This window comes from Gossypium raimondii, chromosome 1 (assembly GCF_025698545.1).
Source record: "Gossypium raimondii isolate GPD5lz chromosome 1, ASM2569854v1, whole genome shotgun sequence".
Classification (NCBI taxonomy): Eukaryota; Viridiplantae; Streptophyta; class Magnoliopsida; order Malvales; family Malvaceae; genus Gossypium; species Gossypium raimondii.
The window spans coordinates 37,629,495-37,701,583 of NC_068565.1; the positions used below are offsets into that span (position 1 = coordinate 37,629,495).

At 31.9% G+C, this 72,089-nt stretch overlaps 2 protein-coding genes across 2 annotated transcripts; one reads left to right on the forward strand and one right to left on the reverse strand.

The window, feature by feature from the left end:
* The first annotated feature begins 28,006 nt into the window (after positions 1 to 28,006).
* On the forward strand, positions 28,007 to 29,333 carry LOC105785747 (uncharacterized). Its single transcript, XM_012611891.2, has 3 exons — positions 28,007 to 28,172; positions 28,643 to 28,799; positions 29,113 to 29,333. Exons 1-3 carry the CDS (start codon positions 28,170 to 28,172, stop codon positions 29,157 to 29,159), a joined length of 207 nt encoding a protein of 68 aa, XP_012467345.1. The 5' UTR covers positions 28,007 to 28,169; the 3' UTR covers positions 29,160 to 29,333.
* A 4,479-nt stretch (positions 29,334 to 33,812) lies between these two features.
* On the reverse strand, positions 33,813 to 38,876 carry LOC105785748 (F-box only protein 6). Its single transcript, XM_012611893.2, has 2 exons — positions 38,567 to 38,876; positions 33,813 to 35,372 (listed from the first exon to the last, which is right to left on the reverse strand). Exons 1-2 carry the CDS (start codon positions 38,719 to 38,721, stop codon positions 34,127 to 34,129), a joined length of 1,401 nt encoding a protein of 466 aa, XP_012467347.1. The 5' UTR covers positions 38,722 to 38,876; the 3' UTR covers positions 33,813 to 34,126.
* Positions 38,877 to 72,089: the final 33,213 nt, after the last annotated feature.

The following is a 72,089-nucleotide window of genomic DNA, read 5'->3' on the forward strand; positions in this document are numbered from 1 at the left end:
AATGATTTAGGTGAGGTTAAGGCAATGGTTTGTATGAAAGCAATGTCTCATCTAACAATCTGAATTTTGAAATCTGGAATGCTTGTAGGTAGGGCCACTATCCAAGTAAAAATAAGATAGAGGATCCTATCTTGTAAGTCGAGGTCACCTACATAGTTGTTAGGGTAATAAGGTCGTAAGGGAATAAACCATGGTTGTTACTGTCACCCTTATTTGAAATGGAGAGATGTCTCGCAAGGGAAGAAATAAATACCTCAACTTTTTCACCCATGACAAAAGAAGTGATGAAAATGACGATTCAACCATTGAAACCATAGATAAATTTGGCGTTGGAGTAAAAAGCCCTAACGAGGTTTTCATAGAAAACACACCTAGTTTGTAGACAAGGTAACCAACCTCAATCACGAAGTTGATTGAGGTACTTAAACTCAAGTTGATTTGAGACAAAGTTAAGGTATAGTGGACGGGATATTTGGACATTTTGGGTGGCAAAGTATGTATTGAATTTTTCTAGGGTGTTATTTTCTTTGAAAAAATTGGCTAAGGAAGGGGTTGGGATTGTACTAGAGGATTCACCCCTTACACACTTCTTAGCAGGACTTTTAGTAAAGGGGGAGTCATGATTAGACAAAGGGTAAACTATGGGCAAATGAGACGAATAAAAAGTAGGTACCTATAAAAAATAAAGCATATACAAGCAATTTATATCCCCAAAAGCAACAATTTTGATGCAAAAGTGATGATTTTAGAAACTATACAATGGTATTAAAGCGATGTAGAGAGATAGGAAAACCATAATATGTATATATATAATTGAATTGTATATACAATAATATACTTAAATAGTTTATGAAATAATTATATATATACATATAAAGTGTTGCAATAGAGATGTCTACACAAATATATAACTAAATAGATATAAATATATATAAACTAAACAATATATATGTATATGAAAAATATATGTACATATATACATAAGTATATATGGATACAAATAGATAATAAGTAAAAACTAACTATATATGGATTAAAATATGTAGTGATATATAATAGTAAAAATAAAATTTATATAACAATATAAGCCTATTTTCCGCTTTGTTTTTTTTTAATGAAAATCAAAATCAACATACAAAGATGAAAAATTTAGTGCTAGATGGTCAAAATTTTAACAAATATTCACTAAAAACTAACAGATGATTTAAGGAAAAATGAAAAAAATGAAAATGAAAAGTTAGGGTTTACCTTTGAAAATTGGAGAAAAATGAGTGAAAAAGGTGTGTTCTTTTTTATGGAAAATCTGTTGAAAGTGATGGAGAGCACGTGGGAGACAAGAATCTTGAAGCAATTTTGAGTAAAAAATAAAAAATTTGTGGGTTAGAGAAGGTTGGAATCGAACGGTGAAGAGGTGAAAAGAAGGGAAAATTTTTGATTCGTTTTGAGTGTTATGCAGAAAAGTAAAACGTTGCTGGGGTAGATATATGCCCGCAACTATTGATACTTGGGCACTTGTATCGACACAAATGCCTAAGTATCGGTAGAAGTCTCTTTCTACCGATACCACAAGAAGAAATAACCCAAAAGACTAATTTGGCAAACTTCTACATAAACTTCTACTACTTATACCAAAACAAGTTTGCATAAAATGCCAAAAATCAGTCAAAAAGCATAAAAAAACAAGAAAATCTTGTTCTTATTTTTTATTTATGTTTTAGACCATTTAAAAACATAATTAGGAAATTATGGATTTTCAAAACAAGGAGATTGTTTTACATAAACCTCTTCGAAAGGAAAATTTCTTTTTTTCTTCTTCACTTGGACGACGAAAATGAAGAAGGATGATAATTCTCATCTCTCTCCCACTCACTTACTATATAAACTAAGTTTAAGGTTATGATTAAAGGCTTAATTAACTTATGTTTTAACTTTTAAAACATGTTTAATATATAATCTTTCTTAACGAAACTAGGCGGATGTTATCATTATCACCACTATTATATAATAATAATGGTTTAATAACTATTTAGGTCTTTTTCATATTTGCTAATCGGATCCTTATGCACTTTCTAAATTAAAATTTAATAGCGGTTGAACTTTTACAATTTAGTTTATGTACTATAATTAATGATTTTTGGATTTAATTACTTAATTGTTCTTTAATATGTTTTTATACTAACTGCGTAAACCCTTCTACTCATATTTTCAATGACTCGATATACAGAATTGAGTTTTGTAAATCCTTCTAAAACTAGATCTTTACAAACATAATTACAAGTAATGTGATTATCTTTAACATATGATAACTCTCTTGAGTGGTTAGTTTCCTTCTCAACTTGAGTTGGTTCTTGTAGATCATCAATTTTGAATTCTTGAACCATCTCATCTAATGTTTTTTCTTCATGTGATGCTTTGTTAGGATGAACTTGACAAATTTTTACATCATTAAGATCAATAGAATCCTTTCTTCAATGAGAGTTAGATTCATAACAAATCACATGTATAGACTATTCTAGTACAAGGGTTCTCTTGTTGAAAATTTTATAAGCTTTAGAATTTGGGGAATATACAAGAAAAATTCATTCATTGCTGTTGGCATTAAATTTTCCTAAATTTTATTTTTCGTTGTTTAAAACAAAACATTTGCAACCAAAAGGATGAAAATAGTTAATGTTCGGCTTTCTTCCTTTGAAAAGTTCATAAGAAGTTTTCTTTAAAATAACTCTAACCATATATCTATAATAATATAGCAATAAGTGTTTATGGTTTCTGCCTAAAAATATCTTGGTAAGTTGTTTTCTCATAATATAGTCCTAGCCATTCCCTCTAGAATCCTATTCTTCCTCTCAACAACTTCGTTACAAAAATTATGGCTAATAACATGTTCATTACAAAATTTGTCAAAACAAAGATTTTCAAATTCTTTTTCCATGGTCACTTCTTACACTTGAAATTGAATATTGATCTAACACAAATTGTTATGGAAAATTAGAGTCTTTTCGGCACTTAACAAGCTTGTTTCTTAGCTCTTTTATTTTTTTATTACATTTTCAATATTTAGTAGTTTATGTTTAATTTCAATAAAATAAGCATTTTTACGCAGTTATTAGTATTTTAGTTTTTAGTATTTTGACGACCCGTTAGGCTACCTCAGGCCTCGGGTATGACTAATGAGTTATTTGAGTATGTAGGGCATCAGTTTGGGCTTAAGTATGAAAGGAACAATGGTCGTGTCTGACATCAACATTTGGGGTTGTGACACTGAACTTCGAAGCATCAAGGGCTGAAAATAAGATTGATGTCATGACGTAAGCATGAAAAAAGTGATGACTTTAGCGGTCGCATGAACAGAATTTTAAAATTGCAATTTATTTATTATATCATTGGTATTTCAGGAATAAATGATCCTAATGTTACCCTAGGTTTTACCTATATATACACTCTTATAGTCTCATTAGGTGGTTGTGTAACACCCTATACTCAGTCCAGTCATCGAACCCGAGCTATGGAACGCCACATTAGCCACCTATTTGACTGTCCATTAACAACTAACCTAACCTTCAGCACACCACATGTAGAACATAAAATATGCTTAAGTTATCAATGTGCAGCGGAATATCATATGAGAACTCTCATAAAAACTTTAAGTCCAACTAGCACACAAAATAAGGTTTGCATACTTATGGGTTTCACATATATAATAAGTTAACGGTTCACATTTATAGGGAAGTAAAGTATGCACAAATTTAAAACAACTCAAGCTCACGAACTTATTTCGCAGGCTTTAGGGTTCGTAGTGATAGTAACATGCAAGCCTACTTTGCTGGGGTTAACTTATCAACTTTCTTGGAACATATAGAATATAGTGAAAGGAACTAATAGCATGTGAACTTTAAGTTTTTGTAAAAAAATACACTTCACGGAGCATAGTAGTTCATCTATCTAACGTAGGGGTTCGCATCCCTGCATAGCTTGCATATTTAAAGTCTTTTAAGAGAAAAGTTATTTAAATAGGGTAGGTTCGTGAGCTACCTTTACCAACTCCAAAACCCTATATACATGCCGCAAGACAAAAATAACAAATCAAAACCTACCGAGGTAGAAGCTTGATAGCGTGAGCTTTAAAGTTGATACATCTGATTAGTTCCGGATTTCGTTCCTCTTAATCTATAATAGCAAATTTAGCTTATTTAATACTCACATTCATCAAAATAGTCCTTGACTCGAACTTTAGCAAAATTATTATTATTTTACCCTTAAATTTTTGCATATTTACACTATTGCCCCAAAGCTCAGAAATTAAACTGCATCCCTTATTCTTATGTTTTATGACATGCTGAACATCTTTCCCTTCTATGGAAACATCAAATTCCCACTCTAACATTTACTTATGAACATTAGGTATTTTTACCAATTATGTTGTTTTACTCGTTTTCACTTAAAATCACCTAGCAAAAGTTGTTTAACATAATTTAAAGCTTCATATTCTACCATAAAACATCAAAATAAACACATTTCACCTATGGGTATTTTTTCCAAATATGAACCCTAACATGAATTAATGGTAGAATAAGCTAAATTGAGCTACGAGGACTCCAAAAACGTAAAAAAAAATAAAAACGGGGCTTGGATGTACTTAATATGAGCTTGAGAAAGTGAAGAAACCCTAGCTATGGAGTCCCTTGAAGTTTCGGCCCTATGGAAGAAGATGAGCACATTTTTCTATCTTTTTCCCTTTTAATTCTTTTTATTACCAAATGACTAAAATGCCATTAATTAAAACTTTAGTTATTTTTATCTATGCATACCCATTTTTGTCTGTGAAAATCTAATGGTCTAATTACCATTTAAGGACATCTACTTCAATTATGCACTTCAACTAAATCATTTATCATCTAAAACTCATATTTACCCACTTTTGCAATTAAACCTTAATATGCAATTCAGACATGCAATCACTGAAATTTCTTATCGGTATTCTAACACATACATCCAATCAATCAGTAAATCATAAAAACTAATCACAATAAACTTTTCTATTTTAGATTCGTGGTTTTGCAACCACTATTCCGTTTAGGCCCTATTTCGGGATGTTACATTTCTTCCCCCTTTCGGGATTTTCGTCCCCAAAAATCTTACCTGTGAAGAGATTTGGGTATTGTTTTTGCATAGCCTCTTCGGATTCCCATATAGCCTCGTCTACCCCATGCCTATTCCATAATACTTTCACAAGTGCAATACTTTTGTTCCTGAGTTGTTTGGCCTCTCGAGCTAGATCTTTACCAGTTCTTCACCGTAAGCCATGTCTGGCAGAATTTCAACCTCTGTCTGAGAAAGCACATGTGAAGGATCTGAACGATAACCGCGTAACATAGACATATGGAATACATCATGAATCTTCTCTAACTCAGTCGACAAACCTAACCGACAAAGCTCTGTCCGATACAAAGGCGTACGACACTTACGTCCATACAAAGCTTCATAAGGTGCCATCTTCAAACTCGACTGATAACTATTATTATAGGCAAACTCTACCAACGGCAAATATTTCTCCCAACTACCTTGAAATTCTAAAACACAACATTTGATCATCCTCAAGTATCTGAATAACTCTCTCTGACTGACCATCGGTCTAAGGATGAAAAACTGTACTAAAACTCAACTTTGTGCCAAAAGCTTCCTGCAATTTTTTCCAAAATCGCGAAGTAAATCTTGGATCTATATCTGAGATAATCGATAAAATTAATAATCCATACGAACTGGGATAAAATGAGCCAACTTCGTTAGCTTATCAATCATAATCCATACTGCATCTTTCTTTCTCGGTGTCAATGATAACCCTGTCACAAAATCCATGGTAACTCGGTCCCATTTCCACTCAGGAACTAACACAGGCTACAATAAACCTGAAGGTACTTGATGTTCGGCCTTTACCTGCTAACAAATCAAGCATCTAGAAAAAAAATTCTGAAATATCTCTTTTCATTCCTACCCACCAGTACATTTTCTTCAAATCATTATACATCTTTGTACTACCTGGATGAATAGATAAAGAACTGCTATGTGCTTCCTGTAAAATCTTTCGAATAAGCTCATCATTCTTTGGTACACATATCTGATTTTTGAACATCAAACAACCATCAGAACCGATCTAAAAATTAGACTCAACACCTGACTCGCACTGAGCTTTTTTAAGGTACAATTCACTATCATCTTTCTGATCTTTACAGATTTCTTCAAGAAACATCAGTTTAGCTCTCAACTCAGCTAAAATAGAACCGTCATCTGATAAAGCCAAACTAGTACTCAAAGCTCTCCATGTAAATAAAACTTTCTACTCAAGGCATCAGCAACAACATTTGCCTTACCCGTGTGATAGTCAATCACTAGCTCATAATCTTTAATTAACTCTAACCATCTTCTTTGCCTCAAGTTCAAATCTTTCTGGGTCATCAAGTATTTCAAACTTTTATGGTCAGTGAATATTCGACACTTCTCACCGTACAAGTGATGTCTCCAGATCTTCAACGCAAATACAATGGCAGCTAGCTCTAAATCGTGCGTCGGGTAGTTTTTCTCATGTGGTTTTAACTGTCTGGAAGCATATGCTATTACTTTACCTTCCTGTATAAGTACAGAACCCAATCCATTCAAGGATGCATCACTGTAAATCACAAATTCATTACCCGATTCTGGCTTTACTAAAACAGGAGCTTCAGTCAACAATGTCTTTAACTTGTCAAAACTCTGCTAACACTTCTCAGACCATTCAAACTTCACATCTTTCTGCAACAACCTTGTCAACGGGGTAGCTATCATGGAAAATCTCTCTACAAATCGTCTGTAATAACCAGCTAATCCAAGAAAACTTCTAACCTCTGACACATTTCTGGGTGGTTTCCACTCAACAATTGCTGAAATTTTACTCGGATCAACTTTAATACCATCACCTGAGACAATGTGTCCAAGGAATCTGACTTTTCGAAGCTAGAACTCACTTTTGCTAAACTTGGCATACAACTGATTATCTCTCAAAATATGTAAAACTTGTCTCAAATGTTTGGCATGTTCAATCTCATTAGGAGAATAAATCAGAATATTATCAATAAACACAACTACAAACTTATCCAAGTACGGTCGAAAGATTCGGTTCATTAAATCCATGAATATGGCAGGATCATTAGTCAAGCCAAATGGCATCACAAGAAATTCTTAGTGACCATACCTCGTCCGGAAAGTAATATTCGAAACATCTGACTCTTTAACCCGCAACTAATAGTAACCGGATCTCAAATCTATCTTAGAAAACACAGTGGCTCCCTTCAATTGGTCAAACAGATCATCAATTCTAGGCAGTGGATATTTATTCTTTATTGTTACTTTGTTAAGCTGCCGATAATCTAAACACAACCTCACCAAACCGTCTTTCTTTCTCACAAAAAGCATTGGTGCGCCCCACAAAGAACAATTAGGCCTTGCAAAACCTTTATCAGTTAACTCCTGCAACTGAGCTTTCAATTCTTTCAATTCCAACGGGGCCATTATATAAGGAGCAATAGAAATGGGAGTGGTACCTGGAACCAACTCAATACCAAACTCAACTTCTCTAATAGGAGGCAAACCTGACAATTCTTCTGGAAACACATCGGAAAACTCACAAACTACTGGCACTGATTCAATTTTCAACTCTAGATCTTTAGTATTCAATACAAAAGTAAGATAAGCTTTATACCTTTTTCTCAAACATTTCTGAATAGACATAACATAAATCATGGCAAGAGAACTATCTGACTCATCTGAATTAACCCGGATAATGTCACTAGTTTTACATTTCAACTCAATGTATTTCTTTCCGCAATTCACTATCACATCATGGGCAGTCAACCAATCCATACCAAGAATCATATCAAACTTATCAAATGGCAATAGCATAAGATCGGCCAGAAAACAGTGACCTCTAATCATTAAAGGGCAAGTTTTACATATTTTGTCTACTAATACATACTGGCCTAATGGATTCGATACTTTAATCACAAATTCGGTAGAGTCTTTGGGCATGTTCATACTAGCCATCAATCTCATGCAAACATAGGAATGGGTCGAACTCGGATCAATCAAAGTAATAACACTAGTATCATAGAGAGAAAATGTACCCGTAATCACATCGGGGGAGGATGCCTCTTCGCGAGCGCGAATAGCATAAGTCCTTGCAGGTGCTCTAACATCTGGTCTAGCTGCTGAGTTTCTGGACGTACCCCTATTACTTACTCTAACTCCCAAATTCCTCTGCGGTCTGCCTCTATTGGGAGCATTTCCCGATCTTGCACTTGGTATTACTTCTCTTTTAATTGTTTTGAGACAATCCTGAATAAAATGATCTAGTGCTCCACATCTAAAACAAGCATTTTCATTTTCTCGGCACTCACCGAGATGACGTCTACCACATTAAGCACACTCTGGTCTAGGTGGTCGAGTACTACCCACACTTGCGACTGTAGTAGTCTGAGCTCTTAAACCCACAAATCTTCTACCTCTGTTTCGGCTAGGATACCCAGCTGAAAAATTCGATCCAATAGAGAACACTTTGGGCCTCTTGGATGTAGACTAAAATGATCTGCTCATCTGCCTTTTCTTTATGTCTTGAACCTCAATTTCAGCTTTGCCCTTTTCTTTTTCTTTTAACAACTCCTTTACCTTACAGGCTCTTTCAACTAGAACAACAAACTCTTTTATCTTTAGAATGCCAACTGACAGTCGGATATCATTATTGAGCCCATCCTCAAATCTTTTGCACATGATAGCCTCTGTAGACACACACTCTCGAGCATAGTTGCTGAGTCTAACAAATTCACATTCATACTCGGTTACAGTTGTAACACCCCCTAACCTATGTTCATCGCCGGATTGGGGTTATGAGGCATTACCGAACATAGCACAGTTCAAAATAGACATTTATTTGAATTCAATCACAAAGCAAACTTGTATATATATATTTGGATCACATAGTCAACCCAAAATTCAAATTATACTTTTTATTCTAGTAAAAAAAATTATTATAAATGAAGTCACTATTCAAATGGTCACACTCAACTACAAGAGACGAATATAAACATGTTAATTCATATGTTTAGTGAATATTTATTTTCATTCATCTAAATTATAACACAAGCATTTAACATTGCATAGTTTCAAACCAACAACAATGTCGTTACATAATTAACAAATTATAACAAACTCATCCAATATATATAAGTATATATATAACATAACCGTATGTAAGTAAGTTTAATGTACCAAACATAACTAGTTCATTATGTACATATTAAACACTTATTAGCCTATTAATAGCTTATGCATGTGTATACTCCAAAATGACCCATTTCCGAGCATCCATAATTCATTATCGCTACAAAACCAATTAAGACATGTTTGGTCAATATAACATTCGAACCATAGCAAATTTATGTATTTATAACATTCCAAAACGTATACTTTCAAGCCTTTTAAAACCGACCCAATGTATCCAAATAGCATGTTTGACATGCAACATAACCAAACCATATAGATATAGTCATTTATACACATCTCATATCCAAAATACACAAGCACATTATAACCAAATTATTTGTTCATAAACATATTTCATTATTTGCCATTTAACAACCGCACCTTTATAGTCAATACATACAAATGCATCATAAGCTTATAGATACATGTTATAATCATATTAATATAAACACCAAAATCGAATCTTATGGTCACTTACATCTTCAAATCAAATGTGCCTCAATTACACTTCATATTTAAATAATATTACCAATTACCTAATTATCACATAACATAATCTTAATTTAACTAACATTCAAAGATAAACATCATTACCAAAACACATAAATAAATATCACCTTTTATTCAACTCATATTTCAAGACTTTAATACCTAGCATAAACCAAACTTATCACATACATGAACTTGAATAATTCATTCGAAAACAAGCTCAAATCATTTGTCTATATATATATCAATCACCATAGCAAAACATACTAAGCTTATCCGACATATATATATAAATCTATCAAATTACACACTTAAACTATGAAACATAATACCTAACATGAACTCATATCATAGCCAAAATGCATAATCACAAACATTATTTTAATCCAATTCATCAAAAGCATTAAGACCAAACTTAACCTTTTGTCTATATGCCATAACCAAATCCATATAATACCAAAACCAAACATATCACACATATATATAACATAATTATAAGCTCTATTTTTTACCATTAAGACCCTATGCATCGAAACCAAACTCAAACAAAGGAGGTAAGCCATTTTCGCATGGCTATATTATATACATGTCCAAAATCAGACCAAAATACATATTAGCCTATACATGCCATAGGTTCGAAATAAAACTTTTAAAAGTGCCGAAACTAGACGACAGTGTGAATGACTTCACTGACGATCCCCGAGCACGTAACAACCTCCAAAATCTAAAAAAAATAATAACAAATAAATGTACAAAATAAGCTAACTTACCTTAGTAAGCCTAAAGGAAATATATATATATATATAACATATAATTTCATAAGCAATTTATCAAGGTCGAATATACACATATCTAAACATTACTAATACATTCACAAATTTCAAATCATTTTTTGTTATGGCTAATCGTTTATACACGAGCTTCCAATCATATACCTATAATTAACATAAGGCTGAACATACCTTTCATATACACACATATACTTATAATAGCATTATGTATTATTTTTGTTATATATCAAACAAACTTACTTACCTAATTATCAAATAGGTAATTAAACATCACATACCTGGTCATTTTAACTCATTAATCACATTCGATACCACATCGGCATAAAGCCTGTGAGGTATAAAGCTTATTAAAATAAACTGGCATAAAGCCTTCTAGACACAAAGCCAAATATGATACACCGGCACGAAGCCTACTAGGCATAAAGCCTGATATGGTACACCGACATGAAGCCTGCTAGGCATAAAGCCTGATATGGTACATCGGCATGAAGCCTGCTATAATTCACCGGCATAAAGCCTGCAAGGTACAGAGCCCAAATATCACTGATACAAAGTCGGTCTTACACATAATTCATATATAGGAAATCCTAATTATTCTTTAAGGTTCATACTAAGCTTTTCAAATGTCGTATCTCAGTTAAATCGAACTTGTACCCAAATCTCACAAGCATTTATACATTCGGCTATTAATATGAAAATTCATACAACTAAATTCAGCATATAAAATTCATATACACTCTAATTTAACGAAGTTTATTTGCTTATAGACTTACCTCAGACGATGAAAATCGAAACAAGATGATTAATCAACGACTTTGGTTTTTCTCTGATCCAACTCCGATTTCTTTGGTTCTTGATCTAAATGTATTCAAAATAAACTAATTTAAATATAATTTTATTCAATTTAGTCCAAAAATACATAAATGGGAAAATTACCATTTTGCCCCTGACATTTTACACTTTATACATTTTAGTCCAAATTTCACCAAACACAAAATACGCAAAATCTCACGACAACATAGGTAGGCCGAATCTTTCTTGTATTCATACAAGTCCATGCATTTCATTTATTTCACATTTTAGTCCTCAATTTATTATTTTTTCAATTTAACCCTAATTACTCAAAATCATCAAAAATTTCAATACAAAACATAAATATCCAAAACATATATTTCATAATTAATCATAAAACATCACAAAACACAATTATTCATCAATTTCATAACTCAAAATATTCATCAAAATCAAAAATTCTAGCATGGGTTGGATAGTACTCGAAGCAACGATCTTAAAAACATAAAAATTATCAAAAATCGAGCTAGAAACCACCTTGAATCAAGCTCAACAATGGTCGAATGCCCTAGCTTTGTTTCTTTATTTTATTTTTAATGGTATTTAGTCAAAAATAATAAAAGATGAACATGGCTTTATTTTTTTTATGTTTTATTATATTATAACTTAAAGTTTATTTTACATATATAACCTTAATAAAATAAAATAAAAACTATATAATATATGGCTAATACCGTCCAACCAACATGAAAATGGGTTGTTTGCAACTTAAAGGCTTCTATTTAAAAAGAAAATAGCAATTAGGCCCTTTTGTTAAAAAAATATCAAATTTTCATTTTACGCGATTAAGCCATTTTCATCGAATCAGCATCCAAACGATAAAATTTTTAAACGAAATTATCACACAAGCAAATTCACACATTCTAAACACATGAAATAATATTTGACTATTTTTTGACTCAGATTCATGGTCTGAAAACCACCATTCCGATTAGGGTCTAAATCGGGCTGTCACAACAGTTATCTTACCCTGCTTTAACTCAAGGAACTCTTTTCTCTTCTGGTCGATAAATCTCTGACTGATATACTTTTTACGGAACTCCTCCAGAAAGAAATCCCAAGTAACTCTCTCGCTCGGTACAACTGACACAGGAGTCTTCCACCAATGATAGGCCGAATCTCTAAGGAGTGAGACAACACACTTCATGCATTCCTCAGGTGTACAAGATAACTCATCAAAGACTCTGATAGTATTCTCGAGCCAAAACTCTGCTCTCTCTACATCATCATCTTTAGTAACCCAAAACTCTTCAGCCCCTTGTTTTCTAATATTATCAACTGGTGGTCTTTCTCTTATAACTGTACCTGTGAGGGGGTAGAGGTCTAGTAGCCGGATTCGTACGAACGAACTCAGCAAACCATTCATTCATAGCTTGGAAGAAGGCTTCTCAAGCCCTTCCTCCCTAGCTAACTGTAACAGGTCTTTCACTACTATCTGGTGGCACCGTCCCTTCTGTGGGAGCGGACGCATTACTTTCTACATCATCAGCACCAGCTCGTTCGGGATCCATAACTATAAAAGAAAAACATTTTAAAATCGTCAAGAGTCGTCACACAATCAAAATACAAGTATGGCATGTATAGCTAGACTCTTATTCATACTGGATATTCTAAGAACCAACTAAATTCTCGCTCTGATACCAATAAATGTAACACTCCTTACTCGAGACCGTTGCCAGAGTTAAGCACGAGGCATTACCTGACTTAACTTACTAATTCGAAGCATAAAAATTTGCTTTTAAAATTAATCCGCTCACTTTCAATCAATATGTCCCCAAATAGGACCCTTGAGACCCTAAAACTTACAAAAAAAATAGCTCGAGTCCAAACCGGGAACATTAAAAATTTTCCGAACACTTAAACAAATCAAAATAATTCATTTCACTATTCACAATAATATTGTCCACTAGCGTAACATTCACTAATTTAAATATAACTCAAGTTAAAAAACTCAAAATTTAGATACATAAATTTTCCCTGAAACTAGACATATATATCATCTTACCATAAAATTTTCAGAATTTTTGGTTTAGCCAATTAGTACAGTTTATTCTTTAAAGTCTCCCCTGTTTCACTACTCGATAGTTCTGACCCCTCTTCACTAAAAATAAGTTATCTCATTTTACGTATTTCATATGGTGCTTTTTCTTGTTTCTATTGAAAATATACTCGCTAAGGAATCTAGAAATATAAATTATAACTCATAATTCTTTCTGTACAATTTTTAATGATTTCTTAAAGTTAGAACAGGGGACTTCAAAAACCATTCTGACTTTATCTCACTAAAATTCAAATATTACAAAATATAAAATTCCTTTGTCTACACTGTTTCTTTCATATGAAAATAGACTCAATAATATTTAATTCTTTATCTCATTCACTCTCTAATTCCATTTCTACTATTATTGGTGATTTTCACAATCAAGTCAATGCTCTTGTCCAAAAGCTGCTCCATTGCAAATTTTTACTATTTTATAATTTCTTTGTATTAACTATCATTTAGGCATACATAACACCAAAACATGTTCTTAAATAGCCATTTCAATAGCTAATACTTATCGAGTATTTACATATTATTCATTAGCCATATCATAAGGATACACACACAAAATCACTAAGTTCTTATACATGCCATAACTTAAAATGTTTCGAACCACAAAATACCGAGTTGGTCTGTTGATAGTGTGAAACGATCTTTGACGCCCTTATGATCCCTGAATTGGCTTGGCGATACTATAAAAAAGAAGAAAAATAAATGGAGTAAGCGTAAAGCTTAGTAAGTTTACAAGCAAATAAATAACAACATTTATCATAAATAATTATACTCATAAATCATCATCAAGTATCATGGTATTTGGTTCTTTTTTACTTACTCTCTTACTTTTTTACTTACTTGATTACTTAAATAACTCATGATTATAACTTCTCCTCCCTTGCTGAAATTTCTTTCTCAACTGATAACTGAAATATCTTAACTCTTATAACTCACCTGAATCTATTTATTAGTCTATTTACTAGCTCGTTGAACCACATGGAATACTAAGGATACTCGGGTCTCCTGTCTGATAATAACATGCCAAAGCCATGTCCCAGACATGGTCTTACATGGGATGTTTCCTGCACTGCCAACGCCATATCCCAGAAATGGTCTTATATGGGAGTTCTCATATCGGTGCCCATGCCATGTCCCAGACATGGTCTTATGGGGGACCTCTCATCTCGATGCCAATGCTATGTCCCATACATGGTCTTACATGAGACCTTTAATAACCTCAATAATGTCAATCACATGTCCCAGACATGGTCTTACATGGGATCTCATCCCCCTAATGTCATGACATTTGTATCCGATACATTCCTAATGTTTCAACAGGACTTTTTAACACTGATTCTTTATCATCTCATACTTGAGTCAAAATTAAATAATTTCATGAAATAAGTACATAATTGTTGGAAAATAACAAAATTAATAATAATTATTGAATATTGCATTTATTTACCATAAGCTTACCTCGGTACAAAATACGATCAAATCTAGCAACTTAGTCCTCAACCTTTTTATTTCCCCAGTCTAACTCCGGATTTCATTCCTCTTGATCTATAATAGCAAATTTAGCTTATTTCATACTCACATTCATCAAAACAGTCCTTGACTCGAACTTTAGCAAAATTATGGTTTTGCCCCTAAACTTTTGCATATTTACTTTTACCCCAAAACTCGAAAATTAAACTTCATCCATTATTCTATGTTTTATGACATGATGAACATCTCTCTAACATTTACTTATAAAAATTAGGTATTTTTACCGATTATGTCGTTTTACTCGTTTTCACTTAAAATCGCCTAGAAAAAGTTGTTTAACATAAGTTAAAGCTTCATATTCAACCGTAAAACATCAAAGTAAACACATTTCACCTATGGGTATTTTTTCAAATATGAACCTTAACATGAATTAATGGCAGAATAAGCTAAATTAAGCTACGAGGACTCCAAAAATGTAAAAAAAAAATTAAAAACGGGGCTTGGATGCACTTTCTATGAGCTTGAGAAAGTGAAGAAACCCTAACTATGAAGTCCCTTGAAGTTTTGGCCCTATGGAAGAAGATGAGCACATTTTGCCATCTTTTTCCCTTTTAATTCTTTTTATTACCAAATGACTAAAATGCCCTTCATTAAAACTTTAGTTATTTTTATCTATGCATACCCATTTTTGTCCATGAAAATCTAATGGTCTAATCACCATTTAAGGACCTCTACTACAATTATGCATTCAATTAAATCCTTTATCATCTAAAACTCATATTTACTCACTTTTGCAATTAAATCCTAATATGCAATTCAGACATGCAATCAGTGAAATTTCTTATCGGTATTCTAACACATGCATCCAATCAATCGGTAAATCATAAAAATTAATCACAATAAACTTTTCTATCTCAGATTCATGTTTTTGAAACCACTGTTCCGTTTAGGCCCTATTTCTGGATGTTACAGCTAGTGGCATGTCAATCGTATCCTAATCATTTACTGCGTTCAAATGGGCATTTAACATATTTCATAACATTTATAATTCAAAGGCACTTCCAAAATATCAATACACCTACTGTAAATCAATTAGGTTCTTTTCAAAAACATATATAACTCATGTTTCGAATATGTTCATCACTTTACCAATAAATCTTACTCACATTTCACCTAATTGTAACAAATAACAATCTCAAACCAATATTAACATTTCAACCAAAATTTAATTAACAAAGTCATGAAAACACCAAACAAAAATATATACATATATCCATACTATGAACTTACCAATTAATTCGGCTAATGGTTGACTCGTAGGGACTAATCTATAATTTTCCCTTTTCCCCGGTTATCCTCCGTGCAGTTCAATTATTGATATATATAATAGTTAAACTCAATTTATCAATTTCAAAAACATTATCATACTTATTTTTATACACATGACTTATAATATTCATTTTACAAATTTTTACTAAACTTTTACACTTCGCTCAATTTAGTTTCTAAAACCGAAACTATTAAAATCTTCACATTTGAGCCCCAATACACAAAATCAATTCTTAATACATCCATAATTATCCTTTAAACGCTTAAAAATTACAAAATTTACATGCTAAAATTTACTTATTTTCATACTAGTCCCTAGACTCAAAACTAACAAAAATTCCTTTACAAAATTGTCCTTATTAATAACCAAGCTTCTAAATATTTCATTTAATCTCATGAACACCAAAAATTCATTAATGGCAAGTCCCTAAACCTTTAGCATTTTTACAAAATAACCTTCGGTTAGCTAGATTAAGCTACGACGATCTCAAAACATAAAAATCATGAAAAATGGAATAAAAATGCACTTACATGCAAGAGCTTTGTTTGGCTGAACTCAAAGCTTCAACAATGGAGAAGTTTGGTTTTGTTTTTTGGTGGAACCAAATAAGGAAGATGATAGCCAAATTTTTTTATGTTTTTACTCAATTATATTTGTTTTAACTTTAAATTAATCTATAAAATGTATAAAACACACCTACTAACCGTCCCACTTAATAAAAATTGTATATTTTCTTTATAAAACCTCCCACATTTACTAAATAATAAGTCATTGAACCAATAAAATTCAATAGTCATTAAGTTTTTCGCCTTTTATGATTTATTCATTTTCTTTAGTTAATTATTAAATCGCTACAATTACCGAATCAAGACTCAATTAAACTCTATAATGAACTCATAAATATTATAAAATAATATTTTTTGACTTGATAATAAAAAATCAAGGTTCCTAAACCACCATTTCTAGTACCACTGAAAGACAGGATGTTACATTCATACCTTGATTGAAGTTTTCTATCTCTAGCTTCAACTTTATCTCACCAAACCACAAACCCCTGGGTATTGAACGAAAATGGTGATGGTGGAAGAAGAAGGTTTTTTTCTAGTAAGATTTAATGGAGGAAACTTGGATTTTTCAATGGGTTTTATCTAGAAGTGAAAAGGAGAAGAAATAGCCATGTGAGGAGAGGTTCTTCTCATCTATTGTTACTGTAGAATTTGGGGATGAAAGGGTGAGAAAATCATTTTATTATTAGGTGACCATTTCATACATATGGAATAATTCATTCATGTTTTCTTATTCACATATTCACTTAATTATTAGGGGACCAATTCATTGTGTCATTCATTTTATTTAACCATTTATCTCATATAGTTCCACTTATCCAAAAATCAAAATGTTCTTCAATTCTTATCACGTACTTCATTATTTTAATAATTCCATATCTCATACTATCTTTCTCCATGATTTATTCTTATCACATTTCCATATGTTTTCAAACAAAATCTTCGACATTTTAATTTTCAAAGTGTATTACCAATTTCATTTTTTCAAATTCAACACAAAATCACCAATGCTATCATTTCTTTCCAAGTTTCACAACACTCTAACACATGTATATTCACATTCTAATACTTCATTAGAGCGATTTATTATATCAAATAACAAATCATATAATTGTTGTAAATCCATTGATAAATGGATGTCCATAACCCCAAAAAATTATCCTATTGTAACCCCTAAAAGATGAATATCCATAACCCCTAAATTCATTATCTTGTAACCCATAAATCATTTATAGGGTACCTCAATATTGATCCTTAATGCTTTGTAACTTACGGTTTTTGAAGCCTTATAAATAGAGTGTATGTACAAGCTTATTGGATGCCAATATAAAAGTTGAATCATTCTTTCATCTTCTGTTCTTCTCTCTTGTTCATTCTATATTTCTTTTAAGTTTTATAAGATGTTATCAATAAGAGCTTCTACAAGTTTATAGTGAAGTTCACGTCATTGCGACTATATATAACTTGCCCGTAAAGCTTCCGTTGAATTATATACTGTATATCGTATTTTCATCATTATTTTAATTTGTTCATCATATTTTTATAAAAGAGAAATATTCAAAGCAAACAAATCAATTTTTTTCTTTTCTAAACTATTTTGGTTTATTCACCATTTTTTAAAGGTTACTAAAATAAATTTCATTATTTCAATTTGTTTTAAGTTATTATTTTGACTATTTCTCTCTATGCCAATATTTGACATACATATTATTATTTCATAAATTTGGTATAAATAATTGGATTGTTTTACTATTAAGAATGTTTATTATCATGATATTGCTCAAAGTGATAATTTCTTTTATCGACGATCAAAATTACCCTCTATGGTTTCCAAGATCATAGACAATAAGGTGCAAAGTTTTTATAGGAAGTTTTTTATTTAATATTTTATATCTTGCTATTTTTTAGCTAATTCATGATCAATTATAATTGTTTTTATTAACTTATTTTATTTTTATGATCTTAGATGGATGATGAAAGATTTAATATCGATATGGATTTTGATTCATTGCTTTGACATTGGAGTGTCTTAGTATCATATAAGTTATTTTGAAATAAAAGTTTTCTATTGATAAATTTTGAATTTGCTTAGTTTTTGATAAAATCGTCAAGATTCAATTGAACAAGAAAGTTGCTATTAGAACTTTCATAGAAGAAAACAAATTGAGGTAAATTTCACTCATCACATTACGTGCTTATATGTACTTGTATAATTTTGTTCATAAAAGTTTGTTTTTCTTAATATATGCTATTTGATAATTAATTGGTAATTATATCTGAATGGTGATAGACTAATTTTAATGTTATAAATTGATAGATTTTAAATCACGATTCATAATATTATCGGTCATTTTATTAATCAATGCCTAAGGTTCATCATAATATGCGACCTTGCATCGGCTTTCATCATCATTAAACTAGTTGTTTTATATGTTTATTTGATGGTTTCAATTTATATATATAAGTTTTATAAATTCTAGACATTATATGTTTTTGGAATTTGATATTGTTTAAAATTATCTTTATCAACAATGATTAAAGTTATTACATATATTAATAAAATCAAGATTCTTTCACACCAAACAATCAAATATTATTTCACATCAAACATGTTTGTTTAAATTCATTTTAATGACAAATTTTGAGGAATGTCTAAATTGATTTTTGGGTTGATTCTAATATAGAATCTCAAGTATGTTGTTGTCAATTTTAATTCTTGAATTATTTTGGTTTGAAACATTTTATAAACTTAAAATGAGAATTACTATATTAATTTGGTCATTGATATTTCTATGGACATTGTTTGTATTAACTGTTGTTATTTGATAAGAAGCATTAAAAAAGGGTTGTGTGGTTTGATTTTGTAAATGCCTTGTATTTTTTCTACTATACAACCCTAACAAACTTGTTACTTTTGTAGAGATGTTAAAGTAGTTCATACCATTTATATTATTTCATATGTTAATTATTTAGAAAAATGGTATGAACAATTATAAATGGAAAGGTTTTAATGAACATGAAATGTATTATTTTGAAGTAATTTCATGCATGTCTACAATGGTTTATGAAATTTTTGCTAGCACTAGAATTATATATGTTTGATATTTTGGATGTTAGTTTTATCTATACATTTTATTTACAATAAACTCCATGCATGACTTGACTATTTCTTTCTAGTTAATTAAAGATGCAAAACTCTTGTGAAAAGGTTTTTAAAGTATTCTGAATTGATCTTATGCCTTCTTATGGCTAAGCAAAATAATGAGTTATTCGTTCTACTGGTTCTGCTCCATCCCCCGAAGTGAATTTAGCAATACATAACAATTATAAAAATGGAACCTATTGTTATTATTGACAAATAGATAATAAAAAAAAAAAGATAGATGATTTGAAATGTTGCTACATGTTCATTCTTAGAACATAATGATCAATGATTTATACTAATTAATCATTCCTTGAATTGGATGATATCTATATAATCTTATTGGTAAAGAATATGATATACGCTTACAAAGTAAAATGAATGACAATAAAATTATCAATTGTCAAAATTTATATTGACATTATTAGTACAACTGAAAAGCATGTTAAAGTAAACCGAAGTTTACTAATACAAATACATTTACTACTTGGCGTGACTAGTTAGACCATCTTGGATCATATATGATGCAAAAATTAATTGAGAATTCATATGGACATTCATTAAAGAACTAAAGTTTCTTTAATTTAAAGAATTCTCATGTGTTTCTTGTTTTCAATGATAATTGATTATTATAAACTCACTAGCTAAAGTTGAGATTTAATGTCTTAACTTTCTAAAATGAATATGGGCTCATTCATCCACCATGTGGGTCGTTTTGATATTATATGATTTTGGTGGATGCATCTACAAAATTATCACATATTTTATGAACTCTCAACCTATCATTTGCGAGATTGCTTATTTAAATGATTAATTTCAAATTAAGCAATTAAAACAATTCATCTTGCTAATGCTGGTGAATTTATGTCTCAAACTTTCAATAATTATTGTATGTTAATTGGGATAAAAGTTGAACATCCTATAGCCCATGTTCACACATAAAACGATTTAGTTGAATTGTTTATCAAACGCCTCCAACTAATAGCTAAACCATTACTTTTGAGAACAAAGCTTCCTATTTCAACATAAGATTGTGTTGATTTACATGTTGTACGCATCAAACCAATAAATTATAAATACTCTCATTACAATTGGCTTTTGATCAGGATCTAAATATTTCTCATCTTAAAATTTTTGGATGTGCGATATATGTTTCAATTGCTCCACCAAAACGCACAAAGATGGACCCTCAAAGGAGGTTGAGAATATATGTTGGTTATCAATCTCCTTCTATAATTAATTATGTTGAACCATTAATTAGAGATTTATTTACTACACAATTTGTTGATTGTCACTTTGATGAAACAACATTCTCAACATTGGGGAGAGAGAATAAAAAGTTGGATGAATAAAGTACTTGAAATGAATTATCATTGTCTAAGATCCTCATACTAAACAATGTGAACTAGAAGTTTAGCAAACAATTCATTTTACAAATCAACTACCAGATTCATTTACTGACCTAAAGAAAATTACAAAATCTCACATACCAACTGAAAATGCTCCAACATGAATTGATGTCACAATAGGGCAAATTGTTAGTACAAAAGAAAGTAATTCACTCTTGAAGCGTGAAAGACTAGTCGGTTCCAAAAATAAAAATCCTCGTAAAAGGAAATAAGCAAACATTCAAAATGGTCATATAGTGGAAGCGGGGGTTCCTAAAGAGACCCATGACATAACAAATTATAAACCTCAAAAAGAGATTCAGGTACCTAAAAGTGAAAATGAAAATGGTGAAAATGAAAATGATGAAAATAAAGAGATCTCAATAAATCATGTCAATACCAGAAAAGATAGAATTGGAAAATTATAGTTGTCGACAATAATTCTGCTTATAATATTGCTATTGAAATAGAAAAAGAAAATAAGATTGGGGTTCCTGAAGAGACCCATGACATAACAAATTATCAACCTCATGAAGAGATTCAGGTACCTAAAAGTGAAAATGAAAATGGTGAAAATGAAAATGATGAAAATAAAGAGATCTCAATAAATTATATCAATACCAAAAAAAGATGGAATCGAAAAAATATAGTTGTCGATAACAATTCTGCTTATAATGTTTCTATTGAAATAGAAAAAGAAAATGAGGATCCTAAGGCTAAATCTTTTGAGGAATGTAAAAAATAAAAAAGATTGGTCAAAATAGAAAGACGCAATTCAAGCAGAATTGAATTTTCTAAACATGAGGTTTTTGGACATATAGTCCAAGCACTTAAAGATGTAAATCTGGTAGGATATAAATGGATATTTATAGGAAAATGAAATGATAAAAACGAATTCATAAAATATAAAACTCAACTTGTAGCACAAGGGTTTTCTTAAAAGCCCAACATTAATTAGAAAGAGACATACTCTCATGTGGTGGATGCAATCACATTTAGATATTTTATTAGTCTAGAAGATTGATGTTGTTACAACCTATTTGTATGGCTCAATTAATAGTGAAATTTATATTAAAATCCTAAAGGATTTAAAATCCTAGAAGGATATAAAGTTCCCGAAAAAATTGCTCAACAAAAAATGATTCAATTTTTATATAAGTCTTTGTAAACTTTGGAATAGAATTAAACATGTATTCGGATATCTCATAAGGACCATTGATATGAGATTATTTCATTCAAATGATTCAAAATCTCTATTAGTTGACTATGCTGATGTTGGATTTTTATTGAATCCACACAAAGGTCAATCTCAAATAGGATATTTATTTACATGTAGAGGTACTGCTATATCATCTCGTTCAATAAAGCAGACGTTAATTGTCGCCTCTTCAAATTATACAAAAATAATTGCAATGCATGAGGCAAGTCGAGAATGTGTTTGGCTAAGGTTATTGACCTCACATATCCTGAAGATATGTAATTTGCCTATACAGGAAAATATGCCAACTATCTTATACGAAAATAATACAGCATGTATAGTTCAATTGAAGGGTGATTACATCAAAGGCATTGCCAACCATAACGTTTGAAAGACTCGTATACAAGATTTAATGCGTTGACTCAAAGATGTAATGTGATGTTTCCATTAGGGGGAATATAAAACATGCTATACTATTTTCCTTTAACCAAGGTATTGTCCCATTGGGTTTTCTTGGTAAAGGTTTTTAATGAGGCAGCTTGTAATAGGAGATTGTGCACTCTTTTCCTTCATTAGGTTTTTATCCCACAGGGTTTTTCCTAATAAGGTTTTAACGAGACATATTTTCATTGATGGACATCCAATGGGGAGTGTTGTAAATCCATTAGTAAATGGATGTCCATAACCCCCCCTCAATTTATCCTATTGTAACCCCTAAAAGATGAATGTCCATAACCCCTAAATTCATTATCTTGTAACCCCTAAATCATTTATAGGGTACCCTAATATTGGTCCTTATTGCTTTGTAACTTATGGTTTTTGAAGCCCTATAAATAGAGGGCATGTACAAACTTATTGGATGCCAATGTGAAAGTTGAATCATCCTTTTATCTTTTGTTCTTCTCTCTTGTTCATTCTATATTTCTTTTAAGTTTTATAAGAATAATCACACTAGTAAGGGAAGTTAGCAAACCCAAAAGTACTTGGATGAACTTAATCCCAAAACTAAGCTTTCTAGCATGAATTCTCCTTCACACTAACTTGGAAGTCCAGATTTTCATCATTTCCTCATTTTTCTCATAGAGCAAAAATATAACAATATATTAGTATACAAGGCTTTTAAAGCTTTCTCAAGACAAATACATCAAATATCCAAGGTAGGAATGAAGAACAATAATGTCTTACCTTATTTGAAGCTTTCTCTCTCTAGCTTCAACTTTCTCTCATTAAGCTTAGATGAAGATGATGATAGTAGAAATGAGTTTAGGAGGTGATCATCTAAGTGATTTTAGTGAGAAATTCAAGTGGGGTGAAAGAATTTGTAGTTGATTTGAAGAAAAAAGAAAAGAAAAAGAAAAGAGAATTTCTCTCATGGTGAAGAGAGGGGGTCGGCTGGTAGAGGAGCTAAAAGAGATGGATTTATCTCTTTTTCCAATTTCAAAACACTTGCAGCACGTTTGGTTGGAATGAATGGCTATTCCATTCCCTCCTTATTCTTTAATGAACAGTAAAACACTAGTTTGGTTAACTGAATGAGCCATTCCACGGAATGTCATTCCTTGTTTATTCAACAATTTTACTGAATCCATATTCGGTGGTTAAGGGTAGGAATAGACAATTTAGCCACACAAGTAATAGCAATTTTTTTATTTCCAATTATGTCCATAATTTTTTTACTATTCTTCTTCTTCATCAATTTTGTGTCAAATTGAATTTAACAATAATACAGACGATCTCTAGTGGTTCCAAGAATAATATGGTTAGATTTTTTTTACTGGAAAAAAAAAAGAAAAATCTCAAAATTTGCATCAACAACTTAAAAAAAAAAAAGAGCATTTCTATCTCAATTTTGGGTTAAGCTATTATATAGAGATTTAAATATCCAAAATTAGGAAGGAGGATGACCAAAATGGATAAGGAACCCACAATCTATTCTTGTAGATCTATGATTTCTTTTAGAAATTTCACAAAAAATAAATTAGAAAATATGAAAGAAAGATTTCAAGGGGCATTTTGATGAATCTTCAAAAAAATCCTAGGTCAGAACATTTTGATGTCACCCGTAATAACTTTCTCTTTTTCTATCAAAAATACCTCCTTCCCAAATCAAACTTGCATGCATTGTTGAGGGAAGTTTCTAATTTCTAGAGAATTTTCAAAAAAGACAAATTCAGAACTTCCATCCAAAACACACAAAGCATGAAAAACTTCAAGAAAGGTAGATCTGAAAATTTTGGAATTGTAGAATCAGATAATGTAGAAACAAAAACTTAAAAGAAAACTTTATCTATAATATAAATGATGAACAATAATTCTAAAAAGAACTTTAAAAAAAGCTTTAAGAAATGGTGGATTTCTAGAAAGCTTAAAGAAAGCTCAAGAAACAGTGGTTTTCTCATTTCTGGAAAGCTTCAAGAAATGGTGGTTTTCTAGAAAAATGAGCAGTAATTTTGGCCTATTCATCCAGATATGATGAACAGTGGTTAATATAATTTTATTAGAAATTATTTAATTTAATTTAAAATATATTTTATATAAATACTTTTATTATATATTAATAATATAAATAAAATATTCTTTATTTTAAGAGTAAAGTTGTGATTTATGTTTCTATTCAACCAAACTATGTAAATATGTAATATTTGGATTTTATTTCATTCCATTACAGTCCTATTACAACTTTATTCTATTAAGAATGTTATTAAATCGTATATTATTTTATTAAATTATTTATTATTATTTTAATAAAATATATTTAACAATAAATTTATTAAAATTTAATAACAAAAACAATAATTATCTACCTAAAATAATTCTGCTAATGGTACTTTTTGGTCATTTAAGTATTTTTCCTTATACTATTACAACATTTATTCTATTGAACCAAACAAAAGAATGTTATTACAGCTCTATTCCATTCCATGCAACCAAACAATTGAATTGCTGATTACAGCTCTATTCCATTGCAGTGAACCAAACGTACCCTTAAAATAAGACCAAGTCAAATGGTCAAAGTCTAAGTTAAAGCCAACATGTTGACCACGTTTAATCTTCAACTTCTAATAAAACCCAATAGCTCAAATTGATCCCTATTTTATAATATCTCATAAAAATAATATTTCCAACACTAATTTTGTACAAAAAAGACCAAAACCACACTTATACCCACGAGTTCCACGGTGAAAATAGAAAACTTTCAATTTGGTCTATATACTTTCCAATTTAGTTCAAGAGTGATTTTCATTATAATAATTCTTATTCCAAATCATTCTCATGCAAAATGATCTTTAATAACTCATATTTTTGCATCGCATTTAGCCCTCTGACTTTTTAAAAATTTACAATTTAGTCATTTTTCCACTTTTTCGCAATTACAGTTTGCTAAATTGATTTTCATCTCCAATATCACTTTAATTCCTTAAAAAAAAGTTTGCATCTAGATCATATCCATATTTCCTCGGAAAATCCTTGTGTTCCATCCTAGAACAGTACCATAAGTTGTATCAAAAATTTTGGGGTATTTTTTTCTATAATTTCCTCTAGCTTTATAACATAAAACAGGAGAGTTTAAATGGTGGATTCAATAATTAACCAAGCTAGATTACCATTAATCGAACTAATCGAATATTTAAAATGCTTAACTAAATCGAACTAAGTTCGGTTCATTTAATCGATTTTCGATTAATCGAACTAAAATAATAGTGTTAAGTATTTTAATTTTTGAGTTTTTATTAGTTGTTAGACCATTGTTTTACTTAAACTGTTAATATTTTTTTTCTTTGGCCTACCACTGTATACAATTTGAATTTAAACTTTCTGTGTTCATTAGACTTATATATGAATAATATATAAAATATTTATCATTAGTAATTTTGATTAAGTGATTAATTCAACTAACTAATTACTTTCAAATAAAATTAATCAATAATTAAAACTTCAAAATCCTTTATCTGCTCCCTAATTGAACAAACTTCAATGGTCAATCGATTAATTGAATTAATTTGGTTCAATCGGTTTATTCATTATTATTCTATTTGTAGATTAAGAAAATGTTCATAAACGAGTTTAGGATGACGCTAACAGCTTTAGATTGCACTAAAATGGTAACAAAATAATAGATTATGACATGTGAATGAAAATAATTATTTTAAATTTATAAAAAGTATAAATATTAAATATTTCTTTAGTTGAGATGATAAGATTGAGAGAGTAGAATTTATGATATTTTAGGTTGGAATATGTGTACATATTTTCTAGATTTTATATAAAATATAAAAATACCATTAAAATAATATTTTACCCTCTGTAAAAATAAGAGTTAGTAAATTCATATAGATAATGATATAAGAGTTAATTGTATTATACATCCCCAAACTATGATCTTTACTTTAAACTAGTCTCTAAATTTTAAATTATTTTAATTGCATCCTCAAACTATAAATGTTATATTAATCGTGTCCTTCCATTATTGAAATCGTCAATTTAACCATTAAATGACATATAAAATATTATACGACAATTTAAAATGAAAATTTTAAAGAAAATTAAATAGTTGTACTTGTTGCATAACTTTTAATTAAATACTAATAAAAAGTAAACAAAAAAAAAAGAAAGAGAGAGAGAGAGTGAATGATAGTTTTTGTAAAAGCCTCGAAAACCTCAAAACCATATTTTTACAACATTCATTTCCACAATATTAATTTTTCTTTAAAAATTTTTCATTTTAAATTATGTCACATAAAATTTGACGTCTCTTTTAATGGTTAAATTAACGATTTTAATAAAGGAATGGCCTTATTGATATAACATTGCAATGGCGAAGCCAAGGGGTTGGCATGGGCCCCAACACACCCTAAAATGGAAAAAATTTCATTTATGCCCATTTATAATTTATAAAATTTTAAATTAGTAATGGTAAAGTTGCACTTTGGCCCCCAAAAATGATAAAAAAATTGAATTAATACTTTAAAAATTATAAAGATATAAGGTATTAAAATGGTGAAATTGTATTTTTACTATCGTAAAAATAAACAATTTAATTTCGCCCCCCGCCCCCAAAAAAGATTATGGCTTCACCCTGGTAACATTGATAGTTTGAGGATGTAATTAGAATATTTTAACGTTCGATGATCAATTTAAAATAAGTCATAATTTGGGGACGTTTGATGTAATTAACTCATAACTATATCCGAAAAGTTTTCACTAATTATCCATAAAAGAAACATCTTTCTCTATTGCTAAAGAGACAAAATAGAAAAACAGGCTTAACACAATTATTGAAACTAAAGCCCATAGATCTGCCCATTTAAACAAAAAGGTATACGTGTACCAAGCAACCAACTAGATCGCGCCACGTTTACCAATTTGCGTGAGCAAACCAATCAGGACGAAGTCCCTGGCCCTTAATTTAACGTAGGATGAATTTAATCAGCAGCATATATAGCCCCTTATAACGACAGCCCGGGACATTTTCGCGAAGCGAGGAATAACCCCCCCCCCCCCCAACACACCCAAAGAAAAATCGTCGCCGTAAAAGAAAGAGAAGAATTTCGCCTGAAATTTCATTCGCTTTCTCGACCGGCTACCTCTTCTCTCCCACATCATGGTAATCTTTTGATTTCCTCTTTTCTTTCTTTCTTTCTTTCTTTTCTTTTTTTTTTTTTGCATATTATATGAATCGATCTGAGCTATGTTTTCTTACGCTTCAATTTATCTTTTTCGAATTAAACCGGTTGCAGACTTATATAGATTGTAGATCTCAATTTAGCATATTTATGTCCTCAATAATTTAATCATGTGCTTGTTCGAAATTTTTTTGAATGAATTAGGTAGACGGACCTTGAATCAGCCCTTTTAGTACTATTCATCATTTTATTCTCAATATTGAGCATTTGTGAATTTTGTTTCTTTTCTTATCAAATTTCGAGTTATAAAAAAAGTGGGAAAAGTAAGAACACCAGTGTTTTTTCCTCCAGTATAAATGCTAAATCCATCACCATGATCGAAAATATGTATAAACTATTTCTTTTTTTAAATCTAAATTTAAATGGGATCCCTCTGATCTGGTTTGTGCAGACAACATCAAGGCGCCTTGCAGACAGGAAAGTGTTGAAGTTCGAAAAGAACATAACAAAGAGAGGAGCTGTTCCTGAAACAAGCACAAAAAAGGGGAAGGATTATCCTGTTGGCCCTATGTTGCTTGGGTTCTTCGTTTTCGTTGTCATTGGATCATGTAAGATTCCTGGCTGCTTATCTTTTCACCATTATATGTCCTTGGATATTTAGCATTGACTTTTGTTGTACCAAATACAATACATGATTTTGCTACCGATATGTTCAGCACGTTCTCATAATGTGTGTTGTTTCACCGGTGAATATTCTAATTTTGTTCGGTATGGACCTTATTAGCATGATATTTGGGAACTCGAATTTTAAGAGATGAATTTAGTTTTCTAAAATGGTGTTAGTTGTGTGATAAAACACATAAATATCATGACCTTGCAGCACTGACTTAAATCTTGTTTTTTTTTCATCATCTGTTTCAGCTCTCTTCCAGATTATCAGGACAGCGACCAGTGGAAGCATGGCATAAGGCTGCATATAGCCCGTGTTAAAAAAAATGCAGAAGAGACTTGTTATGTTCTTTTTCTATAAGTTTTGTAGCGAACTGATGATATAATATGTTTACTAGATATGCGTTGTAACTCATGTTGTGAAGATTTCAAAAATTGAATAAGACCTCCCTTTCGTGTCTTTTTCTATTTTATATCCTTCTTTTTGCATGTTTCTTTTGTGAATAAATAATTTATGAACTGGGCCAAAAGCATGCCTCCCGTGATGTTAAAACACAATAGATACACGTGGTTGTTTAATGTTGGCACTATTCATGGTTTGAAGTTTTCACAGTAATAGATTGTTTGATTCACGCCTCATGTGAAAAATGAAAGGGTGGATGCATAGAACCTTTCAATAAGATTGTGCTTTTTTAACTCTCTCAAAATGGAATCTATTCCAAACAGATATGCCATGGTTCCTTACTTCGACAGCGTACAAATGCTTAAATTTGATATTTTTAGATGTTTTTTCAAACTTATTGTCGATACTAAGTAGCAGTCAAAATTTTGTATCCATTTTTCATGGTATTATGCATGGATCAGATATTTCATAGCAAATTTTTCAGAAAAAAATTGTCTTCCACAAAGGAATCTGATAAGTGGGATTTTGAGTAAGTATTTATATAATTTTCTTTTGATTGAAGAAATGATTCATCGAAATAATGAATCACCATTGAAATTGGCCTAAGCTGGGGAATCACTAATATATGATGCAAAATGGATCTCGTTCTATCATTGATAAGAGAAATATTTATGAAAAATACAAATCGGAATTTGAAGAAGATGAAGGAGAAGGAGTACTTGACCCACAACAAATAGAGGAGGATTTATTCAATCACATAGTTTGGGCTCCTAAGATTTGGTGCCATTGGGGTTTTCTATTTGATTGTATTGAAAGGCCCAATGAATTGGGATTTCCCTATTGGGCCAAGTCATTTCGAGGCAAGCGGATCATTTGTGATGAAAAGAATGAGCTTCAAGAGAATGATTCAACATTCTTGCATGGAGGAACCATGCACTACCAAGCACAAGATAGATCTTCCAAAGAACATTCATGATTAGGGTGACAGCTTTAATTATTACAGTAAGGTTGATCATTTAGTTAACGTTAAAGGTATTTGAAATTTCATTTCTAATGACACCTTTTTAATTAGGGATAGTAATCAAGGCCATTATTCCATGTATTTGATAGTGAAAAACAAATTTTTGAGCTTAACAATGATCATTCTTTTTTGAGTGAACTAGAAAGTTTTTTTTTATATAGTTATCGCAATTCTACTTATAATATCGTAGTTATTTTGGCCGATTGATCTTCTAATATTCTAGTTTCAACAATTCTAGTTTCAACAATTCTAGTTCTTTACATTTCTTCTTAACTGCTTGGCGTGTAGTAGGTATCTGGTTCACTGCTTTAGGTATTAGAACTATGGCTTTCAACCTAAATGGTTTCAATTTTAACCAATCCATATTTGATAGTCAAGGTTGTGTAATTAATACCTAAGCTGATATTATTAATCGTGCTATCCTTGGTATGGAAGTTATGCATGAACGTAATGCTCATAACTTCCCTCTTGACTTAGCTGTTATTAAAACTCCATCTACAAATGGATAAGACTTTGATTTTAGTGTATACAAATTTTTGAAAATAAAGTAATAATAACCAATATTGTTGGACAGAAAAAAAGAAAAGAAATATTAAACATATATTGTATTGTGTCATTCAATTGAGTGATTCCTTTGTTTCTTCTAACCTTGAAAGTATCGATAGATACTATCGAAGGGTAGATACTATGAATTAATTAATTGAAATTGAGTTTATTTTTCAAAATAATTATCGAAAAAAGTGATCTATTTGTTGTCATTTATACAACCAAAATATTATGATCATGATCATTAAGAATTCAACGGGACCCTTCCTCGAGAACTAAACAAAGAAAGAAAAGGTGGGCCCTATTGAGCTCTTACACTTTCATGCCAATAACTTAGTTCGTTCCATTATTCCATATTACAAGGATGAACCCAATTCAGAATATGAACCATAAAAGAAAATGCCTATTAAATCGATAACAGGAATACCAATTACCGTACCCATTATACAAAGAGGAACCTCCAATGGTATTGACCAATTATCCTGTTTCCCTCTGCATTTCATCAAGTGGTCATGCTAAAAACATAAACAGTCATTGATGATTATGAAATACAATCCTTCCAAATGGGATAAGAGAATTCCTACTATTATTTAGAATTCTACTACTATTTTTTTCTTAATTGAAGAAATAATTGGAAAATAAAATAGTAAGTACAAAAATGAGTAATAGCCCCTAATAGAGACCGGTACGATTCAATTCAACATTTTATTCGTTCGGGTTGATTGTGTCATAACTCTATAATTAATCCAAATTAGATTTATCATTGGATGAATTGTAATCCAATAAAATTCTTTTAGGACTCCTTTTCACAAATGAATTTAGTAATTTGAAATTTTGTAAAGATGAATAAGAAGGTTTATATAAAAGGAATGTTGTAAATATTCGAAACAAACTATACTCATTAAAAAGTTGCTTTTTAAAAATTTATAGAAATCCTCAAAATCATTTGAATTTTGATGTAAAAGATATATAAATGAAGTTAATAATTTTGATAATATATCCATATACATTCCTTCTTGATTAAAAGGAATTGCTATAGCTCCAACAAATAAACTAAATAGAAGCAATATAATAATAGGAAATAGCATAGTTATCTGATTCACGAGGATAAGAAAAAGCCTTCTTGTAGCCAAAACTTGTAACAATAATAAGAGTTTCCTTTTTTTTCCCACTAATTGTATATGACTGCTCGTTGTTATTGATTGTTAATGTTAATAAAGGAAATAAACGAAACTTTCTGTTAATTATTTTTTATTTTTCTTTACCCCATAGTTCTATTTAATAGAAAGGGCTATTTTTTTGCCACTATATTTTTTAAAATGGACATATAAATGTCCTTCAAAAGTACGTAAATATATCTGAAACACATAAAATATTGTTAATCCAACGATGGACCAAGCTGTTATTGCAAAAACCGATGAATACAACTAACTGTCACTAAGAATTTCATCTTTGGATAAAAACAAGCAAGGGGTGGAATACCACAAAAACAAAATGTACCTACTAAAAAAGTATTTTGTGTAATGGGCACGTGCTTTCTTAAACCGCTCATAAAAACCATATTCTGGTTTTTCTCTGGAGAAATCCAACAATAGCTTCCATAGAATGAATAATCGATCCAGATGCTAAAAACAACAATGATTTCGAATAAGCACGAGTAATCAAATGAAATATAGTGGCTCAATAAGACCCCATACCTAGAGCTAACATCATATAGCCCAACTGGGGCATTGTAGAATAGGCCAAACCCCTCTTAATATCTTTTTGGGCGGGCTAAACTAGCTCCTAATAATACTATTATTATACCTATTAAAGATATTAGATTCATTATGTAAGGTATAACTATTAAAACTATTAAAAGAGGAAGAATGCGGGCTACAAGAAAAATTCCCGCAACTACCATAGTGGCAACATGTATAAGAGCTGAAATAGGAGTAGGCCTCTCCATGGCATCAAGTAACAATACATGAAGAGGAAATTGCACAGATTTAGCAACTGCGTCGACAAATAATAAAGAGGCACATAAAGTAACAAATAAAAAATGAATCTCATTAATATAAATCAAGTTATTAAATATTTCAAACAAATCTTGAAATTCGAAACTTCTCGTTATCCAATAAAAACCTAAGATTCCTAATAATAAACCAAAATCACCTATGTAACTAGTTACAAATGCTTTTTGACAAGCGTTTACCGTAACGAGTTGTGTGAACCAAAAACCTATTAATAGATAAGAACACATTCCAATTAATTCCCCAAAAATATAAATTTGTATCAAATTCGAACTAGGAACTAATCCCAACATTGAAGTATTGAACAAACTCATATAAGCAGAAAATATCAAATATCCTTAATCATGAGACATAATTGTCACTATAAATAAGAACAAAAATTCTAACAGAAGTGATTAATATTGATATAATAAAGGTAAGTGAATCAATAAAGTAACCAAACTAAAAAAAATCATACCATACATATTGATAGATAGAACTTCCAATTATTTGCTGAATAGACATATCGACTGAAAAAAACCATAATTATACTTAAAAATAAAATATTGAGAAAAACCCACATACGAAGTTTTATCTTGCCGTCAGAAAAAATAGGGAGTCCCAAGAAACCATATATGTATTTTGAAAGGAAAACTCAAACAAGTATGCATGCAATTTGTGTACGGCGGAGCCGCCCAACTAGCAACCAGCTCACGCCATTGCTCCACGAGAACACCACAGGATGCCAGACCCTCCCCTCAACGAGAACACTGGATGGTATCCGACCAGGAGTCCTAGAGCTGTCACCTCTAGATCCACTCAAAACCACCACAAAGCTACTAGAGGTTTATTTTCCAGAGAGGGATTTGGAAGGAAGAAAGGGGGAGAAAAGTGGAGAAGGGGGAGGGTCGGCCAGCAAAACAGCCGGCTGCCTCGGGGAAAGCAAGGTTTTAGACTTTGAAGGCTAAACGGCACTGCGATAGACCCAAACTTTCTTTTAGCCACTCAATTCTCTCTGTAACTATTATATAAATTCAGCATGATTAAAAACAGTTTAACGGATTCACTTACACAAGCCTCCTCCGAAACTAAACTTGTTCATCCACATGTTTGTACAAAAAGAAAAGAAAGAACATGGCCAATCTTGTTTACTCCATTAAAACAACAGAAAATCCGACTGAAGAGGAACTAGCAGCAAAGGCTTGTTAGCAGCTAAGCAATAAACAGCGTCAGACTCAGAAAAATAGGAAACAACCTTCTTTGACATGCCATTGCTGCCCGAAACAGAAAGAAGGGGGATTGAAATTAAGCAGTAGCAGTCAGGCAAGGGTGAAAGGCAGTGCCACATGCTATCCACTGTCGCTTTCTACCCCGTGGTAGAACACATCCAGGAACCTTCATCCACTCCCTGCTCATCACATTGTATGTAACTAGTCGGTTCATTTGTCGTGATCTCAACGACAACATGAACAAACCTTTGTTGCCCAAGCAACTCATTCTAACGTGCTTCCCGTAAAACTCTAAGCACCATATGTTTGGCATTCTGTCCACCTCCTTCCACAAGAGCGTCATCTTCTGCAGCTCCCATATGCAAACGCAAGTGGCGGCATTTTTTGTCAGCAATCCCACAAGCATGATCCTGCCCTCACACTCAGCAAGTGTGTGGTCACTCAGATGTATTGGGGCTGGGATTATAAATTGCTTCCATACCCCAGAAACCATGTTGTAGGACACAATCCCTTCAGGGTCTGACTGCATGAAGTAAAGTGTGCTATCAATGGAAATTGCTTGTGACCGAAAGTTCAGTGATAGTGGCAGCTTAATGTTAGAGGGCATGCTTCCGGGTCGGCTCCATGAATTCTTCACCGAGTCATAAACTTCATACTCTCCATCACACCCCACCCACAGGATCTTGTAGCCTTCATCGGTTGAATTTCCATTCAGAGTCATTCCCACAGCAACACGCGACCACACTTTAACTGACCTTGCTGGCAACTCTTTAAATGACTGAGTCAAAGGGTTGCAGACATAAAAGTTCCTATGACCAATATCAAGAAAGCAAACTAGACCACCTACAGAAGCAACTGGCAGAGCAATCATCTTTGCTGGAAGAAAAGAGATTGTTGGGTGGTGCCATTTCTTGGTTGAAGGGTCATACATGGCTCCAACATTCATATTTTCATGAGTAATGGTATAAAACCAGGGATTGGCTTGTGGGATTTCAGCACAATGATGAGAGAAACTTTGTGATTCCAGCAAGGAATTCCATTTACGACAAACAGAGCGAAAGCGGAAAAATGTGGCAATAGGGAGTCTAGCAATAACAGCTTCAAAAAGGTCTTCAGGGAATTCTTTCCAAATTTCTTGATCCATAACCTCTGATGCAGGGGTACTTCCAGGTAATTTCCCTCGGTTCCGCTCCTTTCGTGATCTCTTGCTTGGTGGAGGCTTGAAAGGTTCCAACATCTTACAGTTTCCAGATTTCCCTGCAGCCATTACAAGACTGTAGTAATCCTCAGCAGAAGTCTCATTGATATTCGGAAAACACCACCTGCATGAATGCTAACAAGTTATCATGTTTGCAACTTTCTAATTAAACTAGAAATAACCTGAATGATTAGTAGATAACTATCAATGAAATTAGATCATTCAGATTAAATACGTTGAAGTTTAAAACACAAGTGCCAGTAACAACATTGAGTGCATCCAAATTAACATGGTACAGATCAAGAGTTATTGTGATCTGTTTAATTCAGGCAGGCCTAAAGAGACAGTTGATAAACTTTTCTCACCATCTCATCAATCAATAGTTGCAGAAAACAAAACTATTTACCAGTTTTCCCTTTAGCTAATAAGTTTTTATATAAAATTAAATTAGAACTGAAAAGGAGATCTCAGATTATCTTTATCCAAGGATAGTGGTCGTGTAATTAACATTGGCACTCACCAGAGAAAGAAAAGAAAAAAGAGACTGTCCAGCAACATTTACAAAAAAAAATTTCAGGAGAATTAAGTCTGGACTGCAGTGGTGAATTGATCGAAAAACCAACAATCCTAGAAAATTTCTTCAGATGAAATAAGAAAACTAATTATAGTAGAATAGTCAGCATAAAATTTGAAACTGTGACTACGGTTTCTATGCCCTTTACTTGCAAGTGAACCATTCTCTCAGGCAGCAACTGAGACAAAACTACCAGCTCCTAATCAAATTTACAAAAAAGGCAAATGTAAAACATTCTTACATTACCCACAACTCCACACAAAGACACACAAGAAAAAACGAAAGTCGCCAAAGAACATTGTATCTGAGGAGCAGCATAAATCAATAGACTAATGCTAGAGATTATAACCAATATTTGTAGGTGATCGTGCAAGTAACTAACAACCAAATTTACAAAAAAGACAAATGTAAAATATCTTTCTATCACCCACAAATCCACACACAAAAAGTAAGTTGCCAAAGAAACCTTTTGCCTGCAGAGCAACATGTTTCATAGCTAACCCATAGAAAAATGCTACAGATTATAACCAGACATCTTAGGGGGTCATGCATGTAACCAGCAATCCAACAGATTTTCAATATTGACATCATCTTTAAACTTCAAACCAACCTGTGACCTGATTTCAGTTAATGCCCTATGCAGTTGGCCTTAGCAAGATAAGGACCTTTCTGGTGATAAAAATAAACCTAAGCCCAAGCAGAACTGTTATGCCACAAGAACTTGTATGCTCCAGCCATGACAGTACAGGTTTCCAAACACATGCACCTTATGCAGCAACATCTTCATAATAATGCAAATGCACCTTACAATTTTCCTTACTGGCCTTTGCCAAATATTTTCATTAAAAAGGAATCTCAAATGGAACTTAGCAAGATAGATGTTGACCACCTAACTTCTTTGTTAGAAAAGCTTAATCACAAAACAAGTACTGGGGTAATAAAGAAATCATCTTTTTTAAATGTTATTTTCCATGAAACAGATAGAAGCTAACATTCACCTATTTTTCATGATTTAATATGAAAGAAGATATGTGAAAGTTTTATATCGATCTTGACCAACTTCTCGAATTGCCTGATCACTAATATTGGACCATGTGGATACAAGGTACCTATGGTAGTTATAGAGTATACTAATTTTTCATTATTAACAGTTGAAAGAAGATATACTTGAAAAATACCAGATACTCACTCTTAGTCCTTAGAAGGTCAGGAATATAATACCTGATTAGTCTAGAGCAATTTCTAATAATTAATCTTGGTATAAATTTGGACCAAAACATCAAGGGACAGAATACAAGGTCAAGACCTTCAACTCAATTGCATCAGAATAATGAACATAATGTTCATACTACACAACCCAATTTGTAATAATTGCATAAAGAGTGGTCAAACAATATAGAGATGTACAACTGGACCACGAAAAAGCCCTCTACAAAATTAGGTATACATGATTCTCACAATTCATTGGGATTGTTTTCACCAGTAAGTCTGTACTTTTTAGTCATTTTTATGGATCCAGAATATGTGCAACAGGATGTTTAAGGTATCGTTTGAACAGAGTAAACTCAAACCATTGCACAGCCAAAGACCTCTATTCATCCAGCTATACCAACAGTATGTTGACAGCAATATCAACTAAATGCACTAATAATAGAAACTTTCAACCATACGCTCTGTTACATTGCCATGAATGCTTTTGCATAAAGAATACCCTGTAAAAGAAGACTGAGAGAGAGAGAGACCTATGATGAAATATCAACAAGGGGATTGACAAATGAGCAAAGGCAAGCAGAGCATCATAAATTAACCAGAGAGCTAGGCCACTCAACATTCATTCATACAATCTTTAAGGAGAACTTCCAAGAGTAGTACAACAACTCTTTGTTACTCGAAACACCCAGGACGCTGTTGAATTAACTAGTAAATTAACTTTCTATTTTCCTTTGCGTATAGGAACGTAAAGGAAAATTGAAAGGAGCTGATTAGTCAGTGGACTAAAAATTAATCAAGAATTATAGGTTTAAATTCATGTTCTAAGGAAATCATATAGTAAACAGATACAAATGAGATTCCATCTTCATAGTCAATTATAATCATGCTAATCAACTAAGAATAAAGATATTCAAGCATCAATTATCAAAAGGCAATCGCCAACAAGTTCAAAATTGACCATCACAATATGTAAAACTTTAAAAAAAAAAAAACCCAGCAGCATGAACCCTTAATAAAGATGAGAGGAGGGTTTTGGGGGAGGGGACAAAGCAAACTGAAAATCGAAAAAGGGAAAGGAAAACAAAGGCAAAAAGGGGTAAAAAAAGAAACTACGTGATTGGAATACGATGAAAGATAAATGCTGAAAACTAAAATTTTGAATGAACTTACTATTTTCGTCCAAAAGAGGTATAAAATAGTTTAATAATGTAAAATTCAAATGCAGTAAACATGCGAAATCCCCTGAAAATAAAAATTAACAAAACGGCAGTGGCATAACAGAAAATAAACAAAAATCTAAACAACGAGAAATGCAAGGAAGAGAAATTAACATTACCGGATAAACAAAGGTAATCTACCATTAATCCACCTCATTACACCCCCCCCCCAAAAAAAATGAAAAAGAAATACAGAATCCGAGATGAATAAATCTGACAAGAATTCAAAATAAGCACATAAAAAAATGTGAGGCGAGAGAAGAAAAACAGAAAATTGAAGAGATCTATGTAAAGAGAGAAGGAAAGGAAAAGAACCTGCGGTGGTGGTCGTAGAAAGGATGGGGCAGTTGGTGGAGGTGAAGAAGGTGAAAAGGAGATGACGGAGGAAGCGGCGGAGGAGGAGAGCCGTAGAGATGCAAGAGGTCTTGAAGCTGACCGATGAGCTGCCTAAGCATGGCCAGCCCTTCCATGCCCCAATAACCCCTCCCCTACTCCAACACCACCAACAAAAAATGCTGCTCTCTTTCTCCCTTTGTTGTGAGTTAGCCAGTCATCTATTTACACGTCAGTTGGCCCATTATTACGATAATTTCTTGTAATAATTCTGACCCGCACGCAACTTTGTCATTGTAATGAATGATCCCACTTGATTTTCACTCCAATATGTATGTATGTATGCATCTACCTTCTTTTCCACTTTTCTCCTTTCTTTTCATTTTTGCCCTTTCCTCCTCCCCTGTATATAAAAAATTTGAATTAAATAATATAATTTTCTTTTAACTTTTTGAGTAATAAAGGTATATTCATAAGAATTTACTAGCATTGAAGTGAAAAGAAAAAGCCAAGAGATTTTAGACATTGGGCCTACAATCATTTTAGTATCCACCATACCCATCCACACTTATTTTTTCCAATTTAAGTTTTATTTTGATTATATTTTAAGTATGATTTGATTATTTCGGTGCATTTAAATTTATCGATACTTTATTTTTAATCTTAAATTAATATCAAGTAATTTAAGTTTCATTTAATTATATTTTAGGCATAATTTGATTATTTCGATACATTTAAGTTCATTTAATTAAATACCGATTTGTATTGATGCGTATAAATTTATACTAGTTGATACAATTTTTAATATTTTTACCTTAATATAAATACATTTAAAAATAATATAATAATTTAATTAAAATTTGAAACTTAGGCCTTATTTTGATAATCAATTGAAAATATTAAATCAATTAAAATAAATATTTTTAGTGATTTAGCTTTTTAAGTACATTTGAGAATCAATAATAATAAATCAAATAATAGAAATTTTCAATTAAACTAGAAAGATATTTTTTTAATAGGCCTTTTAGGCCGTTTTTTTAAATTAAAAAAATAAGTCGTTTTTAGAGGATGTGTTTTCCAACGATCATTTTCCCAACAACTTTTTAAAAGTTGGCAATGATAAAAAATTTTAAGGGCCAATGGTAATTTTTTTTCCTATAAATGCCAAGCCATTTATTTTTTTCACTCAAATTCAACTCTCTCTATTCTCTCTAAACTCTCAACTCTCTCAATTTTCCCAATTTTCTCAAGTTTTGTTCTAAATTTTCCAATACGCTTGTTTAAAAATACTATATTTTTATTTAATTTTTCATATATTATTCGTTTCAATTAAATTTTCATGAATAGCAAGCTTTCTGATTCGTTTTGACGACAAGCACATTTCGCTGCTCAAGCGATAATGGTAAGACAAAATTTTAAATTTTTTTTCAATTAAGTTAAATTTAAAGTTTTTATTTTTTTAAATATTTTAAATTAATTTATTTTTTTGATATAAATAGGCGGATGATCGTGTTTTGGAGGGGTTCATACATAACTTGTCAAAGAGCTTTGACATCAAAATTTGTAGTTACTTGCAAGACATAGAATTCTTGCATGCGTCTCGTATGCTCAGGGGCTGCAAACTCGATCCTACACTCATTAGTGCATTGGTGGAAAAATGGAGGCCTGAGACACACTTTCCATTTTTCATGTTGCAAGTGTACAATCGCACTCGAGGGCATAGCTTTACAACTTGGTTTACCGGTGGATGGGTCAGTCGTCATGGGGTCAGTGGTTGTTCCAGTAAATAGGACATTTGCGAGGCATTTTGAGGGAAGGTGCTGAACAAGTTTCAAGGTGGTCGAATAGATATGAAGTGGTTCGAAACCAATTTCAAATATCTTTTTAAGGATGTGCCTCACGTTGTCAAAGAATAATATGCATGAACATTCATCTTAAGGTTAATTAGGGGTATTCTAATGCCCAGTAAGTCTCAAAATTTGGTACACATAAGGTGGCTACTACACCTAGTCGACTTCAAAGAATGCGTACAACTGAGTTAAGGATCAGCTGTGTTAGCCACATTGTACCGAGAGTTGTGTCAAGCGACGGAATCAGATAAGATGTCAATTAGTGGTTGTTTGCTCCTACTGCAGTCATGGGTCTAGTGGCCGTTACCATTTTTACGTCCTTGAGTGAACAACCCATATAAGTTCCCATTAGTGACAAGATAAAAAACATTTGATAATAAAAATGTAGTTTGTATAGTAAATGATGATTATTTATTATATGTTTGAATTAGCATGTCGCTTGAATAGGTGGAACCATGGGCCGAGAGTTACATGAGACTACCAGAGTAGCTCGAAGATATCTGGTTGCTATTAGATCAATGCTCGAAAGTTGAGGTTAGTTACTTATTTTTTTCAAACCTATAATAATTATGCAATAATTTTTAAATTAAAATTTCGTATATAACAAAATTTACAATTGTGAACTGCAGTTTGAATGGATACCATATGTTGATCCGGATATCATAGAATGCATCTCGCTAAAATTTTTGGCCATTCGAAGTATGTAGGATGCGAATGTGTCATTGATAATGTACGCGACGGTAGAGATGCACGAATCAGACTGAGTGATATGGAAGTTCGAGTAGAGGCAAAAAATTTCATTGGCATCGCGAGACATGGAAGCACTGCACAAGTTGGACCTGTAGGGGAAGATCAATGAGAACTGATGAGATTACCATAAATAGTACATCAACATTTGGGATCATAGGATGAAATTCTTACCCATTTGCAAACTTTTTTTCTCATCAGACACGACGAATGCCCTAGCAGTATAGGTCCGAATGAGGTGCCGCAACGGGTTCGTCCCCAGCTCTGACCCAACAAGTGCCACTAATGTCTATGTTATATCACGGTCAGTTCACTTCACTTATTCTTGTTCATTTCACTAACCCCGTGTGTTTTTCACAAGCACCACACTTTGCACCACTACAACACCTTACATCTACACTAGAGGTGCTCATGGTAAGGCGGCCCTACCTACCGATATAATAAATTTATTTATTTTTAAAATTTTTTTAATTTTAAAATATTTTTAAAATACTTTTTTATTATTTTTAATTTTAAAATATTTTAAAATATTTTTAAATTTTAAAATAAATTTTGGTATTTATTAAAAAATGGGTAAGTAAGTTTTCTCAGCTTATGATTTTTTCCAGTAGGGCCTGGAAAAGTTTCGCCTATATTTGGTCGGGTCGGGCCGGGTCAAATTTTATGGGCCACCGAACCCGGTCCCATTTACCATGAGCACCTCTAATCTACACCTCTCGTAGGTGTATTTTTCAAGGCACCTCTATCCCTAGCATTCTATGCCCCATGTTGACGTCAATGCCGGCGCATGTACCATCATCAATGGTGACACTGATGCCACCATCAATGTCGTCATCGATGCTAGTATCGATGCTCGAGTCAATGTCGATGTATCTGGGTTTTGTGACATCGTACAATTATTCACCGATAGTGTCACAAACACTCACTACGTCGTTGTTTTATCGAGGTGGGTCATTAGTACAACCACCTTCTCATGGAATGAAGGATACACGATGGGAGGCTAGGACAGCAACACACTCAAGCACGAAAGAAGACAATGGAGACGAAGATGAAGTCAAGGATGAAGATGGATATGAAGATGTAGATGACAATGAAGATGAAGATGAGCATGAGGGTGGAGGTGGAGACGAAGAAGATAAGGACGATGATCACGATCAAGTTGAGAGTTAACACTACAAGTGGTGCGAAAAAATCCTATGTGCACACGTCAATCACACCTTGCGGCACACATTCGACCCGGTGACGCCGATGATGTATTTTTTATTTACCTATTGTGATGTAAATATATATGACATCAATAAAAAAAGATCAATTTTTTTGTATATTTCTATTGCAACTTAAATTTGTCTTTGTTAAATTCTAATATAAATTATACGTAAATTTCCGTATATAATATTTGATATACAATATGTAACTTTGAATAGGTACCCTTATCGAATTAGTGATTAATAAAGGTACAGAGACTAACTTACAAAAATGGTAAAAGTTTAATGGCTAGAGAAATTGTAATTGGTCCTTGAAGTAATGTTCAAAGTAGAAAATTTTCCACTATATAAATGTTAGTAGACGGGTGGCCGATACAATTGAAATGCAAGGTAAAAAAGAAGAAGAGATTTTGTACACAAAAAAAGGAAGCATTGTAATCAATCTTATATCTCTGAAGAAAAATGAATGCTAGCGATGTTGAGGACCCAATGTATCCTCAATATGGAACATGTTGCCTTCGTATACCTTGGATTTCTACAGTACCCGCATAACCTCTGTTGCTTATTCTCTCCCGAACATCCATGTCAGCAGGGAAACTCTTTCAACTAGATGAGTTTTCACTAATATTTTCATAAAGTCTACAAAAAAAGTACCGTGACCTCGGAAATTTTTGCAGATTTGAAGCATGTTTTGAAGGTATTCGATGAAAACGCTGGTCCTACGACGAATTTTCGACCACAGGGATTTTTTCTTTCAATCTCACCTTTCCCCTGTGCCTATAAAAAGGGGCTCCCCCTCCATACTCCATCACCCCTAAAACAACATCTTTCCCGGCCTCCATCCCTCCACTTTACAATATTTCTTTCTCTGTTTTCTTTCCCGCTTCAATGTTAAAAATTTCTGTCGGTAATAAAATTTCTAATTTGAGGTATTATTAAGTTGTCGATAATACGATATAATTTCGAGACGCGTACATTTTATATAACCTGTCGAGATGTGACCATTACCTCCGAAACCTATCCTATAGAAGTCAGGTTCTAGGGTTATTTTGCTTTGTACGGTCATGGGTAGAAGTCTATGTAGAGGTCTCAATTGATGATCATTATGTAGTTATGGATAAAAGTATAACGGGATAGCTAGTTGTTATGCAGGCATGAGCTCAAACTTTTTGGATACCCAGAAATGTTGCCTTATAAATACTATACAGAATTTTGAAGGCATAATCATAGGGAAAAATTGTGGGGCTTCCCGCTGTAATCGTCGTAATTTTTTTCTCTATCTCCACACAGCCAGTATCTTTAACCTTCCTTCTTATCCGAATACCGACACTGCTGTAGACGCAAGAGGACTTTCAGGCGGACATTGGCTGTTGTGGTGCAGTAAAGGTGATTCTTCTTTTGGGGTGACAATAGCTACCGTTATTAAACAACTCATTAATAACTACAACTGCTGTCACGCTGACCTAAGTTTGACCTTTACTGTGCCAGAACATCTACTTTCCTAATTTAAAAAAATGACCTAAAAGACAAATTAAAAAGAAATTGGCATATACATTTAATTTAGCTGAATTTTGCAATGAAAAATTGGAAAATAGAATTTTTTTTCAATTTATTTATTTATTTCTTTTAGCATTATTCTTTAAATACTTTACATTTAAAATTTAAAATTCTATATTTATCAAGTAATATAATTATAATCCATACTTAATTTTTAAAAATATATCAAATAAATTTTATAACTTAAATTTAGTATTTAATTTAAATTTAAATCTAGTATTTTTTTCTAACACTTAATTCAAACACAACCTCAATTAAAATTTATATTTACGTATAAATATAAATGATTTAAAAATACCGATTAGTTTTGGGTTTCTACTTTTAATAATATTATTAAATGATAATATGATAAATCTGGTTTGAAGCACTTGTTAACAAATATGCTTTTATTTTGGTTGTTAAAGGTAAAAGGTGGAGAGCATGGACGTGTGGGAAGTGTGAACGTGGGCTTTTTACTAAGGTCAAGAAGACTTGTTTTAGGGGGAGAGTTCCCCCTTTCTTGATAAGGTTTTATTGCACATTGTTGGGTAAAGGGTATGGAGATGAACGGCTGAGATGGTAGATGCACTTTGTCTCTGACTCTGACTCACTGGGTTTCTTGATTCCACGCAGAGGGCATGATTGTTTCGCTTGAGTCCCCATCCCCACCCACTTTTCTCCATTTTATCATGATTTTGTTACACTTACGGAACTACCAAACTCTTATCATCATATTGATGCCCTCCCCTAATGACATATTTGCCCTCTCCTTTAATTCCACTAAATTCTCTTCTGCCAACCTCGGGTTATAAAAACCATCTGTGAGTTGTACACGAAATAATTTAAATTAATCAAAATAAGCACCATCTCATATGAATGGCCGACGTTATCTCGGTTTGATGAGATTGATCTTGGATAAAAATTTTTGTTGTCCCTCCGACCCAAATTTAAATTAAATATTTTTATTTAAATTTAATTATAAAAATGTAACGTTTGCTGAAATTCGTGCCGTCTCAACGACAAAACAAATTGAAATTTCAAATATCAGCCTCTGTTTAAATCTTAATTATTTATGATCCGCAAAAAAAAAAAAAAAACCCACTAGAACTGAATCATATGTCGAATATAAAAGTGGCATATGGACTAAATTGTGGGAATTGAAAAAGTGACATGTCAATTGAGTAGAGAAAAGAAATAGTGGAATTAATGGAGGACTTTTGTAATAATTAACCAAGACTCTAGTGTGCAATTAAGGCATCATTAAACTAATTAAGCCATGATCTTACCCATTTATTTTCACTAATCATCTCATAATTCAATACTAGCCATTAGATGTATCTTTTTGAGACATAATTAAACTAAATTATAATGGAAACATGAAAGAAAGAAAGAAAGAGACGAAGTGCCTTATTTCACCTTCTTCCCAAACGGCTAAGGAAAGAAAGAAAAGAAATTGCATGTCTTTTTCTCCTCCATTGCCGCGTACTTAAACTAATGGTTACTCAAGTTTCCTTTTAATTTTTGTTAAATTATTTGTTTGATAGTTAAGAGTAATTCATATGGAATATTAAGGTTTTGGCAGTTACCATTGATGAATGCTTAGAAGCTAGAGAGAGAATGATTAGAACTTTGAAGAGAATATGTGTTTCTGGATAGTTTGAGATCCCTAGATTATAGTTGTAAGGAGTTAGATTTGAAAAAGGAGAATTACAAGATATGCGAAAATAAGATGTTGGGGTTCTAAGGAGTCAAATTGAAACTATGCATATCATGTTTGATTGTAATGATTCCTTTATTTGTACGTGTAGATCTAATATTGTACCATATTTGAATTATTGAACATAACCAAAGGCGAAATTGGGATATCGAAAGATAAAGGAAAGGAAAAGGTGATCATTGAGTGACGACTTCAGTTGATGCTAATATAATTTGCTTCATTACATGAAACTATTAAGTAATTAGACTTAAGAAATGTTAGTAATGATTGTTTGGTATGAAATGTGTGATTATACTCTATGCCCTTCAAGAAAAACCATTGGAAGGGAGGTTCTCCTCCCATTTTACATTTGTGTCGGAAAAGGGGGAGAAAAGATGAGAAAAAAAATCATCTTCTTTCCTTTTATTTACCACATAAAATGGGGTCAAAGTCAATAAGTCAAAATTACTCAAATGTCTGATTCACCATTCATTTCTACGTTAAAAATCTATATCTACGTTAAAAATCAATAAGTCAAAATTACTCAAATGTCTGATTCACCATTCATTTCTACGTTAAAAATCTAATCTAATTACTCCAAATTGTTCCCAAAGATTTAAAATCTCAAAATATAATATTTCCAAAGTAAATTTTTTGTAAAATGGTCAAAATGTCTATGTGACAAAATTGTACTTTAATCCCTTTTTGTCTCATCACCTTTCTTTATTACATTCATGGCACTTAATATCTCAAAAAAAATTCATAATTTGCACATCATCCATAATCATCAATATACATACATAAATTTGCAATTAGGACCTTTCTCGATAAAAATAAAAAATTTACGATTTAATCCCTAAGCTTTCATTCCTATTCAGTTAGGTCAAAAAATCCCTCTTTCTTCACACTTACTTCTTTTTAGCTCATTTCTTCATCGTTAGAAAATTTGCATTTTAAATCTTCATACTTTTCATATTTTACAGTTTGATCACTTTTCAAAAACCTCAAATTCACAACCATTCCCTAAAAATATCTTTTCTACAATTCAATTTAATTATTTAGGACTTCAAGTGTAGAACTTTTTTTTTTAATTGGTACAGAACTTCATTGTATCGGGTCCTAGAACAACAACATTTACTACTCGAAAATTTGGAGTGTTACAAAATCTATAAAATGATTGAATATAATTGAATAAATTAAAAATAATAAAATTCAAGTTATTTATAATTAAATAAATATAAATTATCTATAAATATGATAATAATTAAATCATGTCAAAAAAAGAGAAATGATTGTATGAAATCGTGATTCCACGTCATCATTATCCCTTTCCAATAGGAGAATGATAAATCGTATTTTTCCTCTTGATTTTCAACATTTTTAGTTGGATTTGAATTTTTTCAAGAGGAAAACGCTAAAAATTTGGAGGAAAAATATGATTTGTCATTCTCCTATTAGAAAGGGATAAGGATGATGTGGAATCACAGTTTCATACAATCCCTTCTCGTCAAGAATATATTTTATTATGAAATAATGAAAGGAAAGGACAAACTAAAGAGAAAATATCAATACAAAGAGGTAATACAATAGAAAGATAAACGAGAGAACTTTTTATTTCATTTATTGTGTATATCTACAAGCCTTGTACATGTCTCTATTTATAAACCTTTTAACATAATACAATCCATTAAGTTACAAAGAACAAATAGAGGTTTAATTACAATATAAAACCCTCATAATTCCATTGGGGGTTACTACAGTAGAGGTTACGACTTTGAGAGTTATGGACATCCATAATAAAGTAATATTTATAGCAGTCCCCTTTGGATGTCCATTAACAAAAAATGAATATGCTTCATTAAAACCTTACTAGGAAAAAACCCAGTGGGAAAAGAATCCTAGTGAAGAAAAAAGAGTACTATATTCATATTTAGACACACGGACAAATCTGCCTTATTAAAAACATTCTGCGTAAAACTCAATAAGATAAAATCTCGTAAAGGAAAAAAGAGTACACTGCATATTTTACTCCCCTTTATTTGAACATTATTTTATAACTTAATATTAAGACATTCAATATTATTTATCAATAGTAAATCATCAACATATACAACAAATTACATTGATGTGTATCAATATAGCAATAAAATTTAATTGCATTCTCATACTTTAGATATCACTAACAACTTTATAAAGAATGAGATATTGTATCATTTGCTATTACCAACACAATAAGTGCATTGGGCACATAAAGAAATGGTACTTCAGGACCATCGTTTTATAACATTATTGTTTGACCATTTGTATTCCTTTTCAATATCTCCAATCTGCAAGAAAAATTAGTCGATTAATTACGATTATATAAACACTATGGAATATTTAATAGTAATTCCTTATAATATCATTGTGTAACAATTTGTCCTTATTGAACACTCGATTTTTGGGTCAAGGTAAAATTTCATTTTAGATATACTTTCATTATATATTTTACCTATTGAATAATTATTTCTCTTGGAAATTCTTCAGAACTCCAATAATATTTGATACATTAATATAAACAATAATGATAATAACCTATATGTATAAATATATTAATTCATAAAAACACATGAACAAATTCATATTCACATTTAATGATTTCTCATGTAACACCCCTAACCCGTATCTATCGCCAGAATAGGGTTATAGAGCATTACCAGAGTTTACTAATTAATTTTCAGACTTTTCTTTTCATCAAGCATTCATATTTATAACCAATCAAAATCAAAACATTAATGAGCTAACGTTAACCAATTTCACCTGTACATGCCATTATAACCAGAATCAAATCATTCAAAATTATCGATAGAACCAATGGATAATGTGATATATCTCCAACAAGCTTCCAACTCAATTGAGCTTCCGATAATCATTTCAATGCATCAAATAATTATACATATTACCAACAATAATTCAATTCCAATAATAAAACACACACACATATATAAAATATTCATTACCAAATAGCATTCACTTCAATTAAAATTATACGAATATAGTTCACACGAACTTACTAGGCTAAATTACGAAATACCAAAATTAAGGGACATTTGGAAATTTTCTATATTTCTCAAATTTCTACCCAATCTTGATCTAAATTAATATTTTATTCAATTTACTAATTTAAATAATAAAACAATTCATTTCATGCAATTTGGTCACTTTTTGACATTTTACAAATTTACCCTTAAAGTTTTACTTTTATTCAATTTAGTCCCTTAGCCTAAAACGTGCAAATTATCCATGCTAGCTGAATATTCATATATATATTTTCCTCCTCCTCCTCTCCATTCCACATCCTTAATTTATATAATATGCTTATAAGTAGCATTATCTATGATTTTACTATTTACTTGTAAATTTATTCAAAAGCATCCATTTGAGTCATAGCCACTAAATTATTTTTATCTTGAGCTACAGAAATCAAAATTAGGATCCTCTAATTTTCCCTGAAACTAGACTCACATATATTCTTACCATAAAATTTTAAGAATTTTTGGTTCATCCAATAAGTACATTTTATTCTTTAAATTCACCTCTGTTCTGCTATCTGACAGTTCCGACCCTTCTTCACTAAAACTTAATTATCTCCTTGTACAGAATTTGTATGATATCCCCGTTTGTTTCTATTGAAAATATACTCTTTAAGTATTTTAAAAATATAAATTATAACCCATAATTATTTTTTACAATTTTTATGATTTTACAAATTCAGAACAAGGGAACTCAAATCATTCGACCTTGTCTCATAAAATCTATTATATCTCATGATTTAAAATTCCATTACTTACACCGTTTCTTCTATGAGAAACTAGACATAGTAAGATTTAATTTCATATTTTTTCATCCTCTAATTTCATTTCCAAAATTTATGGTGATTTTTCAAAATTAACCTCTCTTGCTTCCAAAACTGTTTTAGTGCAAAATGTTAATTACTAAGTTTATAACTTCCTTATTCCCTTTCTCTATAATATTTCCCATCACTTTCACTTAATTCTCTTCACTAATATATCAAGAACATAATAATTTATATAAGAAAACTCTACTATAACATCTTTTCCATGATATTTCAATAATATCAAACTTAAAAATATATTGAACTCTCAATGTTCTTACCTTGTCCTATTGATTTTAACCTTTAACTTGATTTTCTCTCTCCTCCAGCTTCAATTTCTTGAATCCAACTTGATATTCTAGCTCCCCATAGTCTCCTTGTTATCTTTCTCTCTTGATGGCTATGGAAATTCTTTTGATTTCTAATTGAAAATGGTGAATTTTTTTGGTGGAAGGACCAAATTGTAAAGAAAGCAAAACTTTCTTTCTTCTCTTCTCTTCTAACGTGAATTGCATGGAAAAGATGGTGGGTTGGGTTCCTTTTCATCTTTCTTTCCACTTATATATACTAAATAATGAAATAATAAAATAATAAAATATCATTTAAAAATCAAATTAAAATATCAATAAACTAATATTTATTTATTTAATTAATCTAAAATATCTCCAACATCATCATTATATTCTAGATTTCTCTCTCTTCTAAATGACCATTTTGCCCTTATGATCTTTTAAAATTTCATCCTTGAGTCATTACTTAATTTGGTAAGATTACGATTTAGTCCCTCATAATTCTTCACCTATTCAATTTGGTCCTAATTCATCCATTTTCCTTAGTTTCTAGATTATTCCAACCTTAAAATATTTACACTATTGGTCCTTTAAATTTTTCTTATTTGCACTTTAACCCCTCAAATTTTGAATATTTTCCCTTGGGCAACAAAGCTTTTCTCACTTTTGCAATTTAATCCTTTCTTGAATTAATATGTCATAATTTACTTCTTAATGTTGACATAACTCAAAATTACCCTTTTATCACTTTTTTCCTTATTTTACTATATCGTGAATATTATCTTACTTTCTTCTTGTAGTAATTTTCGGGGTATTACATCTCATGAAACTAAAATTTTACGCTTCAGGCATTAATCCTTTAGGAATTTTCGTTTTGATAATGTTATCAAATAATTTATATTAGTTGAATACAATTCCACTAGACATAAATAAATAGCTTTATTTAGTGTCTGTGTCCACCACAAATTAATCATTTTTCATAACCAAAACCAAGTGTCTCGTGAACATTTGTATTACAAGTCAATTCTATATCTTATGACTTGTATTTTTTTTATATTATGCTAACATGTACCCCACTTGGCTTTACACCTTCCAGGTGTTTGAACTTCAAGTTCGAGATACAATATAGAAGTGTCTCTTTATTTTGATGAGTTGTTCCCAGATCAATGCTTTCAAGTATATTTCCATTCAAGATCCTCACTTTTCTACAATATTGAAGTGTTCTACATATACTATCGTCGTTGGAAAACAATTTCTTTTGTTAGCTCTGTTAAACTGAACGTCGATAATGGCAATATAGAACGATCGAAAAGCAATAAGAAAGAAAAATAAAACAAAATTTTTTCGTGAAAACCCTTTTCAAAAAAAAATCACGGGCAAATGAGAGAAAATTCAATAATGTTGAAAATCGAATGATACAAGACGAGTTGCGACTACATCTATTTAAAGGTTGAAAAACCTTATTGTAATCAATGCCAAATAGAAAAAGTGTAGTTCTATACGGATTCCACTTCGGCCCTCGGTCTTAAGCCTTCCATAGGTCTCTTAATTTTACTATTGTATTATTTCTTTAACAGGAATTTGGGTCACACAACTCTAACAATCTCCACCTTGACACGAATTTTCAGTGAACAAGTTTTTTACCACAAAATTTCAAGGAACAAGTTCTCCACCTCGTCTACGAAACCCCTAAAAGGAGTATTCTTCAACAATGAACACCAAGTCCAAACAATGCTCAAACTTGGTTATAGGAAGTGACTTAGTCATCATATCTGCAATATTATCATGAGTACTAACTTTGCTCACAAAAATATCACCACAAGCAATAATATCATGCGAAAAATGATACCGAACATCAATGTGTTTTGTTCTCTCATGAAACATTTGATCCTTCATAAGGAATATGACACTCTGACTATCACAAAACATTGTACTGATCTAAAGGTCTTTACTGAGTTTACCAAAGAGTCCTTTTAACCAAATAGCTTCTTTACAAGCCTTAGTAATCGCCATGTACTCAGTTTCAGTAGTAGACAAAGCAACTGTAGTTTGCAAAGTGGCTTTTCAACTGATTGCATAACCCCCAATAGTAAAGACATACCTTGTGAGAGATCTTTTTTTATCGAGGTCTTCAGCAAAATCAAAACAATGAGCCCATCTCTAGTTTTTGCAAACTGTAAGCAAACATCAGTAGTACCTCATAAGTATCTGAAAATCCATTGAACTGCTTTCCAGTATTCTTTATCGAGATTTGCCATGTATCTACTAACTGTATATGATAAATCTTGATGTGTGCAAACCACAACATACATGAGAGATCCTATTGCACTAAAATAAGGAACATGTGACTTGTAGTGTAACACCCCAAACCCGACCAGTCGTTATGGCCAAATTCGAAAAGCTACATTAGTCACCGGAACGACTTAGAAAAACTTTCTTAATTTCAGACGTATTTTTAAACCATTTGTGTAGTTTGTTCAAAACTAGTAAAATCGAATGTTCAACTTTAATTTCAATCTCATTTTGAAAACCATTTGTCCACAAAAATGGTCGAAATAAACTTTCAGAATTTTGAAAAAAATATTTTAAAACTATTGGCTTATCAATTTAAAACAAATGAAATGAAGAGTTTATTTTAATTTCATAAAAACCGTGCAAATTTTAGAAAGCAAAATAAATAATATCTCAATTGTAAACATTTAATCATTTATTCAAAACTATTTCAATTTTCAATCATACTTCTAAATCATTTGTCTTTTATTGAAATTGGAGAACTTGGTTATTCGTCATTATTTTGGAAATAAAACATATTAACTTCATGAATCAAATGTCTTTAGAAAACTCATATGTAAACATGAATAATTTTGAAAACTAAGTCTAATTTTATTAAAAACTTATTTTTCAAGAATGCAACAGAAAAATGTGTTATTGATGATTCTATTTTAAAATTGAGTTTCAAGCGAAATCTTATCAAATATTAATTTATGCAGTTTTTAAAACTTAATGTCATGCAAGCAATTTATGCAAATTAGAATAAAAAATCCCCAAAATAAAGTCCCATGCCACAGTCTATACACAAACTTATTACAAATCCCAAATATCAAAATAAAATTTAATTACTTTATTTTAAAAAGACTTCCGAGAAACTCCTTTAAATGCCGTCATCGAATCCTAACCTCGGGGTTATCTGTAAAATCAAAAAAATAAAGGGGCTTAATCATATACATATAAACATATACATTATACAATCACAATAATCGTACCAGCTTTATATAACTCAATATTTCACACTTATACTCTGCATGATCATGTCAATGCACATTTTATAAAATAATATTGTTTTTATGAAAACGGTCCTACCCATCTTTGTTACACACCATAATTGAGTTTTTCCTAGAACTCGTCCATCCAACACACCAAATTGTGAACATTGTCACCAAAATCGTGGATAAAATGCCAATAACCAATATCGTGGACAAGCTACCAAAATTGCAAATAACTGCCACATAATCAAAATCGTGAACAATGTCACATTAATGCAGATAAACTGCCATATACTTCTACCTTTCACATATTCCACCCCATGCATGTGATATGCCCAAAATCACTCAAATCGTATAGACATGTTTAACATGCAAATCTCATATGTACACATGGTACCAAAATTTCACAATTTATTTTCATGAGAACATTACATATGCCATATAATCACATAACATGATAATGAGATGTACATATTTTTCAAATCAATAATAATCATCAATATCACACAACATGTTTTTCACAACATATACGGTTTAGGGAAATACTTACTTGACAAAATCCATATCGATGGTTTATCTCTCTTTATGGATACATAAAGTATCCTTATCAATAACATTATTTAAATAACAACATTTTTATCAATATAAAAAAAAGACTTAATTTAGTTTAGTGTTAAAACCCACACTTGATTGTAGATCCGGTGTGCAACAACTCTCTAAGAATGCCCACACTTGGATCTAACAATTAGATTACCCTTAGAAAAATAATCACTTGGATTAGTGATTTCGATTCCTACTTTAATGATCTCTCGTGTTGGTGTCGATCGACCACTAATCAATAAACAAGACATACGAGATGTTAATATTTGAGAGAATAAATCACTAAGGCTCTCAAAAGCATTCATCCAAAGGAAGAAAATAGGGAGGAGAAAATATTTTTACACCACCCTTACATTTACACTATCACGATTGAAATGAAAAGATCGACAAATCGTATTGATCACGAATTGGAGGGGAAAGAATGTTCTAAAAAGGAGGATTATTTGAAAATAAATCCAAGAAAATAGAGTTTAGAATTAAGAATAAAAAAAAATAATTAGTGTAGAATTTTCTTGACTGCTAAAGAGAATAATGAATAATTGAAAATGAAGAAGAAAGGAGAAAGAATCTTTACCGTTAGTGGTGGTGCTACGATAGCAATGACGGCGATGACTACGACGGTGGTGTGGTGTTAGAGGCGACAATCCGGTAGGGGAGAAAGAAAAGGGGTTATGGTGTTGATCACTCTCTTAAAGGAGAAGAGAGGTTGTAACACCCCTTACCCGAGACTGTTGCCGGAGTCGAGCACGAGGCGTTACTTGACTTAACTTACTAGTTTAAAGCATAAAAATTTGCTTTTAAAATTAATTTCACTATTCACAATAAAGCTGTCCACCTGCGTAGCAATTACTAAATTAATTATAACTTGAGATAAAAAACTCAAAATTTATATCTGTAAATTTTACCTGAAACTAGACTCATATATATTTTTACCATAAATTTTTCAGAATTTTTGGTTCAGCCAACTAGTACAGTTTATTAGTTAAATTCTCCCCTATTTCACTGATCGGTTGTCCTGACCTCTCGTCACTAAAATTTAATTATCTCATTGTACAGACTGCATATGGTGTTCTCACTTGTTTCTAGAGAAAATAGACTCAATAAGGAATCTAGAAATATAAATTAAAACTCATAAATATTTTTTTTACAATTTTTAATGATTTTTCAAAGTCAAAATAGGGAACTCCATAAACAGTTCTGACCATATCTAACTAAAATCCACATATCTCAAAATATAAAATTCCTTTTTCTACACGTTATTTTTCTATGAAAATAGACTCAATAAGATTTAATTTTATATATCATTCACACTCTAATTCATTTTATACTATCCTTGGTGATTTTTCAAAATCACGTCACTACTGCTGTCTCAAAACTGATTCACTACCAATTTTTACTTTTTCATGATTTCTATGCATAATTTATCACCTAGAACACCTTCATACTTAGCCATTTTAATAATTATTCATCATGAAATATTTACATATCATCTTTTTGTCATAATTTAAGAATTTGCAATCAAAATGACTAAGTCCCTATACATGCCATAGCTCGAAACATTTATCATCTTAAAATACCAAGTTGTGGTGGTTGATAGTGTGAACGCTCTCCGACGTCTTCAAGATCCCGACTATGCTTGATAATACTATATGAAAGAAAAAGAAATAAAAGAAGTAAGCATAAAGCTTAGTAAGTTTACAAGTAAATAAATAACAACACTTAACACAAATAATTATACTCAAGTAACATGATCCCTAATTTCCTCTTTACTTAATCTCTTACTCGTTCTCTTGCTTGTTTGCTTATCTAACTCATGATTATAACTTACTCTTCTCTTGATGAAATGTTGGTTCTCAAATGATAACATAATATGTTCTTAACTCTTATAACTCACCTGAATTTGCTGTTTATGCTTTTACCTGAACTTTCTTGGAACATAATCTGTTTTCTAGCCCGTTGAACCACATTGGAATAATAAGGATACTTGGGTCTCTTTTCTGATAATAACATGCCAAAGCCATGTCCTAGACATGGTTTTACATGGGATGTTTCTTGTACTGCTAATGCCATATCCCAGATATGGTCTTAAATGGGAGTTCTCATATCGATGCCCATGCCATGTCCCAGATATGGTCTTACGGGGGACCTTTCATCTCGGTGCCAACGCCATGTCCCAGACATGGTCTTACATGGGACCTCTCATAACCTCAATGATGCTAATGCCATGTCCCAGACATGGTCTTACATGGGATCTCTTTACCCAAATGTCATGACATTTGTATCCAATACACTCCTAATGTTTCAACGGAGCTTTTATCACTGATTCTCTGTCATCTCATACTTAAGTCAACATTAAATAATTTCATGAAATAAATACATAATTGCTGGAAAATATCAGCATTAATAATAATTATTGAAATATTGCATTTATTTACCGTAAACTTACCTTGGTACAAAAATGTGATCAAATCTAACACTTTAGTCCTCAATCTTTTTCTTTCCCCGGTCTAGCTCCGGATTTCAATTTTCTTGATCTATAATAGCAAATTTAGCTTATTTAATACTCACATTCATCAAAACAGTCCTTGACTCAATTTTGGCAAAATTATAATTTTACCCCTAAACTTTTGCATATTTACACTTTTCCCCAAAGCTCGGAAATTAAACTTCACTCTTATTCTTTTGTTTTATAACATGCTGAACATTTTTCCCTTCTATGACAACATCAAATTCTTACTCTAACACTTACTTATGAACATTAGGTATTTTTGCCGATTATGTCAATATACTCGTTTTCACTTAAAATCGACTAGCAAAAGTTATTTAACATAATTCCTAACTTCATATTCTATCATCAAACATAAAAAAACATATTTCACCTATGGGTATTTTTCCAAATATGAACCCTAGGTTAAATTATTGCTAAAATAGGCTACAGGGATTCTAAAAACGTAAAGAACATTAAAAATGGGGCTTGGAATCACTTACTATAAGCTTGAGAAAGTGAAGAAACCCTAGCTATGGCTTCCTTCAAGTTTTGGCAGCAAGCAAGGATGATTGACACAATTTTCACATCTTTTTCCCTTTTAATTATATTTATTTACTAAATGACTAAAATGCCCTTACTTAAAAAAATCCTATTCACTTATCTCATGTCTATTTTTGTCCATCACTAACTAATGATCTAATTACCATATAAGGACCCCTAATTTATAGTTCCATAACAATTAAATACCTTTAACATATAAAACTCAACTTTTGCACTTTTTACAATTTAGTTCTTTTGACTAAATTGAGTGCCCAAACGTCAGAATTTTTGAACGAAATTTTCACGAAATCTTTCTGTGAAATTGTAGGCCATAAAAATATAGTAAAAATAAAATTTTCCTCATCAGATTTGTGGTCCAGAAACCGCTGTTTCGATTAGGCCCTAAATCGGGATGTTACAAGAAAAGAAAAAAAGTATAAGAAAAGAGGGCGAAGATGCGAGGTGGCTCGCAAATGTTGACATAGTGGAGGAGGGCGGTGCTAAGGGTGGCGGTGGAGAAAATAAAGGAGAGGAGTATTAGCAAGGTGGAGGTTTGGTAGTGATGATAGTGGTTCGAGGCAAAGGAGTGGTGGAGGAGGAAAAATAATATAAATGGTGGTTGATGGCTAAAATAAAAGAAAAATAGGGAGGAGTAAAAAAGAGGGTGGAAAAAATGAATAGGAAAATAAAAGATGAACAACAAAAAGTTATCACTCACCTTGTCCAGGTTCAATATATGTCACACAAGGTAAGGGTGGAAAAATAGGCATGTTGAGGGGTCAAATGAGCAAAAAGGGGATCATGGGAGTGAAAAGGGGGCTATTGAGGGAATGTTGACTAGCTAAAGGAGAAAAAAATCTTTCTTTGCATGGTAGCTAAGAGTGGACAGTTATGGAAACTTTGACCAAAGTTTTATGAGCCAAAAATCAAATAAAAAAAACATAAGAATCTAGGGAATTAAACATAAGACCTTTAGGAAATTATCTAAGCACTTAACCACTAAACCAACTCAATTCATTGTTATAATTCCTACAAAATTTATTTTTAAAACATGGTATGACCATTTCTAAGGTTTGAGGAAAAATTGCACCACATAGAAAATAATGTGAGGGGAGGGATTCAAACACAGGTCATCAAGGACAGCTCTACCACTACTCAATCACTGAAAAGAATTCGAGCATGACCACTCTCGGTTCATTAACCCAATTTCTACTGACCCAATTTTTGGGATGTGACATGTAGTCAATCTTATCATTTGATTGTGGGGACAAAGTCGATGTCTGAAGTGGGCTGCTAATGGAATACTAATAGGCTTCGCACTCTGTATATTGAACCTGCAACAAACTTTCTCAATGTACCATTTCTGACTTAGGTACAATTTACATGCTTTTCTATCTCTGAGAATCTTCATCCCAAGTATCTTCTTTGTTGCTCTCAAATCTTTCATCTCAAATTCTTCACTAAGTTGGGCTTTAACCTTTCTTATCTCTCATTTATCTTTGGTTGCTATCAACATGTCATCAACATAAAGGAGTAAATATACAAATGAACCATCACTGTTTTTCTTAAAATAAACACAACTGTCAAAGTTGCTTCTTTTGAAATCATGAGTAGTCGTAAATGAATCAAACATCTTGTACCACTGCCTTGGTGACTGTTTCAGGCCATAAAGAGACTTTTTCAGCAAGCAAGCATAATCTTCCTTTTCTGAGACTATAAAACCCTCTTGTTTTTGCATGTAAATATCTTCTTCAAGTTCTCCATGAAAGAATGTTATTTTTACATCTAACTGCTAAAGCTCCAAATCATAGATTGCCACAATACCAAGTAAGGCTCAAACTGGACTATGCTTCATAACTGAAGAAAACACATCTGTGAAGTCTACACCTTGAATTTGACTGTAACCTTTTGCAACTAGCCTTTGCTTTATATCTGGGTTCTTCAACTCTTGGAGTCCCTTCTTTATTTTTAACACCCATTTACAACGAACAACCTTTTTACCCTTAGGAAGATTCACTAGGTCCCATGTTCTATTCTTATGGAGCGATTCCATCTCTTCTTGCATGACAAACAACCACTTTCCTGAATCTTCATAGCTAACTACCTCGGAATAAGTAGATGGCTCTTGATTTGCATCTATAACTTCAGTCACGTTTAAAGCATAAGAAACTAGATTAGCCTCGACGAACCTCTTTGGAGGTTTAATCTCTCTTCTAGGTTTGTTCTTGGTAATAGAATATTGTGGTGAAGAAGCAACTCTACTCTGAGTGTCTATACTAACTTGAAGAGTAGACTCTGTTGTAGATCCGAGATTAATCTGAAGCTCTACCTACATCACATGCGTGTTTGAATTCTTCTAGTCTTTATTGGAAGATTCTTTAAGAGATAAATTAGGCAGCATAGCAGTTTCATAAAAAATAACATCACTACTAATTAAAACTTTTCTATTTTCAGGACACCATAACTTATACCTTTTAACACCAACCTTATAACCAAGAAAAACACACTTAATGGATCTAGGTTTCAATTTTCCATTATCAACATGAGCATACACAGGACACCTAATAATCTTTAAATCAGAATAATCAGCAAGATTACCAGACCATACCTCTTAGGAGTCTTTTTCTCAATGACAACGAATGGAGACTTATTAATAAAAAAACTTGCAGTTGAGGCCGCTTCAACCCAAAACAACTTTAGTAAACAAGCATTTGAAAACATACATTGAACCTTTTCCATGATTGTTCTATTCATCCGTTCAGTAACGTCATTTTACTGTGGTGTATGACGAACTGTCAAGTGTGTTACTATCCTTTCTGATTTGCACAAATCATTAAACTCATCAGAACATAATTCCAAGACATTATCTATGCGGATGTGTTTTATCCGTTTTCTTGTCTGCTTCTCGATCGTAGTTTTCCAAGCTTGAAATGTGGAAAACACATCACTTTTCTGCTTCAAGAAGAATGCATAAACTTTTCTGGAAAAAATCATCAATGATCGTCAGTATATAATTAGCACCACCCACCAAAGGCACTTTAAATGGTTCCCAAAGATCAGAATGAATATAATCCAATGTCACCTTTGTGTTATGGATTCGTCTGGTGAATCGAGCTCTCTTTTGCTTCCCAAAAATGAAGTGCTTATAGAACTTCAGTCTGCTAATACCTTGCCCATAAAGAAGTCCTCGTTTGCTCAATTCTGCCATGTTATTCTCACTCATATGCCCTAGACATATATGCCAATGTCTAGTAACATCATCATCTGGCAAAGAAGAGGAAGTGACGACTGCATCATCAGTAACAGTTGAACCATGCAAAACATATAACTTGGTAGTCTTTCTTTGCCCTATCATCACAACGAGGGAACCTTTGCTAATCTTCAGAACCCTACTTTCAAATGTGTACTTGTACTATTTTTAATCAAGAATACTTAATGACATCAAATTCCTCTTCAATTCTAGTACATGTCGTATGTCACTAAGTGTTCTAACGACTCCATTGAACATCTTAATTTTGATCGTGCCAATACCTACGATATTACATGAACCATTATTTCCCATTAACATAACACCTTCAGACACTGGTTCATATATTGTAAACCAATCCCGATTGGGACTCATATGGAAGGTGCAACTAGAATCAAGGATTCACTCCTCGCTCACTTTAGAGTTATCGGCAGAAGCAATTAGAAGTTCACAATGGCTGCAGTCTTTTACAACATAAGCTTCACTAGATTGTTCTGGTTGTTTTCCTTTTTGATTTGCCACCTCCCTTTTGATCCTGTTCTGCAACTTATAGCACTTAGACTTAATGTGCCCTTTCTTCTTGCAGAAGTTATAGGTTTTTCCTCTGTTTAAATATCTCGATCTACCCTTAGATTTATTGCGAGGATTTCGTTCCTGTGTCTTCCCATGATTATCATCATTATTTCGTTCTTGTCTCCCACGAACAATGAGATCCTCTCCCTAAGAGTCAGATCCAGGCACAAGATGTTTCATCTTGTCATACGAGACTAAGAAATCATAGACTTCATCAATTGTGAGAGACTCGCGACTAAAAAAAATCATATCTCTACATGATAAATAAGACTAGAGCAACAAACAAAGTAGAATTAACCCTAAATCTTCTTTACAATACTGAACCTCCATTTCCTCTAAGTTCAAAAGAATTTCTTTAAACACAGTTAAGTGTTCATGCACAGACGCACCCTCCTCCAAACAATGAGCATAAAGACGCTGCTTCATATGCAACTTGCTAGTTAGGGTTTTCAACATGTATAACTATTGTAGTTTTGCCCATAATGCAGTGATAGTCTTCTCTTTCAAAATGTCATGTAGAATTTTATTCGACAGTTGCAGATTTAATTGAGTTAAAGCCTTTCAATCTTTACACTTATTCTCTTCCTCCGTCAATGTCGAAGGTATCTTATCTAACCCTAGCAATGTATCCTCTAAATCCATTCGCGCAAGAACTGCCTCTATCTTTACCTACCACAACGCGAATCTGGTGTTGTGATCCAACAACAGAATATCATACTTCATTGTCCCCATTACTGTGATCGAGACAAGCACCCAAAAAGCTCTGATATCATTTTGTAAACTGAATTTCGTAATGGCAATATAAAATGATCTTAAAGAAATAAAAAAGAAAAATAAAACACACATATTTTACGTGGAAACCCGTTCGGGAAAAAACCACAAGTAGAGGAAAAGAAAATTTACTAATGTTGAAAATCGAATGATACAAGAGGAGTTGCGACTACATCTATTTAAAGGTTGAAAAACCTTATTCTAATCTATGTCAAATAGACAAAGTGTAGTTTTATATGGATTCTACTTCGGCCCTCGACCTTAAGCCCTCCACAGATCTCTTAGTTTCACCACTGTATTATTTCTTTAATAGGAATTTGGGCCACACAACTCTAACAAGCTCCATCATATTTAGTTATGACATAATTGATTGAGATATCTCATTATATTCATATTTTCAGGTACCTGAACCTCTTCCGGGGTTTTATCAAAAGTTATGTCTTAGGTCTCTTTTTGAGTATCGGTCTCTTTTAACATGTAGCCTTATTTATTTCTTACTCCTTTCTTTGAAGAATTTTTCATTTCATGGAACTAACTAATTTATCATGATTTCAGCTTGCTTAAGATTTATTTTTATCACGTAGAAACCATAATTATTTGGAGAATTTTAGTTGCTATATGTCTTAGCTAGTATATGCAATCTCTAAATGTCTTCACTAAACATGTTTGACAAATAATTTTATTCTTCAAATTTTGTGCACATAAGGTTAGTGAGGATCACAAAAGTGATGACATAATTATTTAACCAACTTGTCTCCCTTAATACTAAGAAAATTTGCAACATGACAATACTTTTTAAAATTATAAATATGTCTCCTTTCAACTTTTAACATCTAAAGAAAATTCTAATTTTCTCAACTTCATACTTGATGGTTCATCTTAGTGTATTATGGTAGAGTATAAAATAGATATTGCACATTCAACTATTCTTTAGAGGGAATCTAATGACTTATAAATGAAAGCCAATTCTCGCATGAGAAATATTTCTTACATGTTGGCTAGATGCATATAAAATTACATATTTAATGTAAAGTCATTCTTATATTAATGGTTAAGCAACTAAATGGAGGCATATGGTTTTGCTAACTGTTAAGTATAACATAGATAAGCGTAGATAACTAAATATTATCTCAACTAAAACTACAGAAATCAAGTTTAGGATATAATGCACCAACATTCTTAGCACAAATTCTATACTATAGAGATTGTTCACAATCAAATTATTTCAAAAAAAAATATTGCAAACTTCGAGCTACTATAACAAGAAATATGCACAAGTGTGCATAGTTGTTCAGGTAATAAGTAAGTAAAATGAGTTATCATGTCTACAGGGACTGTATAAGCTTAATCGATTAATTACAAAATTATAATTAACAATTTGATGCAAAAACTCAATAATTGGGATGGTGATGAGTAAACTATGTAAAATTAACTAGAGACAAAGATTGATCCCTATGCAATTCTAATCTAGATGCAATTTACTAAATGCATGAATGAATGGCTTTAGCAACAAAAACAATCAACATTAAATGGGTTAGGATAATTATATTAATAAATTCAATTTACTTAATCATGCTTAACAATGTTCAGAATACTTCCATGACAACTCGATCTTTCATGAGTTTAGAAACAAAATTAATGTTCAGAATATTTCCATTACAACTAGATCTTTCATGAGTTTGGAAACAAAAGTAAGTCCTTTCGGAATCTTTAACTTAGCTAAATATACATTTTACTGATCATATTAACTAAGGGTTTCTTAGCATTTATGTAAGGTCACAAGGACATTTACGTTTGCAATAGTTTAATTACATAAACCTAAAAACTATGTAAGATAATAGAGCTAACTAAAGATATTATGAACCTCAACTTAGTCAGGTTTAAGGATCTAAATTAAGCATTGCACTTTTCAATTATGTGTCTACTAGCCATCGTTTAGTTAGGATCGCTCAGCTAATCTGAGTGCACCCAATCACGTATGAATGAAATGTATCATGATATTAAATGAAAACATGAGTGACTGAGGCCTAAACATTTTAAACATGAATAAAATAGATCTTATTGAATTAACATAACCATCCTAGAAAATATGATTTAAAATATTATCGTTGATGTCAAAAATAATAAAATCAAAGCAAACATAATAAAAATAAATAACAAGAGGAAAAAGTAAACTCTATTCAGTTCAGCAGCCTTTCGAATCTATTCTAACTGATGTGCTCACCCGTTCTACTCGATGCTTCATTTGCTAAGGAGTTCCTAAGGTGGTTGACCAAAGAATGCTTGTGACACAGCTTTTGTGGCTAAAGGATGGAAATGAGATGGACGGCTATGCAAGGGAAGGAAAAGGTAAATAAAATATATAGAAAATGCTAATGAGAGAAGAGAAATGAGTTGTGAGGGATGATGAATTAAGGGATTGGTGCATGGTATTTATAGGTAAAGGTAAAGGGTAGAGTTTGCTAAAGTTAGATTCAAAATTCCTTCTTTTTCTACCATGCATGGCTGGCCATATTTCAAGGAGAAGGGGATGACTTAGTCTCCTCAATTTGAATTCAAACTAAGGCTATTAATAGCCATAGGGTGGAGGGTTTCAACAGCAAAGTAGTTGGGCTAATTTTTGATTATTTTCATACTGTAAGGACCTTCAATTAAATACCCCCAAGGCTTGCTTTTGGGCTGCCATCTACTTGTGCCGAAACTAGGCTTTAGTTCCCCATTGTTGGACAGTTTCTTAATCCAATAATTTAGCAGACATGCCCATATTTTAGTACCTCTTTTACTGGGTCAAATTATAAACCTCATGACCCAAATTGCATGGTCTTACCATCCATATGAATTTATTTGTGCATGTCCAAGTTTCATTCACATCAATCACATTTTCAATGGTCCTCCTACATAGTGAAAAATCACATATTAATAAATTAACATGAAAAAAATATAAAATATGTACAAAAATCATGTAATTAAACACAATTTCACATACTTTATTTATTCACGCCCAATATTACTAATTAAGTAAAATTCAATTATTTTAATAACAATTACTCATGATAAACATAATTATTAAGTAAAAAGGTGGTAAAAATATATAGAAAAACCCTATATAATTTTATGTTTTCACACCCCCAAACTTAAACCATTGCTCGTCCCGAGTAATGTTCATACACAACACAACTTTTGCTAGGGAAATTTTGCAAAATGATAAAGTAGAATCAATCTTCGCACATAATCATGCATCAACAAAATAATGCTCAAAAATACTTTTTTTGATAAGTTGCTCGAATGCAAATATTATTTCCAAAATTTATACTAAGCACATCATAATGTCAACATGAATCATAGTTACCATGCATTTTCAAAGTCATACATAACATTCACCAATCAATATACTTTCTTTATCAACTAAACATAGCAATCCCAAGGTTTAATTTGTGGTCTTCATAAATTGAGCTTAGTAATTCATTTCCACTAATGCAGTTGGTATAATCATTCAATCAATAGGTCTTTTATTAGGTTGTAATGGGGCTAGGCTATAGGTAAGGATAAAGAGAAGTTAATTTTGAGGTTCAATCATCTTAACCCTAACTTGTCTTGGATTTTTCTGTGTCACAACCTTTATAAAATTGGGTCTTTGGAACACCCTCTAAATTATTTCGAACTCATGCTCAACTTTTACTATTTTCAGGCTTTGGGAAAACTTTGCTCTTTATTTTTGAGATTTTTACGCAATATTTCTTTGCTTTTCATTCTTTTGGACAAACTTACATTTGTTTTTTTTAATCATGTGAAGAGCATGTACATATTTACATATCTTTCTTCAAACTTTGATCACCTAGAAAAATTCAGTTAATATAGGTGTAAAAGAATAGAATAAAATAAAAAAGATGATAATGTGGCTTATAATGTAGGAACTTTGCAATAAATAGACCATTAAGCTCAAAAATTAAGTTTCAAGGGTTAAATTAATAAGGTTGGCTTGAAAGGCTCTAACGATCCAAAGAAAGTGTGCCTATATCATATTATATTCTTATACCTCTTAGAATTTTGCCTCAAGAAAATTACTAAGTCAATTCTAAAGACTTTAAACCTTCATACATGTCTATTTCTAAAGAAATCAATTTTTCATGGAAAATACCACGAATACTAAATATCATAGAAGCATTCCATCATTCAAGATAACATACTAATAACTTAGATAAAATTAGAAATCATGCTTGCATTTGAACAAACTTATGAACAAAAATTATTTTTGAACATTCATTTATTTTAGCATACTTAAGTAAAAAGATTGAAACATACTTTAAAATTCATGCGAAATACCTTATTAAAAATTCATGTGAAATGCCTTACCATCATACGAAATGCCTTACCCTCCTTTAAAAAGAAGTAATATTCTCATTACAAAAACAAAGTAATGAATGAAAACTAAACACCAATTAGGGTTGCAAGAGAAGAGAGGTGAGTCATAAAGACTACTTAAGTACCAAGTCTTTCTTAACAATCCAATCCTAGACATGTTCATTCCCCATTACCACACCATTTTTTTTCTATTGAAGAGGCATTGGGATTATTTATTCATGCTTGCTATTTTATTATGCGAAAGCAAAAATTCTAACTAGGAAATAAAAATAAACACCTAAAAAGAAATAAAAACTAAAGATAAGAAATCCCCTTTTTTATTTATTTGACTTATTCTCCTTTTCTTCCTCCTTTGATGTTTCATCCTCGCTTGCATTCTAATCTTTCTTCAATGACTTGAAGATATAGTCTGAAAACTTAAGAATAAAATTGTTACAGATATTTTTGAAAGTATTTCTTATAGAATCATCTCTAACTTTTGCATATCTCCAATAAGCCTGTTGTTGGTTATGCATAAATTTTATCATATCCATCATAATTGACAATTCTAATTTCTTCACGGTGTTTGAAGAAATGGGCATTGGAATAGTCAACTCAGGATCAACACTTGGTTCAACTGGCTCATTAGCATTCAGCTACTCTATTAGTTTAGAGACTTCCGGTTCCTTTATCGGTTTTGGATTGTTTGATTCTTCCTCAGATTCTGCTTCTTCATTCTCAGTAACTGAGTTAGTTTCCATTTCAAAATTGTTCAATGACTCATCAGTTTCTGGTTCTGTTGGTTCACTCAGTTCAGGTGGGTTTAGTTCATGGACTTTCTCTACTAACCTTTCAAGATCACGTGCTGTGATGCAACCTTGAACGTACGGACCCTTCAAGTTTGCTTTTGTTTTCACTTGGGCCCTTAAGCAAAGAGATATTATTAATGATGGAAAGTAAGCATTTCCAGTTTTCTTTCTAGCACAATCATGGATATCCTTGAGAATGATCTTCCTAACATTGATAAACCTTTCTGTCATAATTGTATACAACAAAAGTATTTGCCCTATCGAGATAGTGGAATTGTGTGAGATTAGCATGAAACTATACCGAACAAAATAGAACCATACCTTAGCCAATGACTTTAAACATTCCCTTCGGCAAGAATGACTACCATACTTTCTTATAATCCATTGGCATCTCGGATTTGTAACAACATTAATAACTTGTTGAAGAAAATCTCAATTTATGTCTGTCCGTAACAACTAACTTTTTAGTGGTGACGGAACAGTGGTTTCGGGACCACAAATTTCTATTGTGTCGATACATAAATATTATTTATAGAATATTTATGTAGTCATTAGAGTCGTATTAAAAATTGGTTAAGAAATTTTAATGTTTAGATAGCCAATTAAAGAAAAAAAGACTAAATTGTAAAAGGAGGAAAACTTAGTAATTATTACATTTAGATTATTTAATAGCTTAACTAATAAATACGGGAGGTCTAATAAGGTAATTAGAACTTATAGCTAGATAGTGGACGGTAATAGAGTGAAAATTCAAAAGAAAATTGAAAGAAAATTTTGTTAATGGTAATTTTGTAAATTTTTACAAAATCAAAACAAATTAATTGAAAACTAAACACTTTCTTATTCATTTCTTTAGGTTCTTGCTGAAACACCATTGAAGGAGGCTCCAAGCTTCAGTTTCATCTCCTTAGTGCATGTGAGCTCAATTCTCACCTATTTCTTGTAATTTTTATGTTTTTGAGATCGTTGCAACTAGGTCCAGCTAGCCCGTACCTTCATTTTTGAATCTGTTAAAAATTTTAGAAGTTTCCATTGATGAATCTTGGTTGTTTTTTTATGATAAGTATGTGTTTGGAGCTTTGATTGTGGTATTTAGTTGTTTTGTGAAGTAATTTTATTAGTTTTTGAATTAAGGATTAAATTATTAAAATGTCAAAACCACATGGTTTGTTAATGATTAAGAAATGTTTTGTGGGCTGTTTAGAAGCCTTGAACATTCGGCTGGTATCCTTAGTTTTTAGAAATGGTTAATTTGGTGATTTTCAGGTTAATGGACTAAATTACAAAAGTTGTAAAAGTTAAGGGCAATTGTGTAAATTTCAAAAATAAAAGTTCATAAAATGTAGAATAAATTGGAATTTGAAATGTAAGCTAATAATTGAGAAATTTTACACTCTAGATCAAGACCCTGTTGACTTACGTGGAAAAGAGAAAATTACAGAATAGTCCTAAACTTCTGTAACTATTACAATTCAGTCTAGGTGAGTTCGTTTGATTTTTAATTTAATATATATATATATATATATATATATGAATTGTATGATGATATGATATGAAAGAGTGGATATCAATTATTCTATTGATGATGTAAAGTTGTTTGGGAAAATGTTATTGAATTTTATTACTTGGGTTGGTTGAACGCGAGATAGAGTACAACTGAATGACGCGTGTTATACGAGGATAGGAGTGGAGATCGAAGTGGTGTGCTTTATATATTTTCCTGAGTAAACCGACGTTCAACATTTGTTGTGAACCCTCATGTTATACTACCTTAGTGCCGAGGCGTGTTATCAGTTGGATTAGCTCTCATGAGCGTTTGGCATGTTTTGGTTGGATTACTTGTGTACTCGTATCTGTAAGTCATTCATCAGGTCATAAAATATTGTCTTATAACTTGTTCAATGACTTTGAATGGCATGACATGTACTTTACATCTTGAATTGACTCCATTGTGGACATGTATGTTTTCCGAAAATTATTATTGAGCTTTGAATTGAACGATGTAATTCACCGATTTGAAATTGTGGATGACAAGAAACATAATTTTTTTTGTTGAATTATATTTGATTAAATTTTGATATTTAATTCGGTAAAATTTATTGTTTCTGTTAGTTGAAATAACTACGCTTCAATAAGCTTACTTGTGTTAATTTCTGTTTCTTGTAGATACTTTTGAGGGTTGGATGATCGGATCAACACTTAAGTCACACTATCCATCCAATTTCAATAGTTTTTGATTGTTTATTTTGGATTATATGGCATGTAATAGGCTTGTTATGTCATTACTTTTGTTTTGGTATGTAAAATATATAGAGTGTGCCTAAGTGCAAGTTGATAACATGAGCATCACTACAATGATCTTGGTGTTCATTTGGTAAATGTTCAGTTGATAACTTATTGTGATATATGAATGATGGAAGATGTATTTGGTACAAATTTTAGCATATGTATGATGAATATGTTATATTGAATTGTTGTGAATTGAGGTGCCTATAATAGGCATATTGGTTAGAAGTTTAAGTTAGGTGAATTGAAATGTTTTGGTTGATGATTTATATTTTTGTATAAGTGTGTATACTTATGGTACCATTGAGGGTACATTGGTTAGGCACGTAAGATGGTTGAATTAGCATGATTTGAGCATGTTTAATTGTATTTTGTATAGGTCTAATGGCTGGTAAACGAATTGTTTAGTGTCCAAGAAATCTTAAAATGGTAAACTTGATGTTTAAGGTTCATTTAGGTGCACACAGCCTGAGACATGGGCTGCCACACGGCCGTGTGTCACACATTGTCTGAGATACGGCCGTGTATTTCAAGTCAGTGAGTTACACGGGTAAAGACACAGGCTGGGACATGGTCATGTGTCCCAACTTTGAAAGTCACACGGTCTGGGGCGTTCCACATGGCTTGGCGACACGGCCTTGTGTCCCCTATTTTTGAAATTTTGTATATTTCCCTAAAATTTCTTGACTTGTTTCAAATTAGTCCCTGAGATTTTTAAGATTATTTATTTAGTCTCTTAAGCTTGATTTAAGCCTCATAAATGTAAGTTATTATTGTAATTCAATTACTTTGTGGTATTTGAGAAATTATATTGTAATGATCATGATTTTTACCTGTCATTCCCATTAACCTGTTGTATTCCGATGACAGATACGAGTTAGGAGTGTTACATTGTCATCATGGAAAAGTATTCATCTTCTTTAACATTGGGTAAGTTGAACAAATTATTAATGGACTTAGAAGTTAGGGATACCTTCTTCTTGCGAACAAGAACTTCAGTATATTCTGAATTAGTCAAATTGGCATAGAACTCTTGAACTAACTTCTCATCGGGAAACGATCGTGCATCACAAAAATAATTCCAATTGAGGACATCAATTGTCTTTTGAATCGGCAAAGGCATAACCATCTTATCATTGCTTTCCAAGTTGAAACCTTTTTCCGGCATCATAGGTTGATTCTTGAAGATGGAATGAAACCTTTCTTTCACTTCCTCATCTTGAATCACAATGGGATTTTAGGAAGAGGTCTTGAAAGATCTAGTTCTTTTACGAGACATGGTGATTTTTCTTGAAAAATAGACAAAATTGCGGCAATAGATGAAACAAGGTGTTTTACTCGGCGATAGGCGTGCAGCGGTAATAAGCTAGGGTTTTGCGATAATGAGAGGAATTTGAGGAGATTTTTCAGGATTTAGATGGATGGCTAAGAGGGTAAAGAATGAGTGGCTAGGGTTTAAGCTAATTGGTTGAAGGGTTGTGAAGAATATGGTGGTAGAGAGGGTTTATATAGTGATGAATTAGGGCTAACTTGTAACAAAAATTTAACTACTTAAGTGACTTGGGCGGCAAGTATAGATAGAGGGAAAAGTGGTGGCAAAAATTAGGGTTTTGGGGAACCCTTTTGGATGGCAATGTAGGTGAATTTCTCCTTTTTGCTGTTTCAGGCCTTGAGCCCGCGCTATATTTACAAACTAGGCTGGTTAAGATAAAATAAACTGATTAGTACTTAGGCCAAATTGACCCCCTTATTGAACATAAAATTAAAATTAAAAATTAAAAATTAAAATGGAAATGAAAATTTCTTTTGGGCTACTTAGAACATTTCTTCTTGAAAAATCACATTAAATTAAATTCCCAGGAAAGGTTAGAAGGGTCACAATTGGTCCTGCTTACGTTCCAATCTCGTTAGACAGAATTAATTGGAAGTATTAATTCAAGAAAAATAATTTATAAGCATGTCATTTATTCAAATGAGAAAGAAAAGAAAATAAACTGAAAATAAATTAATGACAGAGAGAGTGAATGGGACTCCTTTAATGTTATTGATGATTGTCATTGATAAAGGCAATGTCGAACGACCATTTATCATACCAACTGTATCCATCTAGAAAGAAAAAGTAATGTTGCCTATCAATTATATTCAATATTTGCTCAAAAAATAACAGTAGGAAATGGTCTTTCTGTTTCGCTTTGCTCGACTTTCTGTCATTCGTACACATCTGCCTACTCATGATGATCCTTAACGAAATCAACTCATTTTCTGTTATACCTTCTTTCTTTGGTACAAGTCCCACTCACTGAAAGTTATAGATGGGATTCATGATCCTTGCTTTTAACCATTGAGACTCAAGTTTCCCAGGATCAAATACTTGAGATTGAATTAAACTCTTTTGTCCTTTGACATATCCCTTTTCAATATTTGCAGTAGTCCACTCGATATCTTTCTTGTGTCTTTTCAAAATAGTTAAGTTTAACTCGAGTGACTCATCTCTTGATGGGTTGGGTTGCTTGTACTCTTGTGATGATAGCTCTAATGACTCGAATTGAACTTTTGAACTGAATTCTTCCAAGTTAGTTTCCAAACATGTATCATCCTTATCTCGATGTGAGGAGTCATATGAAATACCTTCCAATGGATCATTGGGGATGAATGGATCTTCCGTGGAGACAGTAAAATAATCGTTAACTTCATCAAGAGATCTTAGGGCTTTGAGTACATTAAAGGTTACTTGTTCATCTTGAACTTGCATGGTAAGTTTTCCTTTTTGTACATCGATTCTCGTTCTACAGGTTTCCAGGAAAGGTCTTCCTAGGATGATTGGTACTCTTTTATCTACTTCAAAATCTAAGATAATAAAGTCAGTAGGAAATATGAATTTATCAACACGAACCAAGACATCCTCGATCTTTCCTTCTGGGTATGCTAAATATTGATCCGCCAATTACAGTGTAATTGTAGTTGGTTTGGCCTTACCAATACCTAATTGTTTAAACACAGATGTAGGCATTAAGTTGATACTCAATCCCAAATCGCACAAAGCCTTACCATAATAAGATTCTCTAATATTGCAAGGTATGATGAAACTTCCTGGATCCTCCAACTGAGGAGGCAACTTGCTTTTATGAAAAAATAGGCTACATTCTGTAGTCAGGGCTACAGTTTCAAATTCCTGAAACCTTCTCTTTTTAGATAAAAATTCCTTCATAGTTTTTGCATAGTTCGACATTTGCTCCGAATCTTCTACCAACGAGATGTTGATAAGTAGTGTTTCAACACATTCAACATTCTCTTAAATTGTGTATCCTATTTATGTTACTAGAGTCTTTAAGGATATGGAGGTTGTGGAACTTTGGCTTGGATTGGAAAGCTCTTCCAAGGTAATATTT

Coding starts and splice junctions, on each gene's coding strand:
- LOC105785747 (XM_012611891.2), top strand. Junction 28,800..29,112: donor TTTCGTTGTCATTGGATCAT/GTAAGATTCCTG, acceptor CATCTGTTTCAG/CTCTCTTCCAGATTATCAGG.
- LOC105785748 (XM_012611893.2), bottom strand. CDS start 38,721: ATGGAAGGGCTGGCCATGCTTAGGCAGCTCATCGGTCAGCTTCAAGAC. Junction 35,373..38,566: donor TTCTACGACCACCACCGCAG/GTTCTTTTCCTT, acceptor GCATTCATGCAG/GTGGTGTTTTCCGAATATCA.